Source organism: Epinephelus fuscoguttatus, linkage group LG10, assembly GCF_011397635.1.
Source record: "Epinephelus fuscoguttatus linkage group LG10, E.fuscoguttatus.final_Chr_v1".
NCBI classification, from domain to species: domain Eukaryota; kingdom Metazoa; phylum Chordata; class Actinopteri; order Perciformes; family Serranidae; genus Epinephelus; species Epinephelus fuscoguttatus.
Genome location: NC_064761.1, coordinates 23,452,345 through 23,524,433, shown reverse-complemented (window position 1 = coordinate 23,524,433; position 72,089 = coordinate 23,452,345). Strand labels below are relative to the sequence as shown.

At 41.6% G+C, this 72,089-nt stretch overlaps 2 protein-coding genes across 12 annotated transcripts in view; both read left to right on the top strand.

The window, feature by feature from the left end:
* atp13a3 (ATPase 13A3) overlaps positions 1–11,398 on the top strand; it is a 116,294-nt gene extending 104,896 nt beyond the window's left edge. For 7 of the 8 annotated variants that reach the window (XM_049587883.1, XM_049587887.1, XM_049587888.1 and 4 more), the window contains 13 exons: positions 569–729; positions 1,200–1,328; positions 1,478–1,557; positions 1,698–1,740; positions 1,853–1,962; positions 2,110–2,206; positions 2,290–2,362; positions 2,486–2,663; positions 3,453–3,631; positions 3,731–3,819; positions 4,738–4,818; positions 6,367–6,459; positions 7,553–11,398. In XM_049587883.1, coding sequence (XP_049443840.1) covers positions 569–729; positions 1,200–1,328; positions 1,478–1,557; positions 1,698–1,740; positions 1,853–1,962; positions 2,110–2,206; positions 2,290–2,362; positions 2,486–2,663; positions 3,453–3,631; positions 3,731–3,819; positions 4,738–4,818; positions 6,367–6,459; positions 7,553–7,750 — 1,511 coding nt within the window. In that variant the 3' untranslated portion in view covers positions 7,751–11,398. The remainder of the gene's footprint in view (positions 1–568; positions 730–1,199; positions 1,329–1,477; positions 1,558–1,697; positions 1,741–1,852; positions 1,963–2,109; positions 2,207–2,289; positions 2,363–2,485; positions 2,664–3,452; positions 3,632–3,730; positions 3,820–4,737; positions 4,819–6,366; positions 6,460–7,552) is intronic. The other variant, XM_049587889.1, reaches the window with a different exon arrangement.
* Positions 11,399–15,704: 4,306 nt separating this feature from the next.
* Positions 15,705–59,547, top strand: opa1 (OPA1 mitochondrial dynamin like GTPase). Of its 4 annotated transcripts, XM_049587580.1 has the most exons (31): positions 15,705–15,911; positions 17,890–18,214; positions 18,481–18,577; positions 18,770–18,877; positions 21,439–21,492; positions 23,464–23,546; positions 25,248–25,403; positions 27,176–27,229; positions 27,539–27,643; positions 27,865–27,951; positions 28,274–28,387; positions 28,551–28,631; positions 28,733–28,807; positions 28,893–28,964; positions 29,115–29,214; positions 29,319–29,449; positions 29,900–29,972; positions 30,291–30,363; positions 30,449–30,564; positions 31,605–31,669; positions 32,371–32,447; positions 34,026–34,191; positions 34,539–34,691; positions 34,903–35,011; positions 35,184–35,263; positions 35,494–35,634; positions 35,831–35,947; positions 36,060–36,153; positions 36,538–36,648; positions 57,520–57,593; positions 57,686–59,547. In XM_049587580.1, exons 1-30 carry the CDS (start codon positions 15,883–15,885, stop codon positions 57,582–57,584), a joined length of 3,111 nt encoding a protein of 1,036 aa, XP_049443537.1. In that variant the 5' UTR covers positions 15,705–15,882; the 3' UTR covers positions 57,585–57,593; positions 57,686–59,547. The 4 variants fall into 4 exon arrangements, with proteins under 4 accessions (XP_049443537.1, XP_049443538.1, XP_049443539.1 ...); XM_049587581.1 differs by lacking the exon at positions 21,439–21,492; XM_049587582.1 differs by lacking the exon at positions 25,248–25,403.
* The last annotated feature ends 12,542 nt before the right edge of the window (positions 59,548–72,089 follow it).

Below are 72,089 nucleotides of genomic sequence, written 5' to 3'. Positions count from 1 at the left end.
ACAAACACACACACACACAGAGGCCTTAAGTGAACCACTAATGGCATCAATATAGTCACAAAAGATAACACTTTATCTTCCTGTGTCTCTCTATCTGTGGTTGGTTTAAGTTCTTGTATTGCTGTGACACAGGTGCATAGTGAGTTTAGTAATCTGAATATTGGAACTCAATAGATTAAATCCCTCTGGTATTTACTCAACTGTACCTTTAGCCTCAACTAATAACATTTTCTAGGCTGCTCAGTGTAACTGGCACAGACTATCCCCCAGAGGATTCTTTTACTGCCTAGCTTCTGAAGGTTGCTACACAGGTCTTGAAAAGAAAGACAGCCTGACAGAAAATGTGTCACGTTGAAGCTGAAAATTAAATTCAGTAATTCATGAGTGAGTCGTGATCTACACATACTGTATTCAGCACCATTTCAGAGCTCCCTAAACGTTCCCATTGATAGGGTTCTGGCATGATAGCTTCCTGTTTCCATTCAGCATCAGCCCCATGCTATTATAAATATTAATATGAGTTGTTGAAATTGTGAAATGAAAATTGTGTGCTGTATTCACATTCCAGGTGATAATATGCTGACCGCTATCTCTGTGGCCCGGGACTGTGGAATGATCCCTCCCAAAGACACAGTCATCATCGCTGATGCCCACCCTCCCTATGATGGACAAGCCGCCAAGATCACCTGGAGATACGCCGACAGGCCAAACAAGACATCTCGCCTGGAGGTGAGGCCATGGGGCTCATGCTAACTTGTAGGGCTCTCTTATTGGCACTTATGGCTGCACTGAGTGAATCCATACAGCGTTGATTTGCGTTTCTATTATAGTATAAATGAGCCAAGTCGTGCCCATTGAGCACACAAAGGATTTTAACACTTGATTGAGAGAAGCAGATGGGAAACAATGTGGTCTAAACTGCCAAGAAATAATTTTCTGGCTTCAATAAAATGAACCTAGAATAAAGGCAGCACAGTTGCAATCTCTATTCAGATATGTTTCTCAGTGTATATTGAAGAAAATAGTTAAAACAACTAGATACAATGGTTTACATAATGCAGTCCAATACAACAGCTTAATAATCAAATATGACCTTTGCAAAACCTAATTCTTCTCATGATTTCAACTCTTACGAGGCAACTGTCTATTTGTTTCTTATAATGTTTTGTCTCTAATTCATACTTGCATTGCTTTAACAGGAAGTAAACATCAGTCTTGAGGATGTGTGTCACGTAGATGAGCCCAAAACACAGGAAATGTACCACTTTGCTATGAACGGAAAGTCATTTGGTGTCATCGCTGAGCATTTCCCTGACATGCTTCAAAAGGTATGAGGTCTCGTAAATGAGAGAGGACATCACTCCAACCTTTCCTGGAACTGGAATAGAAATGTTAAATTTGCTTCTACTGTTCTTTGGGTTTCCATGGGATCTTCATGATACCTAATGTTTTTATGATTGTGTGTTCTGCCTTTCAGCTGGTGCTGCATGGCACAGTGTTTGCCCGAATGGCCCCAGACCAGAAAACCCAGCTCATCGAGGCGCTGCAGGGTGTAGAGTGAGTATTAACGTCCAACACATGATGTAACAATGAAAAATTACTTTGGCAAGTCGTCTTAAGTTTACAGAAGTATTACATTTACAATATATGCTACAAAACTGAGCACAGAGTCACTGCTCTTTATTATTTGCCTAAAGCTACTTTGTGGGGATGTGTGGAGACGGCGCTAACGATTGTGGGGTATGTACAGCTACTTCTAAAAGTAACTATTAATGTGACAATAGCAGGTTGACATGGGCTTTAATTGATTGTAGTCTGGACTTGCTTAATATTTCTCACTTTCCCAACATAGGCTCTGAAGAGGGCTCATGGTGGCATCTCTCTGTCAGAGCTTGAGGCCTCTGTAGCCTCTCCCTTCACCTCCAGGACTCCCAACATCTCCTGTGTCCCCAACCTCATCAGGTTAGTTTCATTTGTGTGCCACACTATAGACAAATACACGGCAGAGAAAACCAAAAGGGGAATCTCTTCTCTCTCTCTGTTTTCTAAAGTCAAACTAGTAAACAGCTTCATGACATAATGTTACTTTATTATATTTTGCTTTTACAGGGAGGGGCGTGCTGCTCTCATCACCTCCTTTTGTGTGTTCAAGTTCATGGCCCTCTACAGCATCATCCAGTACATCAGTGTCACTCTGCTCTACTCTGTATGTAATGCTGCCTCCACATCAATAGTAGCTGAGGAGTTAATGAGACGCACAGTCCCTGACCTGTTGTTTTTGTTTCTTAGATCCTCAGTAACCTTGGAGATTTCCAGTTCCTCTTCATTGATATCGCCATCATCCTCCTTATTGTCTTCACCAGTAAGTACAGGACAAGAAACAAAGAAAAAAAACATGGTTATGTCTTTATTTTTCCATCTCAACCTCCTACCTCTATTACAATGTCTGTTTTCTGCCCATCCTTTCCCCCCTGCTCCTCTTCAGTGAGTCTGAACCCAGCGTGGAAAGAACTGGTGTCACGTCGTCCCCCATCAGGTCTGATCTCAGGGCCTCTGCTGTTCTCTGTGCTGACCCAGATCCTCATCTGCTTGGGCTTCCAGACAGTCACATTCCTTTGGGTCCGACAGCAGCCCTGGTACTCGGTCTGGACGCCACTGACAGAGTGAGTACCCGCTGTCATTGTCCCTGTAATTCTTTCTGCCAGGCGTAAGCCTGAAGTGAATCATGTGTGCACATGTAAGTGTCTGTATTTGTCTTTCAGCTACTCTCACAAACTACTGGACAAGTTAGGCTAATATTTTGCATGCATATTTATAAATATATGCTCAAGGATCTCTCGTTGCAGTGATTCACAATTGTTGAAAAACCTTTTTTATTGACTCCTCACACCTCTTAACCATCCGTAAGGGGGTTTCAAGTCCTCAACAAATCATGTAGCAAAAGCGCAGAGCAAAAGGCATTTCAGGCAATCAGTTAGTCTAAAAACAGTAAGCCGTGCGTTGTCTGTTGTAGGCTACATTTTGGTCTTTGTCAAAAAACTGACGTCCTTAAAAAAGACTGGTCATGCTTTAAATTGGAGCATCTGTAGGTTAATTCTATACCTGATATGATCCACTGACACACCAAGCCGGTGGTCAGCTGTCAGTCAGTGTTGGGCAGTCGGTGAACATCTTTTCAGTGTGTTCGTGTGCAACTCTTTAGCCAAGACACAGGCAACGTGAGGCAATGCAGCAGTTAACTTTATTGCTGCTAGTTCTCTGAAGTCCGTTTGGTGTGTCTAGAGTGGCGCGGTCAGCTCTGCCACCTGGGAGAGATCTGCACTCTACTGAGTACACTTTTCTAGTTTAATTATGTGCTTTAAATAAATGTAATGTGCATTGATTTCTGCATTTTGACCACAGACTAAAAATGGTATTTGATTGTTGTTGAATTGAACTCTCCTCTCCCTCAGTGCTTGCAACGAGTCATCACATATTAATGTATCGGACCACAACGAAACAGAACTGGACGACCACAACATCCAAAACTTCGAGAACACCAGCCTCTTTTATGTCTCCTCCTTCCAGTATCTCATCGTTGCCATCGTTTTCTCAAAGGGCAAACCTTTCAGGCAGCCCAGCTACAAGAATTGTAAGAAACTTGCTTCTTCATAAATCTGTCCTAAAGTAGTTATTTTTATGTGTAATACATTTGTTTATGTGTGTCTGTGCTTGTGTGTTCTCTCCCCAGGGCCTTTTGTGCTGTCTGCCTTGAGTTTGTATATTTTCCTGCTGTTCATCATGTTCTACCCTATCGAAGAAATCGATGAGTTTTTCGAGGTAAGACGATGTCGAACACAAGAAACAACTTTACTCAGCTCTAGTGTAGACTGTAGCTTCTTTTATCATGCCGACCTCTATACTACTATGCTACTTCAGAATTTTGATATGATGTAAAGTACTGGTCCATAATTTCATTAAAGGGGACCTATTGTGCATTTACTTATTTTCTGTCACATATAGTAATGTTAAAATGTTAGATGTCCATATTGAACTTGACCAGAGTTTCTAGTAGTGATGTAAACTTATGTAAAAGTAATCCCTGTTAACAAGTACCTCATCAGCTTGTGACAGATTTCTTTATGTCGTCATCTGCTTTAGGCACGCTCCTGCAAGTGTTTATGTAACCAAACCTACACTGCTTCATGTAGCTACATATCAGCATCAAGGAAACATGTAATGGAGGTCGCTATGTTGTTAATTTCTCTCAGATTTTGGTTAATATTTCTATTGGAACATGTCCAGATGTGAAGGTTCAGAAGCTTTTAATGGCAAATTTTTCATAGTGAAAGGTGCCGCTCGACTCTGTTACAGTCAAGCTCTGGCTGCAATGACAGTGCAGAGGCACAGACTAGATTGCAGATGCGTAAGACCCGAAAACAGTGACCAATCAGTGCAGACTGGGCTTTTTCTTTTTTTGAAGAAACAAAAAGGAGCTAAAAAGGAGCGCCTTGGACAGGAGGTGAACACAGGTGTTCAAGCACAGACAGAATGAGGAAAATGATGTGTTTTTGAATATTGGAGAATACGTTCTTGTAGAAACCCCAAAAACAAGTGTGAACCTAGAAATGAGCATAATAGGTCCCCTTTAAGATGTGCAGAACTGAAGTTTTGCAGATACATTAGGCCTTAAAACAAGGTTGTCTTGCTAGTAGTCTCTGATGATCAGTGTTGGAGTTTCTCTCTTTCTCTGTACAGATTGTTTGTGTCCCGTATGACTGGCGGTTTAAACTCTTCCTCATCATCTTGGTAAATTCTGCTGTGTCTGTTTTGGTGGAGGTAAGACACACACTTGAACACATGGTAACAGTAGATTTTTTTCTCATGTTCAGTTTTTGTTTTTTCATGCAGTGTGCTCATCGTTGTCTCATGTAGCTGGACAGCAGGATCAGTCTTGTGTTGTGAGAAGAATTTGTGTTGTTAAGTGCAAATGTTCTTTTCTTTAAAGAGACAAACTATGGTACATGTAACAGTTAACACTTAATGTATGTGACCCTTTTTTGGGGGGTGAAATGTTTACATTTGTTGGGCTTTTGGAAATCATCAAAGCAGCTTTAGTTTGTCTTGTCTTGTTTTTGGATAGACGGATGCTCTTTAAGAAAATAATTTATTTCTGTACCACTGCATGTCAATGGATACATTATGCTGGCTTGCCACACTCAGTGGATCAGTATAACTGTGCCTCTGCCTTCCTTTTAGATGACTGCCCTTGCATTCATGCACTTCTCAGTAGAAACCCTAGATGATGCTATGTCCTTAATTTCCAGTGCAAATTTCTTTTAACACTTTAAGTGAATTTAAAAATCCTGCCAAAATGGTTTTGCACGTAATCAAATTTTCAGCAGTGTGTCAGTGTTTTGAGACAATAATATCCATGCACTGTCTTCTTACTAATCTGTTTAATTTAATGTTAACCTCACATGTAATGATTAACACACAACATCATGGAAGGAGTTCTCACGCTTGATTACTTAAGGGCATACTATGCAGGATTTTCCTAAAAACGAAAATATAGACACACAAGTATCCTTCTCAGTTGTCACATACAAAGCACTAAAAGTTTGTGGCGGTACATTTATTTGCAGAGAATCTGCTCTCTGCCTGTATGTTCTTATTTTCTTCTTATTGTGGTTACGCTTGGTACATTTTTGGGTGTTAGCTGCACATGGTGGATGCAGCTAATAGCAGCGTGAGGTCAAGAAAGACTCAATGTTGCAACCAGGTTACGCCGCTGCCTGCGCCTCTCTTCTCCCCTCTGCTCTGTAGATGCCAGCTACATGTCTGTGTGTCTATTTGATCAAGGGCAAAGTGGAGCAGCTCTCACACACACACAGAGCAGAGAAGCCAAGCAGACAGGATGAAGCATGCGCTTCAGCTGAATTCACACAAAATCCAGCAATACAGCACCTTCCTGCAGGGTTGTCTGGAGGTGTGGGTGTTTATTTTTGCTTTAGAAAATAACATTTTATTCCTCTGACTCTGTTTTGTTATCGTTAACATCGCTCCCTGTCCTCATTCACTCTCTAGCTCATTCTCTCAGTCTCATTGAGCCGAGGAGAGGGGGCTTAGTTTGAATGCTGTGTTAACAAACAGCAAGCTACAAATCCTGCATAGCGTGCCTTTAATTTATTTACCCTAACATGTAATGATTAACGCACAACTTGATGGAAGAAAAAAGTTGCCACACTTGATTATTTAAGGCTTTGATACATTATGGCTCTGCAAAAACAATTAAAGACCTCTGTGGAAAACAACAATACAGAGGCTATGTGAAATCAAATTAGCCTCTCTGTAATTCTTTCCCCTGCCCACTGCGCTATTCCATAGACCTTCATCCTTGACATCGTCTTATGGAAGCTTGTGTTCAGCCGAGACAAACAGGGCAGCTTTGGCGTCACTCCTGTCGCCCCGACACCACAGGTTGGGAAAATCTGACACATTCTTCTCTAGCCCTTTCATTTTCCTCTTGTGTGGTGTTTCCTCTCTCTGTCCCCCACTTCTTTCTCTAATGTTACGAAGCGCACCTTTCCATTCTAACTTCTAACCAAGACATGCATGTACGAGACGTCAGTCTCTTCTTGACCTGTCCTCTCCTATTCGTGTCCCTCTGACGGGCCCTCTGTATCAGGGCTTGATTACAGTCTTTCTCCAGACCACTTTACTTGTGTTCTCCGGCTCCATTTTGAAATAAGCTTCATAACTGCTCTTAAAGACAACTATTTTACTTAATAACATTCTTGCTAAAGCTAAAACCTATTTTCAAATGTAGCGCTACTGGTGATCCCTGTTAAACACATTTAAATTGAGATAAGCAAGTTTATGTCTGGGAAGTAAATGCTTTATTTTGAAGCTTGATGATCAAATGAGTGAGTAATGCTCTCACCTTCTTTAGAAACCACCATAGAACCACCTTGCTAAAGGTGGTAAAAACCTTTAGCAAGGTAATTAAGGCTTTACTAAGCTCTATTTGCTGCACTCTTAGTTTCCCAGCGCTGTCAGTGGCTCCTATCAAGTATAGTATATTTAAAACAGAAGCAGGCTAGCTTTAAATGTTTTTTTTTCCAATATAAGGTTAAGGAGAAACTTTGACTTATTTATTTGTTTATTTTAATCTTTAAAGATCTGCTGTGGAATCCTTTGTTTGATCTTTAACTCCATGAGCTTGTTTTTAGGGAGTGGGCTCAGTCTTTAAGCTGCCCCTCCCAACTCCTCCAAACTATTATCATGCTGAATTTTGTTTTGAATGACTTGCATGAACTGTTGTTGCAGTTTACCAGTATAAAGAAATGTGCCTGCGTTTCACACAAATGGCTCCTCTCCAGTTTTATATTTTGCATGCAGCAGTTACATCAGCATGCCACTGTCAGATTTGCATTGGTCAGTAAAAGCGATTTAGAAAACCCTGAACAAAGTGTGACACCAGTTTCTGGAACCTTTCGTCCTTCCCTGTCCTCCTGTCTCTGGTATTTTTGTTTTACGTATTTGTTTATTGTTGGGGTTGTGGTATTTCCAGGGGTTTATTGACCTGCAGGCATACAAGTGTCTGACCCGGCTGTGCTGCCCAGGCAAGATGACACCCAAGGCTCGCTACATGCATCTGGCCCAGGAGCTAAGTGTGGACCCCGACTGGCCGCCAAAGCCGACTACCACCACTGAAGCTAAGATCCGCCCAGAAAATGGTTCCACCTATCAAATCATGGCCAACTCCTAGCACCCCCACGCCCCCTCACAGTGTCTAATCTGTCCCTTTCATACAGGAGGTGTGCATATGACATGTTCATTGAATGCACATTCAACCGATTCAAATTAAATTTTCACAGTTTAATTGCTTGTCGTTACGGTTCACGGAGACTTGCGTCTAATACTGTAGTTCAGAGACGTTGCTGCAAAAACCTTAAGATTACACATGAGTACCAAATAAAGTTAAGTTTCAGTTCTCTCAGCACTCTCTCTGACTCAACCACTCATGCGCACTCAGGTCTCACTAGCTCTTTGAATATATTTAAACATCAGTAACAGTAAATGTTATTCCCATTCTTTGCTGCGATATCGTTTCCCTAAAGCTGAGCAGCATTTAACCGGGCTGGGAGGAGGGGGTGATCAGTCAGGTTGAATATGAGCGTTCACCTCTTTAGATTGACTGCAAATGTAGATTTAATCCCCTCACTTTGTCTGAGTCCCATTCCACTTCAGAGCTAGCTTCAGACTTACACGTGCACTCAGAGATGTCAGGTTAGAGCATCTTCAGATTTCATTCACAACCACAGTACCAGATGTTTATTTCAGATAAAGAGTAAAACAGCATATTATCACACCTGAGCCTTTCAGAATGATCACTGAAAGGAAAAATTACAGTGTAGGATGAAACCGCTGTTAGCCTAAAAGAGAGGTTGTGCTATGGCCCTCTAAAGTACGGCCCACCCTCTTGCTCAAACTCTTGCGAGTTTGAGCAAGAGGGTGGAAAAAAGAGATTTCACTGACCAGCTCTGTACTAGCTAATCATACAGTTTTTAAAAGCAGCAAGTTGTATTTCTGTGCATTTTAATTTTAGGACGTTTGCACACTAACTTGTTTGACAGGTCTAGCCTGATTGCTACTATGTAGTGGTCTCATACCGCTAATGCACATATATCGAGCGTCATGTTAACGAACTAGCATTACCATCTGGTAAGCACTCATTATGAAGCATAGATTCATAACCAAAAAAGAAAAGCTTTAAAGCTTACCACGGACCCCCAGGGATGAATGAAATTACTAATTTGACACCAGTATTCAAGAAGTCTTTCAAGCACACTGTGAGATGTATAAGACTGGGGATCCTGGAACAGCTTCAGTCAACTTGTTCACCCTTGACAGAAGTTCATACGCACATTTACAAGTAAACATATACAAAAAAGTAGGTTCACTGGCTATCAAGAGCCAATGATACAGGTCTGGAAAAGTAAACCGGCCTGTCCAGATTTTGTAAAGTTTGGAAAATGCACATATGTCAGAAAAAATTCACTTTTTTCAGAGGTGACGGAACAAAGTAAAAGTATTAGTAAACCTGCTGTCACCAGCCATAATGTGGCATGGCATCTGGAAATCTTACTTTTGTTCCCGATCACTTTTAATTTAAACCCTCAGAATTTCAGAAAATTATATGTTGCTGTTTTAAGCAGGCAAGGTAGGTTTAGGGAAGGTGTGCTTTTCAAATTTCAAGCCTTAATTACCAAATACAGTACGTTAAACATCAGACTGATAACTGAAACTACCAAGTGACGAACCTCAGAAATTAATCTGAGGTTGCATTTTCTTAATGAACTTGGCCCAACGTTTCGTACACAGTCGAAACATAATGGCTTGTAAAAAGGAACTTAAAGAGAACAGTGAGGTAGAGAGATGTGCTCATCCTCTCTCAACCACAGGCTGGGACCTGTGGCTGGATCTCCATCGTGTTTGTCAGTTTGTTGGAGTTTAGGGTTTTTAATAAAGATATTGTTATGTAGAAAAATAAAAACTTAAGAAAAAAACAACAAAAAAAACAGACAAAAACAAAAAGATAAAATTCATCTCCGCTTTTGAGGCATGTGAGTGGATCCATTGGACTGTCGGTCCGGACTGAAATAGCTCTTTAACTATTGGATGTATTGCCATGAAACTTAGCACAGTCATCGAGGGCCCCCCTAGAGGATGAAGTCAAATGATTTGTTATTCTGATTTTTCATGTCGCTCCGTTAACCAGTCAGCACCACTTTATAACAGGATACCTCTAAACTAATGACAGCGTCAATCTCAGCTCTACTTTGATATAAATCCTATCACAACATTACACTTACATGATAAGTGTTAGCATACTGCGCTAACAAGTCTGACAGGGAACAACATGGCCTTTCCTTGGCGGGTCCCCTCATGCCAAACATTCGCCCCACTTGTGGTAAAGATCTAACAGCAGCAAACGTATCTCTACTTTTCAACTATTAAAATATCTTTTCTAGCGCGTGCTATAAACTTTTAATCTTACATTTTTGCATCTATGAGCCATGTCCTGTCAGCATCTCAGACTGAACTCATACCATGACTTGCATGAAGCCAGCTCCCTATCGTCATGTTCTGAAGACTTGATGGTTGCAATACTAGAAATATTACTACCAATACAGAATTACTGTAGAGTACATTTACATCTTTGTATTTAAAATACATCAGCATGAATCTGGCTGGTTATAGCGGACAGTTAATCACATGCATGAGACCATACAGCTCACAGCATCCCACATTTACAAACTCATGTCAGATCGGCTCCAGAAAGCCAGCAGTGCTGCTTACATTTCTTTACTTTAAAAACAAAATTTCTTCCTATGGAAGACTAATTAAAAGCGTGATAGCAAATAAAGGCAAGACGTTGTGCATGTCATCAGCTCGCTGCACATTCAAGACATCCCTGTAACAATATCTGCTGCATATGGTGGATGCTGATAACATATACACTTGTATCCATGTATTATACACACAGTAGGCTAACTGCAGAGAGAGTTAAGGGCTATATTTTATGTCCACTGCTCTGTCTTTGACATTGAAAGTGATGCTCCACTTTAAGTATCAAACACTCACTCACTGGAAACTTGTAAGGTGGCTGCAAAAGTGTGTTCCCTCTTCATCAATAGAAACCTGATGGTGGAAATTGAGTTTGGTGAGCTAGATTACAAAAATGACAAACTGAGCGAATGGATAGAAAGCAGAGTTTGCACTTCAGGAATTGTTTGATGCATTAGATGGATATGGACATTAGACATGTAATATAATTGGTCCTTTCAAAGTCCTGCCTCTTTTCCCTTTGTGCTCTAATAACAGTTGGGTAAGATTAAAACACGGCAGAACCTCGGTCACCTTAACCCCTTTCCTGTTATACTTCATCACACTATGTGCTTGTCAAAAATGTTAAAAAGAAAACTACAATTTGAAGATGGTTAAATCGTGTTGCTGAGGGACGGTCATAGTCTTCACAGCCACATTAGCTACACTTGGCAAAATGCTAGCTAATTATGTTTGCTAGCTAACACATAGCCACATCAAGAGGAGTTAGCCTAATGTCAGATTACCAATGTCAGGACAGGACAGTTAGGAATTATTGTTAACCAGATTGAGGCTAGCGTTCCTTTGTTTTTATTATCTCTGTAAGGCTACATCCGTGTCCATGAGTAGCTAACTTTCTACTGTAAAGAGAGACCAACTTTAGGTCAGCACTAAGGTCTGAAGTCAGTGATAAATACGTAGAGTGCAGGAGCAATGTTGAATGATAGTCTTGTCGTCCTCAGTCTGTACTTCTTCCTGTTATGTTGAGACTGGACACTTCAATTGCCTTTTTTTTTTTTTTATAAAAGTTAACATCGTGAATATATCCTTCCATCACATACTGTAGTCCTTGTTGTCGGCTTCTTGACGATATATTGCCTGACGCCTAGAAACTATCTTGATATACGCTGCAGCACCCTGCTAAACAGAACCAGCATCACTGTTTCCTTTTTGTCAAGCTTGTCTTGTATCCAACAGCATCTACTGCTCAATTGATTAAATTCAAGCTGACCACAGTCGTTGCAAGAAGAAGACAAACTTTTAACAGCCACCAGAGACAGTGTTTGATCCTTCAAGGACAGATTTAGGATGGAGTATCACTTTAAAGCAAAGACACCAACACACATACAGCTGGTTGTCAATGTCAATATAACTGTGTACTCTGCCTGCAGCCTGCCTTTCATAAATTGTGTGGTTCAATATTAAGGATTTCAGAGAGTGTGTGTCCCAATGTTTTGTCAGACTGCTTATAAACACATATGGGACACAATGTCAATAGAATGTTCAAATAAATGTAATGTTACTCCTCCTCCCCGACAAAATTAAGCAATTATTTATCAAGCCTCTGGTTGCAGCACTGCATCATGTGACACTTCATGACATCGCATTCAGCTTGTCCATTGATAAGTGATGGTTTTATTCATGTAGAACAAAATCACAAGTCTGAAGTTGCTCAGCTCCTAAAAGCCATTGTCTATTGAGATACTTGTAATGTTACAAATGCATATGAATACCTGTGATCCATACTGTTTTATGATGAGCTCAAATGTGATATGAGAAAATGGTCTGAAGAGATATTATTTGATGGGTGGTTACTAGTATTCTGTGGGATGATTTATAGTACTGTAGGTGAGAACTGCAAAACATGGCCCAAATAGACTTTGTGCCAATTTGCAGATAGATTATATGTTGTCAAAAACATGGGCCACATGGGTTTATACATCTCTGAATACTCAGCGGTATTTCTTCTTTTTATATTTGCTTTCAGGGTTTGTTTTTATTTTCTCTAGATAGCTACTGAGGCTAAAACTGAATGTTGTGTAAAGAACAAAAATTAATGCAATGCAATACTATGGTTATTGATTCTTTTTAAGACTTTTCATCACATCTGTGTTGGTTATTTGAAAAGATAAAAAAAGAAGAAAGGTTTAATTTTAGCTCGTGTTTATCTCGTCAAATCTGATTTGACTCGGCAGACGTAGACTTTAAAAGGTGATAATAATATTAGAGGTTGGATTCTATCTGTATATATGAGATGTACATTTCTAGCGTGTGCATAAAAGTCAAAAGATTTAGTTATAAAAATGTATGGTTTTTGGATTATCAAAGGGCTGGTGTGTCTTTTTCTACTATTTTGGTACTGTGTTACAATCAGTTGTCTGTCTACTTTTGATTTGTACTGTCTGTTGGATTTATTTGTTCTTTCACTTTTTCTATGGAGTCGCATTAGCTTGGATCTTATTTGGGCATGAATCCTGGGCATTTATTTCACACATTGAATCAGTTATTGTGAAGTATGATTGAATTTGTTTATTTTTGGGGTAAACACAACGCAGCACATGTCTACTTTAGAGTTTTGAAGAAAGTTGAGTCCTGAGTGGAAACATTTTGTCTCTTAAAGTAGACCTCTCAGCTTTTTTTTATGCTTCTCTTTTGTCTCAATGCTTTGTGTAATATTAAGGACTTGACACAAGAAGGGAATTCAACTGGTGTAGTATATTTGGCGCCTCCTCTCAGCGAATCCAGAATCTGAGCACCATTAGACAATCTTGTTACTTTTCCATTTGATCATCCGATGTACATATTTTACTTTCTTTGTCTGAAACTTTTTAAACGATCATTTACATCCATGTGAAATTAAAATGTAATTGGCGAAAAGAATGTGCATTGCTGCTCGATATCAGCGGTCTGTTGTAGAAGTGCGACTATATTGCTGCTAGGGGCAAAATGATGCAGTCTCAGCTCGGTCATAACTGTGCACCTTGATACAGAAAATGAATCAACTCAATGACGTGCAAAGTGTAAATACTACTATTGCTTGTCTTCTACGCTACAGTTTTGCCTTTAACCTGACACAGCTATGTCAAAGCAATGGCTTTTATGCTGAAACCTCTATGCTCTTATACAGGTACAACATATACCGACTTTTGACAGTTATCATTGGCCTCTTATTCACATCATGTATTTTAAACAAACTATCGAATGGCATTTAGATCGAGTCAGCCACTGAGTAAATGAAACCTCATGTGGATGTTGTTTCCTCAGGGAAATGTGTCTATTTGTAATGAATTCAGAAAATAATAAAAGTTGATACCCAAACTGAATGAAAATATAGTGTTGGTAAAACTTTTTATTGCAGTCCATCTGTACTGTATGTCAGCTCCTTCAGTACACTTTATCTGGTGGGCTTTTTATTTGCAGCTCCTACACCTCAGCAAGAGGCCAATGTGGGATATATTTTTTGTTTTTATTGGCAAAGATGTACTTTTTTTTTTTTTTTGAAAATTTTTGTACTTTATAATTTATTTTTTATTTATTTTCATTTCTTTCTCCCTACAGATTGTATTTCAGATTTATCTTGATTTCCTCCTTTTCAATAAATGTTCTCAAAATGGCACATCTGTGAGTTATTTATTTCCGTTGTGTATGTGTGGGATACCATGAAGCTACGGAAGCTGCAGCAGATTAAGTAGAGTTGAGTTTACCTGTTTACAATGCATATTAAATGCAGTACCTGGTTAATATGATTTAATCACAAGATATTCACTGACTGAACTGGATCACCTAGCTGTGAATAACTGAGCAGCACATACTGGATAGTTGGATACTGAGGGCTGCTGAGGTTACATATATTAATCCCTGAAATTCAGATATAAGAAATCTCATTAAGCAGAGCTTTTGAAACCATTTTCATGCAGTCCGATATAAGAAATTTGAACATACAAGTACATAACGCAGCTTCAGTCTTGTAAAAGTTCCACCTCACTGGTGTAAGCACTCAACCTAAAATTCACAAATGTAGCTTATGTAAAGTCCTGTGTATATATCGGGAGGTAGGTGAACAGCTGCAGCAACTGGATTTTCTGTAATTATTTATAAGTGAGACTAGAGAGAAAGTTTCACAGCTACAAATCTTACATGTGTTGACTTCTGGACCCTTCTGTGAGACATGCAAAACCTTGCCTATTCACTGAGCACTTAAATCTGCATGCATAGGTGTAGATTTCAGGGGGGGTGCAGGAGACATGTGCCTGTCAGTATGTAGAATATGTGCATTTGTCCCCACAAATACAATCTTGAAAGTAGCATAGCACTTATACTGAAAAAAATATATCATATATTGATGCAGAACAAATCACCAAAATGCAGAAAATGAATGGTTAATGCTCAAATTTTTCTGGCAGAGGACCTTCAAGCTCCCGGTTTTGTATGTCTGCAGTCTCTCAGTCATCAACTTAATCTCAATTGTACTTTGTCCTTAACAAGTCCAAGCTGCACCTGTTTATTCAAATGACATCTCTGTCAGCCATGTTGATAGTATTGCCTATGTAAATGTCCCAACTAACAGGTAGCCCTTAAAATGGTGTCTACTTTTGATATATGAGCACTTTTGGTTGAGGGAATTACTTACAATTCATACCATTCTGATCTTACAAAATTAAAGCTTGGGTGATAGAGCAAGTCTTTATCACTTTTGCATCTTGTAGCAAACACTGTCCAGAATCAGCATCAGAATCAGAAACACTTAACTGATTCCAGGGGGAAATTGTGGTTTCTTACATCAGATGTAAAGCATAGAGGGTTATAGAAGAAGAAATAAGAATTATAAGAATGAAGTATGTAAAAAAAATAAAAAAAAATAAAACATTTGTGGTGTTCTACAGTGCTAACACTACTATGTAAATCAATGAAAACTACATGTGCTGAGTATGTAAAGAGTGTAAAAAAAAAATGCTTTATTTTACAATACAATGTATAAAACTGGTATTTAAAGTTAGAAATACAAAATATGTGTATAATGCTACAGTGTACAACACAATATATTCATAAGTAGGAACAGGAATAAGAAATATATACAATATGTGCAACATATGTCTAGTTGTTGCTTGTTTGATGAAGGCATCAATATGATTATGACATATTGCCTGTATCACATATACATTATCATCCCACTGGCCCAGGCAACTTATTTTACAAAGCGATTTCCCAAAAATACAAATCTAAGACTAAATTCTGTATTTTTTGGGACATTTAGTTCAGTCAAATTAAAGCCTTCAATCCTTCTTCACATAGGAACTACTTCACTGCTGTGTTTTCTGCCAGTGCTCATTTGACAGTAGTACCATTCACAGGAAGTGGACTGTCACTCTGGCTGTGTCCTTGTTAGCTAACGAGCTAGTTAGCTGCCACAATAGGCGAGCAAATGTGTTCCTTTTGGAAAGATGAATCAAACCGTGCTTAAAGAGACATTTTGAAAGAGATTAGTGTTAACCCGCTGTTGATAACGGCGCCATGTTGCGTGTCGGGAGTAAAGCTGCCTGGTAAGTTCCCATTTAGTGAAGGTAACGGTAGCAGAAGCTAGCTGTGTTAGCCGTGGTAGACAGAAAGCACACATAGCTAGCTGGTCATTTTGACAGCTGAGGGCAGCGAAGCTAGCTACCTGCTTCGTGTAAATAGCCGTCTTCCCAGTAAAAACCAAACACATTAATATGACGTTAGCTAACGATATGCTAATTAACCTCTTCACAAACTGCCACCGACATTTATCTTTAGTTTCAAAGTGACCTGTGCCGCTATGTTTGATTTTGACGTTACTTTATTATTAGCTAGGTAACGTTAACGTGTTTAGCTAGCTATACCGTGTTTTTCTGGAGAATTTGGTTTATCCTACAGTCTGACCTGACTTACAGACCTTTGTGATTTGAGCTGGCATACTGTATATTATCAAATAGTAGGCCGTAAGGTGAATCATATGAATAATATATATATATAGTGTTTGCTTAGCTAAACACATGATAGTAATGTAACGTTACCGTAAACACGATGGATTTGTTTACAGACTGCATTTGAATGTAGCATGGTACAGCTTTATGTTGCCCTGCCTTGTACTAAAAACACACCACTAGAATCTATAATGTGATACAGTATGACAAGCTTATACTCTAGCAACAATAATTTAGCTACGTATTTTATTACCCTTAGCTATCAGCTACTCTCTGTACAGTATCTCATAGGCTGGCTCAAAGGCCTTCCCTGATGATGGAGTCACAGGCTGGAAATGAAGACATTTGTTTGACTTACACAATCTTGACTCTACTCAGGGTTGGGAATTAACTTTTTTGTCCACCTGCTACTGTGGATTTCAACCTGACAGCCCACCAGATAACCTATGTTTCTATAGCTGATGAGTGAAGCTAAGCTAGCAGCCACTTGCATATTTTACCAACATTTGGCTGGTGGTTGGTGCTGATTTCTAACCCTGGCTGATCCTACTATGGGTACAGCTACTGCTAGTCTGACTAGCAACCACTGGAATTACTGATACAAGCTTTAGATTTACGTAGTGTCCCTTTTTATGGTCTAATATATTCTCTTAAGACTAAAATTAGATTTGTATGCCGCTCTCTGGTCAGTAACAGCATTATCAGGGATGAAATTAGAGGGATGACCAGAAGCATCTACTGAGGTTATACACGTATCAGCCAAAACATTAAAACCAAGTCAATAACATTAATCATTGCATCATAATGCAATGTTCTGCTGGGAAACCGTGGGTCTTGGCATTCATGTGGATGCCACTTGAAGCGCTCCACCCACCAAAACACCTGTACAGACTAAGTACCCCCACAACAGAGCTCCCTAATGCCGTTGCCTCCCCAGCAGGAAAAGACATCCTATCACACCAGACAAACTGCCATCAGGAATGTAACAAGAAGCTCAATTTCAGCTCATTTGCCAACATCTCAATCTGATTGAGAATTTATGGGATGTGCTGGCACCCCAGAGGTAGCCCTGATCCATGATGGGGCCTCCTTGGATGAGACTTGGTTCTGACCAGTCGAGAAATGGAGACAGGATCTCTGCAGGATGTCCTGTGGTGTCTGGCACCAGGGTGGTGGCAGCAAATCCTTTGAGTCCTGTGGGTTGTAAGGTGGGGCACCAACATGTCCCACCAATGTTCAATCATGTTGGGATATGGGGAATTAGGAGGCCAAGTGGACGTCTTTAGGTCTTTGTCATGTTCTTCCGGCCATTCCTGTCACCTTCCTCGGGCTTGGTGCATTGTCCTGCTGGGGGTCCACTGCCATTGGGTAGTAGCCAAGAGGAGTGGTACTTGGTCTGCAACATCGTTTGGATGGGTGGAGCGTGTCAAGTGCACATGAATGCCAGGACCCAAGATTTCCCGGATAATTAAATTTTAAGAAATGATGTTGCCTGATAGGTGTATAATCAGGTGTTTATAGGCACATGAGGTAGGCGAGCTTGTGTATTTATTGTTCAATTTTTCTGCCTTCTCAGCATGGCCTGCAGGAACCTGGTCTCCACCAACATGGGAGTGAGATTTCGGGTACCGCTGCAGAAGCTGCACCCTCTATCCCGTGCCATCCACCACCGCTACTCTGGAAACACCAACCCCCAGCGTCCACCCCATCGCACGGCAGCCCGCTATTTTACCTCCATGTCACGGTTGCCCATGCGGCCTCCCAAGCCTCCCCCAGGGTCAGGGGGCCGTGGCCACCAGCAGCAGCGCAACTTCTGGGTGGCCCGCCTCGCTGCCCGGCTGCTAAGGCTTCGATACATTCTGCTGGGGTCGGCAGTGGGAGGAGGATACACTGCTAAAAAGGTCAATATCAAGTGTCTCTGACTTTAAGTTTTCAGGTATCTCATCATCGCAGAGTTAGAGAGTTAGTATTTCATCACATGAGCTTAGCGATAAACAGAAAATGAACAGAGGCAAACGCAAGAAGTTAACAACGACCTTAGTTTTGTCCAACTTTTCCCTGGATGCTTAATAAAGCTTCCCCTCTGCTGTGATGGTATTCATTGGAAACAGTGCTGTAAAACTCTGATTTATGCTAAGATAACATAAGCCTGTCATTTTATCTCCAGACCTATGATGAGTGGAAGGACATGCTGCCTGATTTTAGTGAATACAACTGGGTCATTCCTGATTTTGTCTGGGAACTGAGTGAACAAATTGATCTTGGTAAGTGTTTTAATTTTAATGTTGTGATCCAAGCTAATGTGCTCATACTTGACCTTGCCTTTCTTATAAAGGATCCCTTATTTCAAAGGAGGACAATTATTCTTGGATTATACTTGAAACATAGCTGAACATTAGATAAGGCCTCTGCGTTTCTGTCTTCTCTACTTGACCTATTATCTCTTCTATACACAGATAAACTGGCCAAAGCTCTTCCAGAGATGGAGGAAATAGCCAAACTACTACCTGACTTCGACAAGATAGGCGAGAACTTCACTTTCCTCAAAAGCCTCCTGTCGTCTGGTGAGTGATCAAAACCTCAGCTGTGTTCTCGTAAAGTTACTGCATCGGTGTTTAGTCCAGTATAAACTTTTAAAATGAATATCAAAGTAATTGTAGCAGTGCAAACTTGTCCTCCACGTTTGCATGGGTCTCAGTCTGTGCCCTATACTTGTACCTGCTTCAAGTATGGTATCTGTGGTTTCTCCCACCTCAAAGTGACCTTTACAGAATGAGATAACATAGATTCAGAATAATGAAAAAATATGAGGAAGTAGCCTGCTTCTTGCTCTGAATTGCTTCTTCTTCTGCAACAGCCCTCCTGTCTATGGTTGTGGTTGCTAAATAATGCTACAAAGAGTCTTCCTTTACACCAAATAACCAGTGTGTATTGGATCAGTGGTTTTGTAGGCGATGTTAAAAACATGTCTTGTACCATGGTGTTGCAAACAGTCATTTATTCAGATGGGACCAGGTGCACATTGCTGAGCAGTCCTGGGTTGATTGATGTCAAAGAGATATTTATACATTAATAGAAATAAATGTGTCTATGTTCATTTCACTTAATGTGTATAAAAACATTACCTCACAATGCACAAATATTGCTTCGTATTGCACCATGACTTTCCAGCCAGCTCACGCTTGTCAGTTGAAACTTCCTTGAGATTACTCAGCATATGTGCAACTGGTTTGCATCTCTGGTGTTCCCTATACGTGTGCTTGTTAAAGGGAAACTTCTGTGAGGTTTTTTTTTTTTTTTCAAACCCAGACCCTATTGTCCCATATTTATATGTCTAAATAATAGAGACAACAATTTTGGAAAGTGGTCCAGTATTGAGAGAAAAGTAGACTGCAATGTAATTGTGCACTGTCAATTTCTATCCATTAAGCACTTGTTTGTTGGCTTGTTTTTGCCACTGACAGGTTCAGATTGTTATTGTAAGAGTCTGACAGCATTACAAAAAAGACCCCACAGAGAATTGGGATGTATTCCTTACATTTCACTGATCTGGTGTGTTTGTTAGTGTGTGTAACCAGGTGTTGCTCAAGGATAAATGCCATTCTAAAATCTCATGGCCATTGTTGACTCAGCCACACATTCAACCATGACATTGAAAATCTTTGGAATAACAGTAAGCTCGGCCTTCTAATACACCAGACTTTGGGGCTGTGCATATGCTGTGTCTTTAACTGCCTGGAAAACACAAGGTCGGGTGCTGGGTGCTATTTCTGAGCCATCTTCCTAGAGCATAGCGGCAGGTTGCACATGAGGTTGCTGGGCAACTTTAACAAGCACTGTAGCAAATAATTTATAATTTATTATTGATATTTACCTGAAATCCTGAGTGCAAGGCTGATCTTCTTCCAGGTGCTGTCTAAATGTGTGTAGGCCTATCGTCCGTGGGAGAGATTTAAAGCTCTGGCAGCCCTGCACCAAAATGATCCCCTTTTCCATATTTACCATAGACTGATTTCTTGTAACATGACATGCAGTGTGTGGTGCTGCATTCCAAAAGTTGAGCTCGGTTTATCTCAGAGTGCAGCCGTCGTGCTCTGAAAAATGGGTGCTCAGGAACACTTGTGCACCCGACGGTGTTGCTCTGGCACTTGAGTGCGCCTGCGGCATGTCTACATTTGAAACAGTGAATTTGAGGGTGCAAAAAACATAGTATGTGTATGGCCCCTTATCCTGACACTTCTCTTTCCAACACTCGCTAACGTATCTACCGTTGTTTTTCCTGTAACAAGTCAGGCTCTCAAGATCTCAGAACGGGACATCTCCTTAAGTAAGACTTGATCACAATCACAAAATCACCAACAGAAGGATAGGAAAAAGGTTTCATTTTCTGTAGGGTCCTTTCTGCAATTTTGTCAAACACTTCTTTTAACAATCTGAGCCTGTCAGTGACAAAAACAAGCACAGTGCTCGTTGCTCGTAGGGATTACATTGCAGCCTATTTTGTTGTTGCTTCTGGCACTGTCTCTCTCAATACTGAACCAGTTAAAAAAAAAGTCACCATTCATCATGCAGACACAGAAATATGGGAAAATATGGTCCAGGTTGAAAAATACTCAGGTTTCCCTTTAAGAATTCTTAAAAAAGGACCTCAAAAATCCTTAAAAGTCTTCTGATAACCTATGAAGTCTTTCGTCCAGGAGTTTTTGAATCACACATTATCAAAAGATTTATTCCATCAAGTCATGAGTGAAAGGAAGTGATGGTGTTTTGTCATAATGCAGCACTGACAAAGAAATCTTTTTCCTCCTATAAATCACTACCCAGTAGAGGAAATGTCTTTAAATAGAGTAACCTCTAGATTGGCTGGTAATTACAAAATCTGACTCTTTGAGCTCTTTCAGGCCCAGTTTGGTGTGTGCTTATCTCTTAACAGTTTCTCATTAAGTAGCTGCTTCACTCGAAGCTCCAGCACAGCAGTGGCTTTGTTTTAATACACATCATTTAGCCGTGTCCCTGCTTTGACCACCATCCCTCTGCTTCTGTCTTTTATGATTTTTATTATCTTGTGTTGTTCTTCCTTTCTCCTCCTCCCCAACCCTCCTGTCCTCCTCCACATTCTTCACAGGTGTGAGTTTGGGTAGTGAAGTCAAAGGAGCTTCTGGTCTGCATCTGTTGTTAGGTGTGTAAACCCTGCACTCAGTAGCGCTGCCCCTCCTTTCTCTCTGCTGTTGTTTGATCATCCCCCTGCCACAGTATTTGGTTTGGTTGTGGGTTCCTGTTGGCCAAAGCTGAAGGCGGTAGCAGAGCATCTTCCCCAGGACGGTGGCTTCCAGGTTGCAGACCAGTGCTGCCGTCAACAATAGCAGTGTTCATGGTCAATGCAGGTTCTGTATTCAGTGAAGTGTATGACCTTTCACTAGGATGGTGAATCAGTTTCATCTTGGACTGGGTGTTCAGAGGAGTATGCTTAGTTATACAGATATTAAATTTTACCCTGTGACTTCTGTCTAATGGACCCAGTAAAAGCCTTACTCTTTAAGTTTCTCTCCTTATTTCTGAATTTTTCTAAATTTCTCAGAGAACCTCTTTTGTGTCAAGTGCAGTAAAACAAACGTGTTTAATAGTGGCACAAACCTGCCGTGGCTTTGTTTTTCCTGGTCTGAAAAGCTCCTAAATGCAGATCCAGTGTTTTTTCCTTTAGTATGTCCCCGTCTTCCCTTTTGACTCTCTTTATCCCGACTGTCCTTGGCTTTACTTTGTCCTACCTGTGTGGTTTTTGCCTCCTTTGACTTCCACCCTCTCTCTCCCCTGGCCTGTGTGGGCTGCTTTCTTTAACTACACTGGCATTCACTAACTGATGGGTGATTTTAGTCTGCTTCTAGTTATTTACACTCAAATGTTTGGAAAATGCACACAAAATACATTTTATATAGAACATACATTGAGGTTTTAATATGTCAAGATGTTGACGTATGTTAATGTTCACTAAATTTTTGTCTTCTTAAGTGAGGGCAAATACTGGTAAATAATAACAATTGCATAACCCTGAAATGTATTAAAGGTCATGTACAGTGTATGGAAAGACTGTATCTTTCAAAGTCATTTATACGAGGCCAGATGGGACCACACCTCTCTTGTGAGTCATAGAATCAGCAAAGGCGTGTTCCTGCCTCTTTAGGTTTCAACGTCACACCCTTTCATGGATTAAGAAAAAATGTTTTCCATGATTGTTTCAAGTTCATTACATTTAATGTACGTAGATGTGATATCTGACTTTGCACATCACATTACAGTGTGGTGTTTTTGTGAACATCTACCTCATATATATGGCTAAGCAGACTTTGCTTTGCGCATGGCAATAACAGCATGTTACCTCACATCATTAAAATGTAACTTTCTTCAGACAAATGCTTTCAATTGTTTTAAAGATACTTAATTGGTTTTTCTTTCAGCATTCAGTGATAGTCTTCTTTGAGCTCCATGTCATCGTCAAGGTTCTTTTATTTCACCAAGTAAAATCAGTAAACCATGTCCAACCATATACACAAATGAAACTTTCTAACTAGGTGTTTCAGAAAGCTTTATTGCATATTTTTACAGCTGCTTGACGAACTCCAAGTGTACTTAATGTTTTAAAGATACTTTTTAATCCTGCTGGAATTAATTACATAAAAACTAACAATGCCTTTCTTAAACACTTTTAATTTTTGGTGTGGCTTCCACCATTACCGCAGTTTATTTAAAAAAAACACATTACAGTCACTGCAAATAAAGTCAATTACTAGATCAATAAATCAGTAGTCACAAACATTTCATGATCCCGGTTAGACCGCTTTATTCCTGCTGTTGAGTTTGGCAGTTTTTCAATTTTTGGTGAACTGTGATCAATGCAAAATTAAAACCCCAAATTATAGCATGTAACGCACATGTTATGTATGTATATATCAGTGCAAGCTTTTCCAAGCATTTGAAATGTTATCACTCTGGTCTCTATTTCTCTAATGATACGCATGCTTTAAATGATGGCTATCTGGCACCTCTTGGCTATGGGCATTATTGCCTCCCTCAGCTTGTTTACATTCAGCACTCAATTGTCAAGATGCATTCACACAAGTAACCTCACTCTGTGTCGTTGTGTCTCCACTGGTAGAAACCTCAGGCGATCCTCCACTAAAAGCCACAGACTCCTCTGCTGCAGCCACACAAGATGGCAGCGACAAGCAGTACAAAAAGGCAAGTTTGCAAAGCCTGTTGACACTTCTTACCTTTGTCCTCTGTACTCTACCACAGCTCGATTTCACTCAGCTTCCCTCTGCAGCCTGGCTATGTTTCACTTCAGTGGCAAGAACTGTGGTGGATTGAATCAAAATGTACTCAAAGTTTATATGAGTTTGTATTGTTGAAGCCTTTATGGACCCTGAGGCACCAGGGAGAATTTAAAGACCATGTCCGTCACATAAGCTGTTAAAAGATGCTTACAAAGCCCTAGTTATATGAACTAACACGCTCATGCTGGTACATTCAATCATTTTGACTGTGTTTTGATTCAATCAGTTCGTCTGAAAGTGATTTGTTAGTTTCACAAACTACAGTATAATCAAGACACGCTTTTTAGACCATGTGACAGTGTTATGGAAAGACATAGCTCTTCCTATTTCATGACATTAGCTGTGATTTAGCATATATAATGTTTCATTGTTACCATGTGCATATTGTATGACACTTATTCTGAAATTTTATGCACTGAAATGGATCATTTCTTCAAAAGTGCCATTATAGTTGCCATGCATCTCAGCAGCTCCAGAATGATCATTCATCTCTCTAGCTTCGGCAGTCTCTGGCAGAACACTTGATGTGCACATCTGTTTTATTGCTGTTGTCCTCTCTGTTTCTTTTTCATTTTGTTCTTTTCTGCGCAGTTTCAGTGTCTCTCTGTTCCATTGTTGTGTTTTTTATGTTTTTATCACTGTGCAGAATCAAAACTTAAACAATGACAAGACTGTGAAGGTCTGACAACAAATATTAAGAAGAGATACATTTAAAAAACAATGATGTTGGGCTTTCCTCTCCTATGCCCTGCTTTTAATCTGCAATCGTGGTCTCCAACATGAGCTCAAAAGACAATGCAACTCTTACAAGTTGGCGTTTTGCTTCAAATTTTTGTATGTGCATTTCACAGAGGAGAAAAAAACCCAAACAAATCATAAAGTTAAATGAAGTCATGTTGGGGACCTTTGAATTAAAGCAGATTTCTCCTGCTGTACACCATGCTTTCTGCTTCGCCCCTGATAGAGCTGTATCCCAATGCTGGCTGAGCTTATTTTAATCATCATCATTTTCAGCATCATCAGACCGATGATGTCCAGAACCACCTAGCATCATTATCTTGCAGCACATTAAAACAGTGTCATCTTATCTTGGTTATTGTTTTACCTTTATAGTAAAACTTGTATTTCCACTCTGTTTTTGCTAGTGCTAAATTCAACAATGAAAATCTGTTCTAGTGTTGTCTAGTGAACACACAGTCATTGTTCCACGATGGTGCATGATGGTGAGGAAAGAGAGCTAAGTCATTGTTGTTGCCACATGCTGAGAGGTGCTGGTTGTGGTATTAGTCACCTCCTCTGCCTTCAGTCTGGCAAAGTTTGGCATCTCCCCTTTATGTTTGAGAGAGACTGACTTTGTTGGGTAGCACTGATGACAGTGGCGAGATTAACAAAGCCAAACACCTTGATTCTGTTAAACTCAAGCCTCGAATGAATCATCACTCTCCAGCCTGATCAGCACCAATGCCAGTGTCTGACACAGGCCAAGTGTCCTCTGTTGAAGCTCTGTGAATGGATGCAGCATTGGCCTGTGTGGCTGAGCCCAGTGGCTGGTTGATGTCTTTGTTGCTGCTCCTACCTGTCTCTGATTATGACATACCCCCAGCAGGGTCTGCTCGGCGAGCTCATTCTTATTCAGCAGCAGATCCAGCGGCACGAGGAGGAGGTCCGGCGGGCCGCGGCAGCCAATAGCGCGCGTCCCCCACCGCCAGAGCCTGCTCCCAGTCCGCCTCCGAACCCGAGCCCCCCTCAACAGAAACGCAAGGTGAAGGTCCAACCCCACTTAGATCGCCCTGTCCCACCAAAGTCTCCTAAATTGACGCAGCTGCAGGGAAGAAACAGTACATATAATTCAATTTCTACCAGCTGCCTTGTCAGATAATAGTCATTTAACACCAGGCTGAAAGCAGTGTTTCACTGCCCTCTGTGGTAAGAAGTTTCAAGTCTTTTGCACCTCTAACCACAGCCAGCATCAATGATTTGTGTGGCTGGACGTGCTCAGATGTCAGAGCACTGGCGTACTTTAGTTTACACTACAACATCACTGCAGTGAGGTGAGAAGTTACACCACTGGAGGGCAGCAAAAACAAGATTTTCAGCTGATGTTAAGTTGCTCTTTAACTGACCTTATTTATGAGAATAGAGCTGGAAAGTTGAGCATTTATAAAAAAGATTTAACAGAAAGATTGATGATCCAAATTTTAGAAGCAGTGCTTTGTGTTATTTCCTAATATCCGGGGCATGGTAGACACAACAACATGAACAGCTGCAAAATAATTCATTAACACAGTAATACACTCCAGTGCTGTGGCCATGCAATAAATGCAGTGTTTGTTATGCCGACCACATAGACAGCAACATCTTAAACATCTTAAAATAGAGTGCAACAAAGTACAACCACCACTATAAAACCAAACAACTCCTCTCTGGCTAAACCTATTTATTGCATTGCTGTTGCGTTGGATGGCACCATGTTTTTCAGGTGTTTGTGTCTAGCCCTCTGCTTTAAGCCACTGCAACTCTATATAGCAGTATAAAATAACCTTTTAAGATCATATTATAATATTTATAGTGCAGACAAATTGGCTTGTCAACACTTAAGACTGTTCCCTACCCAGTATACCCAACAGTAGCCTCCATGTGTCACCCCATAGTCTGTCAGGCTAAGCTTCGGTTGTGGAGAAGGCATGGTATCCTGGTTCCAGGTGCACAGTGTCGTAGCTCAGCTCATGCAAATGGATGGATTATCATCAGTAGTACGCCATTAATGAACGGAAACACTGCATGGAGTGAAGTGGCAACCAGCTGCATGGTGTGAGCTGCATTTTGAAGCTACCATGAATGGACCCAGCTGTATAATAGAGTTGACTACTGTATGCTCTCAACAGCAAGGAGGCCTTAAGCTAACAAGCAGTTTTGCAGTGCCTAAATGTTTGTTAATGGAAATGTAAAACATTTTAGTAGAGTGGGCGCATATTGTTAGAGGTAATTTACAGCACACTTCTTGTTGTATAGTGTAGACATAGTTTTTGATAGAATAGTTTTGTGTGTTTTGTTAAATTCCCTTTCCTCTGCTGGCAATCCCATTTGTTCATGTATGCTGTGTCTCCTGCTTTCTGTCCTGTCTCTCATCCTGACAAACATCTTCAAAATATATTAACAAATGAGGTTTGCCCAATCATGAAAAATCAAGCTGTAATGACTGAATGATTTTGTGATTAATTTCAGCTGTATTTTTCAGGGCTCACTCTGATTTGTGCCTGTCTGTGAATCATAGCTTGTTGATTGGAGCGGAGTAATACCAGAATGAGTAGTGTCTGCCTGAAACTTGATCTTGGTTCCTCTCTTTATGCATTAATGTGACTCAACTCTGGTTCTCTCTGTAATACAGTGTGCACGTATTGAACCTTCGTGGTGCTGGTGGGATTTCGTGCTTGTGAGGTTGTACAGTGAGAGAAACGGGAAGCCCTTATTTTAGAAATTGAAAGAAAGCATTAACTCAATTTGTTGCTGTTCTGTTTCTATTTCAACCTCTAGTCATCAGACAAGGAAAAGATAGACCAGCTTCAAGAAGAACTTCTCCGTACACAGGTACCGTAGATTGTTACTTTTGATTAAATCTATTTTAGTGGAACAGAGGAATGTTAGCAGTATCATGCAACTCATCTAGATCTGATTAAAGAGCTTTTATTTTGCAACATTTTTAAATACAGTATGTCTTATTTTACAGTGATATAACATTGACAGCTGGTCAAATAGGTTGTTAAACTGCAGACTTGTTCGTAATATACTGTTTCTCACTGCACCATGACTGTAGATCAAACAGTGCCACCACGTTTGGACTAAAATGTTCCTTTTAGATGTAAATGTGACTGAAGCAGGTTGCGGTTTATCCCACAGCTAAAATATCAGCGGATGCTGGAGAGACTGGAGAAGGAGAATAAAGAGTTAAGGAAAGTGGTGCTGCAAAAAGACGATAAAGGGATTCATCAAAGGAAAGTGAAGGTGGGTGGCATATATGAACCCATACACACAATAAACATGGCGATACACAAAACATAATTTTGAGTTTCTCCCAGTGAGGCTCAGATTCTACAGATACAGAGCTACTTTCTTGAAGTCTTTCCTGTAGTTATGTCATTGTCACTCTGGATAAGAGTGTCAACTAATTACAATGTAAATATGCGTATTGTTAATATTTATTGCTGCTGTGTCCCCTCATGTAGAAATCCCTCATTGACTTGTATTCTGAAGTGCTGGACATCTTGTCTGACTACGATGCCAACTACAACACCCAGGACCACCTACCCAGGGTAAGCAACAGTCAGATGTTCTTACTGGGGTTTTTTTTGACACTCTGTTTACAGGCTTTAGAAGAATTTATTTGTGAACTATTTTTTTGTTTCAGATCCAAATAGGGGCAAGAAACATGCCAGTATTCAAAATGTTTTTGCCGTTTATTTTTTGTCCTAGTATCTTTGAATAATTCCGCTCAACACCAACATCTATAAACTTGTTTAGTCCTCGACTGGATCCTGTTTCCTTTTATGCTTTGTCCCCATGGCTCTTCTGCCCTCTGTCCTTTTATCTGTATTTTGTCCTAACCCTTATACATTTCCTCCTCTTCTCTTTCAGGTGGTTGTGGTCGGGGATCAGAGTGCTGGAAAGACGAGTGTGCTGGAGATGATAGCCCAGGCCAGGATCTTCCCCAGGGGCTCAGGAGAGATGATGACCCGCTCTCCTGTCAAGGTATGTGGGACCACACCACCTGATGTTTTTGTAATGTTTCCTTTTAAAGGACAAAAAAAAGATACTGAAATGACAGCTTTGACAACAATTGGGAGGCAGAAGTGATTAAAAAAGGAATAATGTTTTTTGAGAGGAAAATGTTTAAACAATCCTCCATCTGCAGGTAACACTAAGCGAAGGCCCCCACCACGTGGCCTTGTTTAAGGACAGTGGCCGAGAGTTTGACCTTACCAAGGAGGAGGATGTAAGTCACAATGTCACTCACTCCATCCACCCAATATGAATTTGAGCACTTTTTAAGCTGTTTACACCATCATATCTGGCGTTGCTTCCTCCGTCTTACAGCTGGCTGCACTGAGGCGTGAGATTGAGCTGAGGATGAGGAAGAGTGTGAAGGAGGGACAGACCGTCAGCAGTGAGGTTGGACATACGGCTACCGTTCACATTGCTAACAAAGCTGCCACTTGCTGATTTGAAATAACAATGTTTATTTTTTGCATGTCAGACAATATCCCTGAGTGTCAAAGGCCCTGGCATCCAGAGGATGGTGCTTGTTGATTTACCAGGAGTCATCAGTGTGAGTATACATTTTTGATTTAATAAAGGTGGGAATATTCGCAAATTTCTTGGACTGTTAAGCTTCGTAAAATCAAAGCCAATAGACCAAACTTATCTTTAACAAATACAGTAATACATTTTAATTTTTTAATGTGTGTCTCTCTCTCAGACTGTGACTGCAGGCATGGCAACAGATACTAAGGAGACCATCTTCAGCATCAGCAAGGCCTACATGCAGAACCCCAATGCAATCATCCTCTGTATTCAGGGTGAGCCATGAGTACACTAATTACAGTTGCAGCTATCATATAAAGGCATCAGTTCTGATGTACACCATTATCATATCCCTTGTGCTGTCCTTGTCTCCCTCCAGATGGCAGTGTGGATGCAGAGAGGAGCATTGTCACAGACTTGGTGAGCCAGATGGACCCCCAGGGGAAGAGGACCATCTTTGTCCTGACCAAGGTGGACTTGGCCGAGAAGAACCTGGCCAGCCCGAGCAGAGTAAGATGGCTTAACTATCCCCAAAATCCAGAACAGTGGTAATTAATATGTAAGGAACTATACTGACTATTAATGCCTCGGCACGTATTCACTTATTTCATCACAGTTATTGTAACAAAAGCATGAATCTGTCCACAGAATTACTGAGTTCAGTTCTTTAAAGTAATAAAATCAGTCATAATTATTATCATCTGTTGTTGAATGGCATCAAGAACATGGAAATAGTGAGCACAGACTCTGAATTTAATTAATGAAACAGCTGCAGATTTCAGAACAGTTGCAAACCAGTGGGTAAAGTCTCAGCCACTGTGAGTGAAGCTATATGCAGCTTCACCACAGGAGGGAGCACTTTTGAATTAGCTTGATGGTCTCTCAGTGAGCCAGTGTTATGCAAGCGTGTACAACAGAGTGGACTGATGTGTGTCCTGTGCTTTACATGTGCTCTTTCAGATCCAGCAAATAGTCGAAGGAAAACTGTTTCCCATGAAGGCCCTGGGCTACTTTGCAGTGGTGACCGGAAAAGGTAACATCTTCTACTGAGTGATCCATCATGTCGCATTTCACATTATTTAATAAATGCCTCCGGGTAGTGATCACGCCTGAATCCACTAACTCAGTTTAATGACACTAACTGTGGTAACTGTGGAGGTAATTGGAGGCTCTCTGTGGCTTTTCTAACATATTGTTGTTTGCGTACATTTCTTTGTAGGGAAGTTTTTGCCCTGTATAACCTGAATTATGTAGCTTTCGTACTGTGATTACATACATTTAGATATTATTATTTTTGTGTTTGAAATTCAGGATTAACTGAGTTGTCATTGTGCTGTCGTCTTGTGTGCAGGGAGCAGTGGTGAAAGCATAGACTCCATTAAAGACTACGAGGAAGACTTCTTCCAGAACTCCAGATTACTAAGGCAGGTTACTTATGACTCACTAAACAGTAATGATTCATCAAATGTTTTCAGTTTAAGCTGACAATGAACGTATGTGTGCAACTAGGGACGGCATGCTGAAGCACCACCAGGTGACCACAAAGAACTTGAGTCTGGCGGTCTCTGACTGCTTCTGGAAGATGGTCAGGGAGTCTGTTGAGCAGCAGGCTGATGTCTTTAAAGGTATGAATACACTCACAGGACGAACCTTTATCCCAGGGAGGGCTGACTGATTTATATGCCTTGTTATTCGTGCCATTGAGTGAATGTTTATTTCCAGTAGCTTTTACAGTCCTAGTTTAATTGTGTGAGTGGACATGGTTGGATTTTATCCATTAACTGTACAGGGAACAGGTGCTACTACTCCTCCTCTGCTCTCCCACCTCCCTGTATTGGCCTTCCTCAGCCCACCCTGCCACACTTTTCCACTCTCTCAGCCCTGCCTTCCAACTGCAATTAGTCTAGACAATCTCAAGCCCATTGCTAACAGCACAGGAGATTTATGGCCGTGAGACTGCAGCTCCCATAGGCCTATTGTGTGGTGCATCGATCCATATCCCATCAAATCACACACAGCCGGCCTCTATCCTCCATGCTTGGCGCCAGCATGGCCCCACAAACCAGCAATTAGCCTAATCTCCACAGTGGATAGGGAGCTGTGAAAAGGGACAGCGGGCTTGGTGTGTGTTTGTGTGTGTGCGTGTGTGTGTGTGTGTCTCCCTCTATCTCTGTGCACATACATAAGAACTAAAACTCTGACTTTTGATAAAGTGTGTGTGATTGGCCCCGTCCCCTCTCCTCCTAAGGGACCAGTTAACAAAGTGAGTGTGCAAAGTGCGCAGTGGCTTTTATTAAAGGATAGGCACCATTTGCAGTCTGAAAGCTGCCTTTATATCATACCAGGTTTAAACAAAGCAGCCTTGTGCCTGTATGCTTGTTGCCTGTTGACTGTAGAGAATTACTATTTAATGGAGCGTACCATCAAAGGAGATGAGTTTCGTCCAGGCATGAGAATGAGCACATGCTAATGACACATATTAAGGTGGATTTATTTTAAAAATTTAAGGGGGCAGATTAAGTAGAAGGCTTTAAAGATGATGAAACCATTGACATCCAATTATAACTTGACTTATGTAAAATGTAAAGTTAGCGGTTGTTCATTCTGCTGTTGATAAGGTGTATATAAATCATATATTAATTTTCACTGTCCCTCCTCATCCCAGCATCTCGCTTCAACCTGGAGACAGAATGGAAGAACAACTATCCTCGTCTGAGAGAGCTGGACAGGGTGAGAAGCACAAACAGCAAGTGCACGTAAATGACACATTTACGTTGCTCTTTTACCCATTTGTGACAGAAGACTGCATTTAGTATGAGAAGGACAAATGCTAGAACTTTTGTTGTGATTGTTCTAACGTATTGAAATCTGGTACGGACATACTTTAGACAAGTATTGACCAATACAACTTGGAAATTTTCAGATCACATGAAAAATCACACTTTTATCAATAGTCAAAATCAGGATTTTTGAAAATTGAGAAATGATTTGGGTTTTTTTTTGTTTTTTTTAACACACATATATATGCATTTCTTTGATATTCAACTTGTTATTAGCCCACAGATACCAATTATGTGACTGTGCTCCTTGTAGTTTCTCAGATAAATACGTTTTTGTAGGGCACATGAGACTACTGATTCCTATGGATAAACATTGATCCTGTGTGCTAGGGCTGAACGATATGCAAAAAAAATCATACTGCGATTATGTTGCCGGATATTACGATTGTGCTATGCATTGCAACTTAGTAGGAATGGCAATTTTTGCATTTCATTGACTCATTTCAAAAGGATATGGAGGAAAGAAAAGTGGTACCTCATTGGAGGGCCTGTTTGGAAATACAGGGCCTTCAAACAACAGTTGGACACCATTTAATTTTCGAAAGAGTTGTAGTAACAAAACTGATTTCCTTTTTTTTTTCTCTCTCTCAGAATGAACTCTACGAAAAGGCCAAAAATGAAATCTTGGATGAAGTCATTAGTTTGAGTCAAGTGACCCCACAACACTGGTAAGTTAACGAGTTAATAACTTTGGTTCATTAGTTGCTGTTACTATGTATAAGAAAAAAACAAGGCTGCTGTCAGTGTTAACTTTAAATACAGGTAAATTATTTGTAGGTGTTGTAATAGTTTGACATGTTCTTTGACATGAACTTTTGTATGCTGCTGTCTTGGCCATGTCTCTCTTGTAAAAGAGATGGTTGATCTCCAGGGAACTTACCTGGATAAATATGGGTTAATTAAATAAAATTAAAATAAAATTGTCAATAACACAGAAACTTAGGTCCAAGCAGATTTTTTATTTTAATATAAAATAAATTCATTTAGATACGATCAGCAGCACAGATGTTTTAAACTGTAGGTAAACCTTTTTTACTACTAAAACGTATCAATGACTTATCAGTGTGCTTTTTTATGTTTTTTTGGTTGATAGCTTTTATTTTATTTTAAGTGCAGATCTGATCCAGTCCTCTAAATGCACAGTGCTTCAGTTTTGTAAATGTAGATCCTGGGGCGTTGGTGGCTTAGTGGTAGAGCAGGTGCCCCATGTACAAGGCTGCTGCCGCAGCGGCCCGGGTTCGACTCCAGCCTGTGGCCCTTTGCTGCATGTCACTCCCTCTCTCTCCCCCCTTCAAACTTGTCTGTCCTATACATTAAAGGCTAAAAAGCCCAAAAAATATCTTTAAATAAAAATGTAGATCCTCATTTTACTATTGTTAGCATTAATGTTTTCTCCACTCTATGTAGGATATTGGTCTTAATGAGATGCTATCTTATGAGAAATGAACTGCGTAAAATTGTCTACCCGGCCTTTGGCTAAAGGCAGTTACATCATGTATTTGCACTGCTGCGACACTCAACCAGACATGAGAGGGAAATTATTTTTTTGGCAAACTGCAGGTCTGTCTCTTGGCGCATTTATCTGTGCATGCATGTATAGTTATACCTCACCCCCTGTGAGGAAAACATTGCTAAATGAGATGTATGCATGGTGTTGTGGCCGTCCCCAGTGAGCGTGCCGTCAGTACACCCGGATCAATACTCTGATGAATGGCCCACGGACGGGAACAGGGGTGGCCCTGTTAGCCAGCCAGCAGCCAGCCAGCACTATTGGAGATAGCGCTTATTGACAGTGAGGAGTGCTAGCCTGAACAAAAGGGGAGCCTAATGAAATATGACCGTGTGTTTATGATAAATGAGAGAGGCACAACACCGGTCGGATCTCAGGGGGACTTGGGTAGGGTTTTGTTCTATTGTCACACTGCCCTGGAGAGATAGAGCGAGAGTGTGGAGGCTGTTAGCTGCTAACAGGGTCAGACTGGAGCTGTATTGGAATCTACAGTCAAGTGCAATTGCTGCAGCACCGACTACACAAGTGAAAGCAGCTCAGCCAAGAACAATCCCTCTTCACTTATTGTTCTCATACCCCACCGGGTCACTTATCTAAACTGAGATGGACACCTGGAAGCAACTCTGTTACACACACTCTTACTTGAAAGTTACATGCTACAGTATGGTTGAAGTGACCTAACATGCTACTAGAAGTCAGAACTAAATGACTTAACTTATCTTTTTTTCTCTCCCAGGGAGTCCATCTTGCAGAAGAAGCTGTGGGAACGTGTTTCCACCCATGTGATTGAGAACATCTACCTGCCTGCTGCCCAAACAATGGACTCGGGCACCTTTAACACCACCGTCGACATCAAGCTCAAGCAGTGGACCGACAAGCAGCTTCCACACAAAGCACTGGAGGTAACGCACATGGTCTTTATACAGCTGGTCATAATGTCATTCAGATTGTTAAAAGGGAGGTGTTGACGATCACATAAAATCAAATCAGACTTCGGGTAAATTAGATTTTATAAGCTGACCCTCACTGGTATGAGGAAATTTCTGAATATAAATTGTTTATGAGCTTGTTCCTAAATAATGATCATTGTTCTTAACCACTTATATTTGGTTGAACTACTTTGCCGCAGGCTGCAGATATGTTAAAAAAAAAGAAAGAAAGAAAGAAAGAAAGAAAGAAATTCTAGCAGGCAATGGCCTTGTGGTAATATGAGCCTCCTCCTTCCCCGCTATACTTGGCCTCCCATCAGGTTGCCTGGGAGACGCTGCAGGAAGAGTTTGCCCGCTTCATGGCTGAATACAAAGGCAAAGACCAGGACGACATTTTTGACAAGTTGAAGGAGGCTGTGAAGGACGAGAGCATCAAGAGGCACAAGTGGAATGAGAGGGCCATGGACAGCCTGGTAAACACACCATAAATCCAGCCTGTGAACAGAGAGCACATGCACTAGTTGATTTAACACTTCCTGAAGAATAAAACATTTCCAGATCATGTGTACTGATCTTGCTAACACTGATGAAAATGCACAAGACTTTATATGCATAGCAATTGCTTTGCAGCTCCACTGACTTTGTCTTCTTGCTGTCTGTCTGTCTGTCTGTCTGTCGTGTCAGAGGGTGATCCAGCACAATGCCCTAGAAGACCGCTCCATCACAGACAAGCCTCAGTGGGATGCAGCAATACAGTTCATGGAGGAAACCCTGCAGTCACGCCTCAAAGACAGTACGTTGGCCTCATACAATGTCACTTACCCAGTACTAGACTCACCTTCCAGTCTTAAAGAGGACCTTTTATGCTAATTTTACACTCATACTTGTATTTTGGATTTCTATTAGAACATGTTTACATGTCTTTTTTACTTGTCTTTCTGTTTTGTTCATCTCTCTTCTTGTAGCTGAGTCAGTAATCAGAGATATGGTTGGTCCAGGCTGGAGGCAGAGGTGGTTCAACTGGATCAATCGCACACCAGATCAGGTCAGTTTGAGGCGTCTCTCCTGGGTATTCCTGGGTATAACTGTGCTCTTTTTCTAGAGAGACCACAAAAACTTAAAACTGGATTCCCCATTTTTGCTGATCTCCATGTCCAGTACTTGGAAGTTTAAGAGCTTGGTTGAAGCACACAGTACATTAAATAGTCATCTTCATCTAAGCACCCATTTGCCACCATGAGAACAGCACTCACCTCCTTTTCTTTGACTTTGTAGCACATTCGTAATGAAACGAAAAATGAGCTGGAGCGCTTGCTGAAGCTACACGATGAGCATACAGCCTACTTGGCCAATGACGAGGTCACCACAGTTCGGAAGAATCTGGAGGCGCGAGGAGTTGAAGTTGACCCTGTGCTGGTGAGATTAAAACACCTGTGTGTCTCAGCATTTAAATCAAAGTCAGGACAAAAAAAATCTTGATGTCTTAAATGCAACAAAATTTCAGTGCCAGTTTGAATCATCTTTGTCCATCAGCTTTAACATGCACACAGTGTTTGTGCCTGATGTCATTATGTCTACCTTCCATTAACTGCTGACTTTCTCATCTGGTCAGATCAAGGACACATGGCATCAACTGTATCGCCGACACTTCTTGCAGAAGGCGCTGTCCCACTGTAACCTCTGTAAGAGAGGTTTCTACTACTACCAGAGACACTTTGTTGACTCTGAGGTAAGGATAGAGGATGAGTAATACTGAGTTGTTTTTCTTCTCCACCTTATTCTCAGCTATATTTAAGCTCAATGTGTGAAAAGCTCAAATGTGTGCTTGGTTTTTATTCCAGTTGGAGTGCAATGATGTGGTACTGTTCTGGAGGATCCAGAGGATGCTGGTCATCACAGCCAACACTCTCCGACAGCAGCTCACCAACACTGAGGGTAAGGAATATGGATACAGTATATGGTGTATATTATTTAAAGAAAAAAAGTGCAAATTATGGCTCATTTTGGCTCATTACACCAAACGTACGATTTAGCTTTTTCTGAAGGAGTACAAATATGTTTGACTGCAGCAGCTGGGCAGCTGTTCATAACCAGTCATTGATGACCATTCAATAAAATTCCGTGAAATTGGTCTTATCACGAGTATGCTCAAAACCACCTCTAGTGAGAATAGACAATTCATTCGCGACCATTTTAATGATGTCAAAAGGTGCTGATCGTATAATTCAATGGATACACGGAGAGAAAAATCTGATGCATTGATTGAATATTGATTGTTGTGCTCTGTGTGTGTGTTTGTTCCTCCATTTGTCTTCTCAGTGCGCCGACTGGAGAAAAATGTGAAGGAGGTGCTGGATGACTTCGGGGAGGACATGGAGAAGAAGACCCACCTCATCACTGGACGCCGAGTCCAGCTGGCCGAGGATCTCAGTAAGACACACAAAGACTTACAGCAGAAAATTATGACTGTTCATAAGTTGAATAGAAACACAAGTTTAAGGAGAAGCTTTGTCACTATCGGCTTGTCCCGTTGGTTGTTGTAGGGATCATGCAAGTGATTTTAATTACCCAAACTACTAGACCCCAGTAAACTTTGGATATGTTTAGTAAATGGTTCCTTTACAGGAAATGTTGAAGCTGTCAGTAGGTGGCAGTAGTGCTAAAGGAAATGGTCGTGACCAATGTGATATAGCAGTGTTGGTTCAGTTGAAGCATCAAACTGATACAGTGCAGGCAAGTTAAAATTACTCAGATGTCAGCTGGCAGTTTGCTTTTGAAGCTTCTTTTTAAGACAGATTGACTGTTGCTGTTCATGTTATAAGCATTAATGCAGCCATATTGCAAACAGGGTTGGCTGCACTGGTATGCACTTGTCTCACACGGTGCTGGGTAGGTGTAAAGATTTGAAACTTAAGTTAATTTTATGGTTTCCACTTACATTCATGTTAAACCCACCATGTTCATCCCTGCATGAATTGCTGGCCCCATGAGACCAAACACATACACTGGACATACCTGTTTGTGATGACATCCCTCATCATATGTGGTTCTTACTACATATTTGGGGTCTTGAATCGGTGTGTGTGTCTCTGTCTGTGGGTCTGCACCAGTGTGCTGGTTCTCTGCCTGTCAGGTCAAGCCACCAGCCCAGCTCTCTGTTAACACAACACCGCTGATTAAACGCAGCACAATTTGCAGAGAGCCCACATGCCTAAAAGACAAGCCCGGACTTGCTCTGCCTCTTTCTCTCTCCATCAAACTTTCTCTATGACACACATACACACCATTGCATGGTGACTGTTGTAATGTAACAATGCATACATTACAATTACACCCCGTTTTGGTTTTACCAAATGGCATCTCACTGAACTTGGTAAAATGCCTTTAGTCACTTTAGTTTGGAAAATGCTATCCACAGTGCCCTAAAGCCTCAGATGGTCCTGCATACTTAAAAATCTGGCTCCAAAATCAGATATCCACACTTAAAATGATTGACACACACTGCTGGCCACCTTTTATCTGTTGCATCTAAAGTTGTGTTAGTGTTATGGTTTTAGGCAGTAATGAGAATAGATCTTTTGGAGGTATATTTTCAGTCTTCTTATAAAGATATTGAAGTACAGATGTTTAAAGTAAATGAATCCTAATTTGTAAAAATCCATGTGTTTTCAGAGGTCATGAACCAGACCAGAGCACATGATATGCAAATGCCTGGTGTGCGCTTTTGTTGTGTGTTTGGGTGGAATGAGGCCTCTATGAGTCAGACCACCAGTTCAGCTCTGGTCTCAGTTTGAGCCTGGCGTTAATAGTAGCCAGAGACAGATGGAGAAGATTTCCTTGTTTTTGGCACTACTAACTACCCCTCTAGTTGTCGACTATTAGTCATGTCTTGGACTGTGCCACCAGTGACCTGAGCAGACCTGTGCTTTTTGTCCGGTGTTTCCATGGATGTGTTGATCTCGATTAATCGACGGGGTGATCGAGGCAAACTGCTGGTTGTTGTGAGTGCTGTAGATAAGAATTTTTTGCCTAATTTTTCCCTGCTGGTGCAGGATTCAAGCCATAAACTCTTTGTGGCGAGGCTGTTAACGCAGATGACCAATCTTCTCCTTTCCCCCAACTATGACCTGTGGGAAACTTGTGTTTCTTGCCTGTGTGTGAATGTGTATTTGCAAAATAGATTCAGAATCTATAAATGCACAGAAGTTTATCTCGGTTACATTGGTAAAAAAGTATTAAGGTATGCACTGAATGCAGTCTTTGTACCATAACACTGTGCACATGTACTATTTCTGCACTGTTGGTAAGTTTTGAAAGACTTTGAAAGGGGTGGGCCCGACATATCCACTAATTTTTACCTGTCTGCTTGTTGAAGGCTCCTTTTAACAGGTAGCACAATGCAGGTTGAGTCGTCTCCAGCTTTGGTCTTACTCAGCAAAACTCTGCTTGCTAAGCAAAGTCTGTATTCACAGAGCAGCACGCAAGGCATGCTGCCATTTCTGAACTCTCCGTAGGACACACACATAATCTTAGCTCCTGTCACCACAAAGACGCACACAATGGCAAGCATAATTTATACTCACACCACTGTACTCTAATTGAAACCAACAAATTAAAACCTGAAAAATGTCTTAGATGTACCAATTCGGAGTAATTTAAAATAGGATTTGTAAAAACATAAGTTTTAAAATATACTTAGACTACAAAAAAGAATGGTCTTATCAAGTCAGTCAGTCTCAACTGCACCTACAAGATTTTTTTGGGGAAACAAGACAGATTTTTTCCAGTGGAGTCTCGTCATTCTGTTCATGCCTAATACAGTTTTTTTTAAAGAATTTTACATAAATGAGTGTAAATAATTTAAAGCAAGACAGAACAATGCAGATCTGAGACATCATATTAAACAAAAATTACATTTGATTCTAGAGACTCAACACTAAAGTCTGTCAGTATTGGAACTGGCCACAGTAATCTTACCTCTTTGATGTTTTTTTTTTTATAATGGGGCCGATTTACTGTTTTTCTGGCAGTGTTTTCTTTAACTTAACATTTGACGTTTTTGATTTCAATCTAAAATACAATTTCATGTGAAATTTCAAGGACTTAAAAGTGTTTAGATGAGAGCTTTTGCAACTTATAGATACCCTGACCTTATGACCCATAAATTAGCCATATTTCTGATTCTGGCTGTGTAATGACAGGATTCGGTTGGCGGTGCTTTGCCCTCTGGCCCTGAGAAATCTCATCCTTCTGTCTACATCTACATCCTGCTGCCAGATAGCCTTGGCTTCTACATACAGAATCTAATTGAATGTTTGCGGCCCCAGCAACACCCATCAAACATTAACCCCATTTATTTAAACTCTTACACCTGCACACAATCCCTTTTGTTTCCTGTCTTCATATGGACATGCTGCCTACCGACAGGGAACTCAGCTGTAAAGGCCCATAAATGAGTGACGCAAGACTGATAGTGGTCAGTCAATCTGTGTGTGTTTGGTTTGGATGACTCAGACTCAGTTATCGCCCTGAGGAAATGCACATACACACCCTCTCATTGACTTTTACCCAGGAGAGAACAGGATACATACTGTATGGTGTATTCATAGACAAACAAGTACATGCAGGAGTTTCACTAAGCATATAGCCTGTACATACACATGAAGCCAAACATAGAGGGACACATTTATGTTTATCTACCAGGGACAGTGCACATTAATCGGCATTTCAGTTTCCACCTCAGTGTAAATGTGCCAGGGTTTTCATCTGTAGTCCCTGGGCAGGTACAAATTAGTGGCCTAATGATAGCAATACGACGCTTCACCAAGCACCGCAGTACAATACATAAATACATTACAAAAGTAGCAGATATATGTAAAGACAATGAGAGTATGTAAATGCAGTGTCTGGTTGCTAATTTGGTTTGCTTTAAGCAATCTTTAGCTTTAGAGGTTAGATAATTAATGCTCTCTCTTAATCCAATAGGAAGACTATGCTGGTAGTGGGTGGCTCTGACTGAGAAGACTGTCCAAACTTGTTACGTCTGTATTGTACAACACAGTCCCCTCTGGTAGTTGCCCTCGTTGCCCTGCCGTTACTTTCCTTCTGCATTAAGAGCACACTCAGTGTGGGAGGTACAAGCCCCTGGAAGACCTTAAAGATGAGGCAAGCATGTGCAAAATGTTAAAAACTATCAAAAGTAAATACTTTTGTACTGTATGGATATAGTGATAGCTACTTGCCTTTTGGTCAAGTGTTTTTAGTGTTTCAGAGTTGTGGTGTTTGTTTGTGAGCAGCTTGTAAAACAGTTTATGTGGAAGAAGATCATAGTGTGCATAAAGAGGTTGCCTCCATTTTTAGGTTTGGTCATAAACGCTTAAGCTTAGCCAGGCTGAAAATGAAAGTAGTGGCCACCTTTTGTAAGATGCTTTTTGAATCCTGAGTGATTCCAGTGAATTTAAAATCAGTCACAACCTTGAGGTGTACAAACACACACACACAGGGGACTGTTTTCATTCCCTCTGCAGTGGAGTCAGGTGTTCTGTGACACCCACTGAGGGGTGAGAACACACACAGTCCTCTCTCCACTCCACACACTGTCAGGAATGCCTAGACCTGCCCAGCCTTGCAAATCCTACAAGGCAAGTCGTTCCCAAACTTTCCCAAACAGGCATGACATTCTCACTTCCCACCACCAAAGACTCCACTCACTGATAGATGTGGGAATGTGGTTGGAATCTGTCATGGGATCTATAGGGTTGAAACACACCTGTGCATGCACGCCATACACTCTGACAGGGGTCCAGTGTGGGAACATGTAAGCTTAGCGCACTCAGTTTCACTTTCACACCTGTTAAGTTTCCCTTGTCTTTCTTTAATGAAAAGCCATACTTGAAATATAGCTGGTTCAATTCCAGAGTGACCTGTAAGGTGAACAGAATGCCCGCCAAATTGCAGATGTTTCATTTTATGTTGTTGTTTTTTTTGATCAATTCCATTGTTTGTGCCGCGGAGAAAGCGTCAGGTTCTCGCACAGTCGTTCTGTGATGCAGTAGTGTTTGTAAATGAAACAAGAGCTAAGAAAAAATGTTAATAAATCTAGTAATGCTAACACTAACACCACTCTGGGTGTCGTGGTGCTCTCTGGGTTTAAGGCGCTGACCATCTTTGGGGTTTGCGTTGGGCTGGAGATATTTGTAGCAAGTTATTCCTTGTGTCTCTCCCCTCATTTCCTCTCTGTCTCTACTGTCTGTTCTTCAGTAGATGTTTGAAAATGCCTCCAAAAATGCAAAATAAATCTAACACCTCTCATTTTGTTCTGAAAACATACCCACAATGTATTCTGCAAATACTTCTCTCAGTACGCCTGCATCACTAAGCCCTAATTTCATGGCGATGGCAGATTTTTCTTTTCCTTCCACCAAGAAAATGTCCATTTCAGAGTTTTAGCTTTGTCAATCTGTCTGGTTGAGTTAGTGGGTGAGTGGAGGATCTGGGTCATTAGCTGTCTGACACTTTGCACAGACCTCTCTGTGTAATGCAGCCTAGACCCGCGTGTGTGGGCGTGGGTATGTGGGTCCATCAGTCTAGACTGAACTGCATGGCTGATGGGCTGACTCGGTGACACGCCTCAAAGCACAAAGTGAGCAAGCTTCTGAGGGGCAAAAGTCTTTTGAACAAAAAAAGTTAACATGAAAAAAAGTTATCTGCAGAAACTTTTTTTACTTGTCGTGCTCCTAAAATGTCTTAAAAGTCTTGTTGCAGGTTGAATCCTCAATTATTCATTGGCGTGTTTGTTACCGCCAGGTCTAAAATGTGGATTAATTTGGATTGATTAAGATCTGTCCAATTTATAGGACAAATGAATCACCCAGCAGTTGTGTTTTGCGGAAACACATTTTGGTCAAAGCAGTATCTTTGCAACTTCAACACCAACTTGTTAATAAAACCAGGGGTTTAGGGCACTTGATAGGAGCTGCACACACCTGTTCTCAGCCCGGCAATGCTCCACAGGAAAATGGATTTTGTGTCCGTCTGTGAAGCAACCTCACTTGATGCATTATGAAATCATCATTCCTCAGACCTGTTGTTTCCCCTCATTCTTCAGGCCTTTATAAAGACAGCAGGTCAGATAGCCTCAGGCCCAAACTATGGCCTGACCCCACAGGTCAGCCAGCTAATACCACAGGCTATTTGATCCAGCTAGCTTTCTTTTTCACCTCTCCCATCTCTCTGGATCTCTTTGTCACTTTTTCTGCACGCTCCGTCAAATTCTGTCCAGCTGACCCTGTCCTTCTCTCCTCTTACAATCCCTTGACAGAGGGGGAGAGAAACAGAGCGCAGACCCCACCTTTACCTGACAACATAGCAAAAGGAGGGAAGAGAGGAGGGAAAAGAGGGACAGATAGGAGGCGGGAGAAAGGATAAACACACTTAACAAAGGCAGAAATGTGCTCCCAGGGGCAGTTTGTTGTTAAGCTGTATTTGCCCCTACTCGCAGGCAGGCTCAGCATTGCTTAGGTTTCACATACAGGTCAGGTGTGTGCCTCCGTGAGAGAGAGCGTGAAAGCACTGGTAATGAGTGGTACAATGTGTGTGTGTTAGTGTGTGTATGTGTGTGTGTGTGTGTGTGTGTGTGTGTGTTTGTCAGCGTGTGCCAGACCAGCTGTATGGGCACAGTGCCGTCTCTGGAGCAAAGCCCAGGCCTAACGTTCAAGCACAGGCCTCTTAGGAGTCCACTGGGATGTCGCCTGGCTGCTTCATCGCCCCTGAGAGAAATGGTGTTTTGTGTGTGTGTGTGTGTGTGTGTGTGTGTGTGTGTTGTACTGGAAAAAGTAGTGTGGTGTCTGATTTGAGAAAGTGCTGAATGTAATGTTTGAAACTGTGAGCTTCCAGACACTTTACACTCATGAGCATAAATCATGACGGCACCACTTTGTAAAAAGTTTTGTGTCTGTTAATTGTGTCATTTGGGACATTTTCAGAATCAGAATCAGAAATACTTTATTGATCCCCGAGGGGAAATTGTTTATGTTACAGGTGCTCCTTGCAAGAGAGGAAAGATACGTGAAAATATAAGAAATTTAAACATTAGTATTAACAAATATAGAGTTAAATAAACAGGAATTATTAACAAACGTAAACTTAAATAAATATATATATATACATATATATATTGTAAACTGAACAAGATTATTTACACAAACAAAATAAAATAAAAAATTAAAATAAAAATTTGTCATTAATAACATTTAGAGACCCTTTTCAGAGGAGCTGTTGTTGGGTTTAATGGTTACGTTAACTTCAGCTTATGGTATTTCTAACCTTGTTGTATTCCCAGTATTAGTTTTAAGACTCCTTATTACTTTGACTGCCCTTATTTCTATGTTTATCAGTGACCTATAGCCTTTCTCTTGGCTTACAGTTTTGGCTAGTTGTGGGTAAATCAGTTGTGGTTCTTTTCTGTTGCTCCACTCCACCTCTCCCTCCGTCACATGAATTGGTCGCCCATGACAGGGAAGAAGCAGGTTCACTCCCCTCGTGGTGGCTTTTTATCTGCCTCGTCAGCTTGATGAAGAGCTTGTGTATAGTGCACTTGCACGAGCCCCTGTGTGTGTGCGCACACACTCGCACACTCTACGGCTCTTATTGACACATTATTACATGAGTTCTTTTCTTCAGTGTGAAGTTGAGGTCAGTTGTTGAATTCATATGCACGCCTGCATGCCCACTTATGCTTGAACCTGAATAGATATGTGTCATTATTGTTGTACATTTATTGTTATGAGAACTTTTGTTTTTAGATCGTGCAAGTTTCTCTTCAAATGATTCTGTTAGTGTTTGGGTTCAAACATGATTTTGGATTTTTGATATTATTTCATTCCTGTGCCAGCAGTAATATCAGTCTTTTGTAAATCAGTCAACAAAGAGATTTTTTTATAGAGCCAAATGCCAAGGAATTTGTATCCTGCAATCTTCCCAATGATAAATCTGTCCACAGTGATGATATGCTGCCATGACTGTCATCCATATCTCTAAGATAGTTTCAGCTGGGAGGTGTTTGAGTGGCGAGTTCATGACATTTATGAAGCTCTTGTAGTTTTTGTAGTCAAACAAATTAATATTTTAAATCACAAAATGTCAAGGAAGGAAATATTCTTACAAGCAATTTACTTATTAAACAGAAGAATACAATTCTGAATTACAGTTTCTCTCTTTCACTGAACTAACACTAGCTTAATTACATTGTTAACTCATCAAAAAACACACTTCATTCAGACTCGACAGACAAAAAAAGCTTGGTTCATTGCTGTTCCGGCAATCACCATCTCTGGTTTGGTGGAAACAAAGCCTTAATTCACAGAGGTAGATGTGAAAATATGTTAGCTCTACACATTGTATATCTGTAGTCTCATACTATACCAATATATTTGCCCAATTACCCAACCCTAACATGTGTCTAATAGTACATGAGAGAAGAGTAGTGATTGCTTATTGGCTACTTGAACAGAATCAGAAACATGAATGGTATCCTCTACTTTAAGATGTGTTCAGCAGTCAGTAGTGTGAGTGTAGAAGATAAGTGGTGAGTGAGTACATTTCCTGTTTTACTTTTATAGTATGGAAACATCCTGGACAGCACATTACATCCATTATGCTCGAAGTAAAGCGTTTTACAGTGTTTCCATCTTCAGACCCTAAAATCAAGTCCATTAGTGTCACACGTTGCTGGTTACTGGCACATTTTTGGACGAGCAGATTCAAATGAACACCTGGCCATCACACAATCTTTTACAATAAGTTCACTATGTTCACCGTAGGCTCGTTGCCACTGATTGAATGCACATGAACAGAACATTATGGATTTCAGCTTGTGTTTTGAGGCTATTTGAAGGTTAAGGAGTTAAAGGTGTCAACAGAAGGTGCTCTCAACAACAGTGATAATGTGTGAAGTGTTTGCATGTTTGCACATGCAGTCACTTTCTCCTTTTCCTTTCTCTTGTGTTAAAGCAGAATACAATAAAGCTCTGGTTGTCTGGGCTTGCTCACCGGAATGCCCTCTCAGCCTCACGCTCACTTCGTTTCCTTTCATCTCCTCCCCCTCCTCCTCCTCCTCCTCTGAGCAGCTTCCTCCAGAGTGATTAGTGAGGGCTCAATGAGAAGTGCTCCTCAGTGAGGAATGACGCATCTTCCTAAGGTGTTGTGTGCACATGTGTTTGCGTGATCACAGTTTACAAATCAGTCCCTCCAGGATTTCGCAGGCTTTTTGGGGGATTGACGCAGCTTAAAATGCCTGATTTCACAGCAGCTTTTGTAAATAATTGCAGTGCATGTTGTGATGTTTTTAGCCTTTTTTTGTAGTGAAATTGTGAGGGCAAAATTGCAAAAATATTTAAATTGTGTATAATTCATTAAAAATCAAAGGCAGCTCATTTTGAGTTTGTGATTCATGCTACAGTTACATTACCACCAACCATGCTTTTTTAATCTAGCTCACCTTGATTCTTTAGGCACATGCAATAGATCTGGATGCAACAGCCTGTGGCATTGGTGATTTGTCTTGTCTGTTGTTCACACATTTCAGCCGTTGGTCAGGTGTGTTTTACAAGAGTGTTGGTAAATCAGTGTCGTCGATGTTCCACCACAAAGTTGCACATGATGCAAAACAGTGTTTGTGCAGAACATTGGGGAATTGCTTTGCATGATCTCTAGCAGTCAGTTTTTTTGGGTAAATGTGAGACGTTCATGTCACACATGTCTGCATCTCAACTAGAAACAAGGTAGTGAGTTTAGTGACGTAGTGCAAATATAAGTGTTAGACAGCTGTTTGGGTGTAGTGACGCTGTAAATGAGTGTATACAGACATTTGGCTATCTAACATTGCTACTAGATGTCCGTACTAGAGCTGCACGATATGAGGAAATTATGCAGTACGTGTAGTGTAGTCTTTCTCAATGTGTTTATCACCCAAGTTGACGTCATGATGACATGGAAAAAAAAACAATACATTGTGCAGCTGTGGTTCATACCTGATTGTATTTGTGTGACCGAAGGTTGAGACGCACATCAGCATTCTTGAAAAGTTACGTTGTCAAAGTCAACACAACAACACAGTCCTTCACAATCACTTTCCACCAGGAACGATGTCCATTTTTCAGTGGTCAAAAATGCCACCTTATGCAGGGAGAGCTTGATGGAAAGTCAAAACAGAGAAAAAAAGATGGCGCTTCAAATTTTGTATCATTGTAGACGTGGTCTGAGTCAACTGGTCTGCTTTTTGGAACGTGGGGGTGGTTTTGTGCAGTTAGATAGTGGACAGACTGTCTGCTCTTTGGCATGTAGGGGTCTGTTGCCCTTACATGCACTCTTGCTTCAGAGTGACCTTTTATGAATTTGAATTACTTCCTCTGTCGTTTTGTTTCTCCATCCACACTCCTATCTGTTGTTTCAGCCCTCCAAATCACCCCCCTCTGACACACAGCCTTGCTTCTGTATCTTTCGTGCTCTTTCTGTAACACTCAATCCCGCTCTTCCTGACACATTTTTTTCTGTCTCTGAATTAAACAGACACTAGTTCGACAACAGTGTTGCTCTGTAAACTAAGAGGGCTTAGCAGTGATACAATATGAGTTTGTTTTTTCCCACGGAGGAGGAAACCTCAGGCTGCAGATTTGCTGCCAAATGATCCATTTTCTCCCCGGGAGCATCAACTACACAAACAGTAGATCCTTAGTTGTCATAACACTGGCACAGTTGAAGTTGCCCCTCCTGCGTTTTATCCAATCTTCTACTGTTAATGTTGTGTGAAAGCAGCTTCCGAAGTCAACAGACGTTTCTCAAAGGCTCCCTAAAACATCTGTAAATGCCTAAAAAATTGTTATTCTACATCTTATGACAGCTTTCTTTGTATTGTGTCCACTATTAGATAAGTGAAGAAAACACGGTCAATACAGTATGAAAGATATTTTTGTCATCACATCTGGTATACTACACAAGGCCTCCTTTCCATATTTTAAATGATTTCCTACTGCCCTTGTTTTGATACTGTCCATATAAAATTTTAATTTAGCTACAACTTTATCACTCAGGTCATGTTTTCTTTTGAACACTACATTTTCACCAACTAGCTTGTTTTCTCTTTCACACAGTACTATTTGCTCCTCTCTATACTGTATCTCACTATTTCTGACCATCTCTGGTTTCTAACGTTACCCCTCTCTCCTCACAAGACGGATCACAACAAGCATGACTGATAATAAATTGACAGGTCACCCCAAAATCATTGGTGTAGTTCAGTCAAAAGGAAATATTTCCCACATGAAACTGCTCACAACAAGGACTGTGCATTATCTTGAATAATCGGTTTTGATTTCTGGAAAGAGACATTGCTGCTGCCTTAATTCTCGGTGTCATAGATTCAACAAGGTACTGGAAACATTCCTCAGATATTTTGGTCCATATTGACATGATAGCATCACACAGTTGCTGCAGATTTGTCGGCTGCACATCCATGATGTGAATCTCCCGTTCCACCACATCCCAAAGGTGCTCTACTGGATTGAGATCTGGTGACTGTGGAGGCCATTGGAGTACAGCCAACTCATTGTCATGTTCAAGAAACCAGTTTGAGATGATTTGAGCTTTGTGACATGGTGCGTTATCCTGCTGGAAGTAGCCATCAGAAGATGGGTACACTGTGGTCATAAAGGGATGGACACGGTCAGCAGCAATACTCAGGTAGGCTGTGGTGTTTAAACCATGCTCAGTTGGTACTAAGGGGCCCAAAGTGTGCCAAGAAAATATCCCTACACCATTACACCACCACCACCAGCCTGAACCGCTGATACAAGGCAGGATGGATCCATGCTTTCATGTTGTTTACACCAAATTCTGACCCTACCATCTGAATGTGGCAGCAGAAATCCAGACTCATCAGACCAGGCAACGTTTTTCCAATCTTCTATTGTCCAGTTTTGGTGAGCCTGTGTGAATTGTAGCCTCAGTTTCCTGTTGTTAGCTGACTGGAGTGGTACCTGGTGTGGTCTTCTGCTGCTGTAGCCCATCTGCTTCAAGGTTCGACATGTTGCTGTGTCAGAGATGGTCTTCTGCAGACCTTGGTTGTACCGAGTGGTTATTTGAGTTACTGTTGACTTTCTATCATCTTGAACCAGTCTGGCTATTCTCCTCTGACCTCTGGCATCAACAAGGCATTTTCACCCAGAGAACTGCTGCTCACTGGATATTTTCTCTGTAAACCCTAGAGATGGTTGTGTGTGAAAATCCCAGTAGATCAGCAGTTTCTGAAATACTCAGCCTGTCTGGCACCAACAACCATGCCACATTCAAAGTCACTTAAATCACCTTTCTTCCCCATTCTGATGCTCGGTTTGAACTTAGGCAGGTCGTCTGGATCATGTCTACATGCCTAAATGCACTGAGTTGATTTTGACGTGAACTATCCCTTTAAGCATGTGGCATCTCTGTCTTTTCACTGTTACACTCCTCTGCATTCACTTCCTCTTTACGTCTCCCTCTCTTACAATATCATAACTCCCCCATTTCTTCCTGTCTTCTGTCTCTGATACTCTGCTATAAACTGTCAATATTTTTTTAAGCCGCTGTAAAACACAGGGGTCTCTCTTTCACCTCTGCCTCACTTCCTCTTCCTCCCTCACCTCAATCCATCAAAACTTCAACCTGCCACCTGCCCCCATTTACCAAAGTCATGACCTGCGTCTCTTTCCACTTTCCCATCATCCATCTCTTCTCCCTTATTCCCTCCCCTGTCTTTCTGTCTCGCTTCCTCTCTTCACTCCTGTACATCCTTTGTCTAATGTCAAGAACAAGGAATGGCTCTCAAGGAGTTTTTGGCAAAGATATATTGTATGTAGCTATCCAGCATCTGATTGACACTGTTGATTGTGGACAGGGGGATCAATTGTTGAAACAGTCTTAGATGAAGAACTGAAGTATCCTCGTGTAATAGTTTAATTTAACTAAACACAATACAATACTTAAACTGTGAGACTGACACAATGTGTGTACTCCTTGCATTTAAACCAAAGACATTAAACTAACATTAAAGTTGTTAATAATATTAATCATTACCGGCTGTAACAGCATTGACAGTCAGGTTTAGTTGGCTGATTAACCATCTGCAGGTGATGTAGCCGCTGCTGAAAATCCTCCCTCGACACAAACTCCGGAAATAAATCCAGCGGGCTAAGGACACAATGAAAAAGAGCTGTGTGCATTAGATGACAACCAATCAAGAGGCGATAATGGAAGTGGTGATAAGGAAGTAAAACTATGACGGAGAATGTGAAGCCATCTTGCATTCTCCTCGGGGAGAGACAGGGAGCAAGTGTGGGAAAATAGGAAAGAGAAGGAGGTGTGTGCTTCTGTTCACTTGTTCCCAGCACAGCATGGCCACCAGGGACCCATTCCCACTGATCCTCCTGTCACTCACACACACATGCAAAGATCTGACATCAGATGCTGGTGAAGGTGAGGTAATAGGAAAACCATATACTCCCTCTCTGTGAAAAAAAATGCAAACTTTAGGGTGGAGTTTTCTCATGTCATGACCGTACTGCCTTAGGAGGTTAGTCTGAGCCTCTTTTTGATTTAGTGTTGCCTAGTTAACAGACAGTAGTTCTGTGGCTGAGAATATGTTCAGATAAAACTTTGTTTCCAGTTTTAAGAGGTTGGAAACACTTAGAAAATGCGTTTCCTATATGCTCTAGGAAAGTAATATATGGCATTGGTTGCATTAAATTGTGTAATCATACGAAACAGGCTTCTCAAATCACCAGGTGCCTAAAATCTCTTTCAAAAGATGTCGTCTGTTAACGTAGTGTATGTGTGGGGAGGCTATGTTTAGAGTATTCGGCATTTTGAGTGGCTGGAGTGACAATTCTTTAAATTCTGTAGTGTAGTATTGTTACCTTTATTAGATACTACAGCCCCTTTGACACATACAGTCCCTCCCTTAAATGTTCAGGAACGTTACCTGCATGGGGTCGTGTGTGAATGGGAGCAGAAATTGATATTCAGGAAAATCTGTACTAATAATTTCCCACCTCAAGTGTTACAGAGGAAAAATGCTGGTACAACTGTGATGTGAATTAAAGCAGTAACATTGCAGGGACAAGCACAGGAAGCGTTATGTCCCTCTGACAAAACACTTCCACGCAGAGCAGGCGAACCAACACAAGACTCCTCGACTTGATTGCAGTTTAGCTTTTATGCCAATGCTTTTGGGGGTAATTTGATAACCAAAAAGCAATAAAAGAACATTGGCACTGGACAAAAACAGCTCCTTGCCTACCATGTTCTTGAAAAAAATAAGAGACGACTATTGCTGCATACACGTACATCCAGTCTTGCCCCACTTTTGTCTTCTTCTGTCGAGTTTTACAGCGGTTGGCATCCACACGTGTTTCATTACCGCCATCTGCAGGACCGTCCATTGCCTCTTCTATTCCGACATTGCCTTGGCATGTGTGAAAAGGTGAAGACTGGATTGTTCCTGAATGTAGCGCATAGTGAAAATGACTAGTGGTAACTGACAGGTTATCCCAGTCCTACTTTGTTGGCTTGTGCATGTTAAACACCTGCAGTCCATTGACTCCAGCCTATAGGCCTGGACAGGCTCAAAGAAATTCCAGGTGCATTTGCTGTCTGTTCAGTGTTATATGGATGTGATGGCGTATGGCGTCTGGAGCAGCTGGGAACAAATATTTACCTGAGGGCAGCAGAAGGAAGAGGAGAGCTGGCCTGTCTCTTCCTTTCGTCTTGCTTTATTGGCTTGTTTGGGGTCAGCGCCGTGTCAAGAAGGGAGTGAGGGAAGGCGATTAAAGACAGATCCTTTAAATTTGGGCCCAGGTATCAACAGGGCTGGATGCGCGCATGCCTTTTCTAAGTTAAATGTGTTTGTTTTGTGTGCTCACTCACTCGCAGTACAGCGTTAGTTAACTCGGTCCACACACCTGTGGCCGATTCAGCGGAGGAGAGTTTCCTCTAAAGGGATTATGACAGGATCTCGGTTTAAACCAGACTTGTCAGCCTTACATCCCAGGGCCCATGTGGCTGCTCAAGATTGATTGCCACTTAGTCTCAGCACAGGGCTCCATTTGACTGTAAAAGGCGAGTCTTGGAAAACTTTAGACCCCTGTCTTTGTGTGATTTACACCATGAGTCATAAGTAGACTTACTGTCTCTGACCTGCACGTTTTTAAGAATAGATATGGGGTAGGAATGGTTACAAGAACTCAAGTACTCGATTTTGATGTCAGAATTTAATTTTCAGTTACTGTTGTAGCTCTTTCCTCAGATAAACCCACAGACTCAAAGCTAAATCCACCATTTTCCAAATTCTGTCACTATCCTCATCTTTATAACCTCCTGCACTAAAACCTTCTAAAATGTCTGACCCTTCCACCGCACTAGCAGTCCTTGACAGTAAAACCCACACCACGCAGGCCGACAGTCGTCACCTGGCTGTTTCAAAGGATTGTCCCTGCATTTTGCTGTTTTTGTTTAGTCTGCCCTCTGGCTGACCCCGAGCTTTGACCTTTTCAGACCTACGTATGTCTTTCCTCAGGTTGTGCTGCTCTCTCCCAGGCATCTGTTTTCTAGATAAGAGCTGCGAGTGCGAGGGCTGATTCATTGCTCTGTCAATGACATAGCGTTTGGGCCGTCGACATCCCCGCTCTCCCTGCGTCCACATCTCCCATGGCCTGGTTTTTATAGCATGACAATCCAGATTTAGTGACAAATCAAGCAGCATGCTGTGGAAAAAGAGGCTTTTCTGTTTGTTACATTAAGAGATCGGCTTTCAAAGAAGGAAACGGCAGAGTGTTAAAATGTTCAGTGTCCCCACCTACACTGTGACCCTGGCAGTCGTGAGATATAAAAAGTTTCTTCACGAATGATGACAGGTTGGGACAGGAACTTAACCCTCCGCCCCACTCTCCCATACTGTGAATCGCTGCTCGGTTGTCAGTAGGAAATTTTAAAGTAGCCTCAACCTTGGCACCGAACTTCATCCGCTGAAATCTGTCTGTTGCCACTTTTTAATAACAGCCACCGTTTCTTTACAGGAGAGTGGCCATCTCCCATAATAAGAGGATTAGATTTTTTCTGTCTCACAGTAAGTTGCAGGCCTCCCTGTCCTCTCCCTCTCATCTTTTTCTCTCCTCTGTTCTCCCTCTCCTCTGTGTTGGCTACTTGTCCAGCAGGGCCACGCAGTTTCACAGTCTAATTACAGGTCAATTAAAGGCTTTGTGGCTCAGCCCTCCTTCTGCCAGCGCTTCGGCCGTAGCGGGCTTAGGGGACTCGACAGAGTGAGAGTGAATGAGATATCATTTCATGTGGAGATCAGCCGAGAGAAGGCCTTGAAAGAGGGAATTTGGGGGAAAAGGCTCCCCTCTCTTTCTCTCAATGGGCGAGAGTCCCTCCACCCTCACCAACCCGCACAGCACCCAGCATCTTAAAGAAGGGGCCTCTGGGATACAGGCCAGAGGATTATGGGAATATTCATGACCAGATAAAGGGGTGAGCGGTTGAATGACTGTGTTTTGGGGCTCATCTCTTAGGTAAACAGGAGCCTAAATGGAGTTTTAGATCGCTACTCCCACTGCTCACTGAGGAACAGGCAATGGTGACTCTGTCTACTGTGTTTTTGTTGCATTTCCACAGTACGGAGAAAAGAAAGCCTCGCTGTGGCCTTTTCTTCCTCTTGCTGCTGTCTTTTGGTGGCAAACAGATGGTGTGGGGGAAATAAATATCTGTTTCTCACAGTTTTTATCCACAGAATATTGGCTTTTCTGAAAGACGCCATTCACAGTCACCGGTGGCCTCCTAGGCTCCTGAAAGCTGCTGAGGACTCATTTTAAAGTCATTAAACATCCCGCTGTAAGGGAATGGTTGATGGGGTTTGCTATTCTGATCTAGGCAGTCTTCCCTCCAGAATGTCATGGTGGAGCTCTAATTGCACGGGGAGCCAGGCGCAGGTAAAACTGTGCCAGTCATTTTCTCCACATTGTGAGACACACAGGAGGCACAGGAGGATTTGTGGTCCAGATTTTGTGCTTGGTGGAGGTTGCTGGACATCTTCTCTGACTCTGAGAGGGATTACACTTACTGTAATATGTACTTTACACTTGGCTTCTCTGGAATGTAATTATACTCCTGTTACTAGGCTCTCCCTTTTCCCCTGTGGAGGTTTTGTCACATCTGAGTTGAGGTGATGTGGGTGCTGAGACTAAAAGCATACAAAAAAATGCATTCAAATGAATGAGGGAGTGGGTTATTTTTTAATGTGGTACTTAAGACAACCTAAATGCAGCCTGAGGATAAAGGCTGCGGTGTTGTACAGAGTGTAAGGCCTTCAGAGGCAAATGAGTGACTCGTGATTTTGGGGTGTTTTCACTCTACAAGAGCTGACCGGTACAATTACAGGTCTGCACTCCTCTGAAGTACAGTTGTTCCAATACCAATACCAGTATTGGAAATGCTTCTGATGCTGCCTAAAATGCTGGATCAGGTATCACTGAGCCTACGAGTCCACGCACCGATCCAATACCAGATAATTTATTCATCACCTTCAAAGTAGTTTCACAGCCGGATAAAATGGCAGCTTTCCCAGAAATCAATTCTCCTGCTGCTCTATAACAGTAGCCTACACAGCACGCTGCGCCATGCAGCCACTGGCAGCTACTGTTTTAGAGCGGCCGAGAATAATTGATTTCCAGTAAATCGTGTAACGTTTGCTGTTAGCAGAATGTCAGCGATTTGGCAATATTTTACACTGGAAAGTCTCACAGATAGAAAGACAAGGTGTATGTAAGGTTTTAGTTTGGAGGGGTGGCACTAGTGTTTCCTTTAAATTACACAAATTGTATTTATTCCTAGAGTTATTGAAGTTGCTGTTGTACTCCTGTTTTTACTGTACTGTACTATTTATAGTTATACTTAATTGTGGCTGCACTTCAAGATTAAAAGAAGAAAAAATTATTTGTATGATTTTATTTTTTTATGACCGTATCGGACGTCAGAAATGGTATCGTAACATCTCTGTACTGAAGAACTCAGTCAGTGATGGGTGTCAGTTGCATCAGCAGCAGGTGTTGAAGAAAAAGAGAGCAGGTTTCAGCCTTTCGCGGTAAACTTTCCCAGACAATCTGTGTCTTTTGTTTTCACAGGCCCTCTATTCTAACCGCTGCTGCCAGTGATTCAGCAGAGCTCGGCGTCTCTGCCCAACAGTTGGCAGGATCCTTAATGTTTGACCCGAGTTAAGCGGTCTGCATGTGAAACATTGAGCCTTCATGGAGCAACCTATCATCAGCCACATCTAAACCTACTAGGAAGCTTTGAAGCTCGAGCCAGGGGATTTCCCATGTTTTGATGATCTGACAGTCGGTACCCTCCTGTCCTCACACCAACCAAAACCCCACCCCCACCCCCGTACCTCACATCTTCTTTTCCTCAGGTCAGACAGATGTTGGTAATCCAGCTCTGATTGGCTTGGATTGAGCTGTGTTGTTCTGTGGTCAGGGCACGCAGCCCACACGGCTGAACCCTGTCAGTCGCCTTTGAGCCGTGCCCTGCGGTGGGCTTCGTGTTGGAATGGCGTACCGCAGGGTTATGTTTCATTCAGCCCCACACCTGCTGCAGTGACTTGTCAGCATGCCCCTCGACAGGCCCCCTTAATGCCTCCATTAGGTGTTGTAATCTCCACCTAACGCCCTGCCATTTCGCCTGAGTGTGTTAACAGAGTATCAAAGGCTGGGGATTTTTTTTTTCTCGCCACCTGCCAGCGGTGAGTGTGTAGGAAGGTGAAAAGAGGTGGAGGTGGCATGACTGTACAGCTCTAGCTGGTCTAAGACATTAGGGTGGTTTTGTCTGTGTGTCTTTCAGGGCTGTCAGTTAATTTTCTACCTACCTGTGTGTGTGTGTGTGTGTGTGTGTGTGTGTGTGTGTGTGTGTGTGTGTGTGTGTGTGTTTGTTATCCAGCACTCCTCAGCTCTGCTAGTGTTTCAGGACGTGTGTGTGGGGGTGTGCCTGCATCTCCCCTAAAAACCGTGTGCTTTTCATCCATCAGGAAAAGGATACCTCAGCAGCCGTGCTCCCATCAAAAGGGGGCTGCGCACAAGCCCCTGAGTACAATATTTGGTTTCACTCCAAAGCACGCACACAGTTATCACCTTTGTGCCGACCTGAAATGGACACTTGGGACACTGTTGCTCTGAGGTCCAAACCACAATGATTTATCTCCCCGAAAATGGCCAATTCTCTCTAAAGCTGTGTTTTCACTGGGCCTCCTTGTAGGAAAATAATCGACAATAGGTCGACTATGGATCTCGTGTGGCTGATTGATCAAGATAGAGCAGTGCTAGTTTGTTCTTCAGAGCCGGTGTTTGAGTTTGTGCTTGGGGGAGATCCAGACAGATTAGTGAGGGTGACAGGGAAGCTGGAGAGCCAGCCAGGCCTGGAGGTGCAGCTGGCATTGCGAGCCACGGCTTCCTTTTCTCTGTGTTGGCCCACAGACTTCCTTCAGCCACTGTTTAATCAGCGATTAAGACTGCTTTGGATGGCTCGCTCGTCTCGTGTGACAGTACATGTTTGGGTGGAAGGATTGCTCGTCTTATGCAGTCTGCGGACAATAGGAGTGCAATCGTGAAAAGAAGTGACTGATTGTTTTTCCAGTGGATTCCCCCCTTTCATGTGAAATGTTGTTGTTATGGTATCTCCTTCTGTCCATTAGCAATGTGCCCGTGAGGTACATACCACAAGGAGGGGAGGGTGAGGGCTTTGATGTGGTCTATGCTAACTGGGAAAGGGTACACAAGCCTTCATCATCAGATGTGTGAAGGAAGTCTGCCTTGAGGTTTGGCTGTCACTGTCAGAGGGGACCATCTGGTGTTTTGGTGAAAAATGTGAGGAAATTTATACCTGCAGAAGTATACGGTCAGGATGGGGATAGCGTTTGATATTTTCTCGGTTTAAAGACCAGATTTATAACCTGCTACCCAACCTGATGTTGCTTTACTTGGTTTTTGTTGTGTTTAAGTGGAGCGGTCAAACAGAAAGCAGCAAAACACAACAGGACGTTCAGATTCACAGTGTTTGAAGGAAACAGTTGATGCTTAAAAATATCATTGGAAGAGTTTAGGGTGGAACTCACCAATTATTTTCCTGATGATCGGCGAATAATTTAATCTGTATAATGTTACAAAATAGTAAATAGAGATGCTCATCACTTCTTCTATGAGCCCGATTTGTTGTCTTCAGCTCATTTGTATTGTTAGACCAAAACCCAGGGGTGTTCAGTGTACTAGGACTTATTTTCATTGTTGATTTATCTTTTGTAAACTCAATTTATCAATCAGTTTTTCAGTGCATTAAACATCATAAATAGTAAAAGAAGAAAAGCCAAAGCAGTTTCCCAAAGTCCAAGCAGTGCAGTAGTTTTGTCGAAAAATATCAATTTATCAATTCTGAATATTTGAAACCGTTTCAGTGCTCATTTTCTACAGTATTGATACACTGGTACCAGCTCCGCTTTCTCACTCTCTCTTATTGTTAATGTTTACGATACTAATTCTGCTGCTCTCTGCGACTAACCAAGAAAAGTCGTCATTGTTGTCACGTTATATTCATTCATTCATTCATTTCCGTGACCGCTTATCCTGTTAGGGTTCACAGGGGGGCTGGAGCCTATCCCAGCTGACATTGGGCAAGAGGCAGGGTACACCCCGGACAGGTTGCCACACTATCACAGGGCTGACACATAGAGACAACCATTCACACTCACATTCACACCTATGGCCAATTTGGTGTCATAAATTAACCTGCGTGTCTTTGGACTGTGGGAGGAAGCTGGAGTACCCTGAGAAAACCCATTGTGACACACATGCAGACTCTGCACAGAAGGGCTCCCTTCTGTCATGTTTTAGTTATCCTTGAATAAAAATTTTAAATTATACGCCCTCAAGGTCAGCTTTCCAGGTCCATTTTTCTGCGTGGTATCAAAAATGGATATTTTTCAAGGTCATATAGTGAAGTACGAAATTCCAGTACTGTTACAACACATTTATGAAGCTGAACTTGTAAATTTGTGGCGTCTTTCTCTTAAAAGTTTCACTGAATATCAAAATTGTTGGCCTTTTTCTGTTGGTCAACCTATTAATTGACTTTGTTTATATTTTACAAGGGTTTTTGTGCTTGTTTTCTGTCAATATTTTGTGTATTTATCAGGGTTTGACTAACCAGCTCACTCATTGTGCTTCTCTGCAGAGAAAGTTCGAGAGATCCAGGAGAAACTTGAAGCCTTCATAGAAGCTCTTCACAAGGAGAAATAAGAGAACCAGGTATTTGTCTCTGTGCTGTGGAGTAAAAGTTCCCAGTCACCAGTACTGTAGGTAAATCTGACCTGTTGTTTGTTCCTCCCTTTTCTTCACAGAACTATTGACAGTAAATGTATGGATCACAACAGATAAATGCACTGAACAAAGACAACTCAATCTGTAAATGACCGCCATCGCGCCCTGACCCCGCCCACGCCTCTCACTTGATTTTAATACCCACGGCTTGGCTTCCTGTCCTCTTTGATGCTGACGGAATTGTGGACCTGAACTGAAGGAAACAGTTTTCACGCTCTCTCTCTGTTTTCTCTTTCGAACTGTCCTGGGCCGAGAGGGCGGGACTTCTGCACAGGAGCCCAAACAGCGTCCGATCGGAAGGAAAACGAGAAGCGTGCACAGCGCTGTCAGACACCTGACCTCTCATTTTCAATAAATGAGGATTGTGCTTATGTTTATCCCCTCCAGTTTTTCTTCTTTTTTTTCTCCCTCTGATGGTGTCTGTGTACGTGTGATTAGAAGAGTGTGTGTCTTCACTGATCTCTGTACAAAGAAACACCATTGGCGCTGTTCCTGATGGGTGAAACAGCCTTGAATTTCATATCCTTATCTCGCCTGGTGCTCCTAAAATACACCATGGTCCCCACCTGGTATACGTTTTACATTTACCAGCTCTTTTTAGTTGCACTTAGGGTCCAAAAGCACTTAAGTTATCAATCCAAACTGCAGCTCCGCTCTGCGTTTATGCTCCACGTACACTTAAATATGACAGCATTTAGCTCCAGCAGAGGTTTACACCTGAAATCTATAAAAATGAAAGTAGCTACCTGGTGTATTATTCAGCTCCCCTCCTATCAATGCTCACCACAACCACTCATTAACAGAATCAGTCCAGCTCTGAAATTTATGGAAACAATATTATGCATAGATTTATTTCTTTAAAAATTGATCTAATGGGGTTTATTTGACAATACAATGTTTTTACGTCTGCCAAATGCTTGTAATGTCCTGGTCATGCCACTTTTTGTTTCTGTCTTTGTCTCTTTGTGTGTGTGATGTTTGCACTTGCATTATTGTACATTCACTTTTCATCTGTACTCTCCTCATGTTGCAGCTGACTGATAATAATACAGCTTCCAAACAAATGATAGGACATCCTCTTAAACGGTAATTCATAGGGGAAGTTGGGGTTGTCTCGATGTGTTTCCGATCCGCACCAGGTTTGACGTCCTTATGTTTATTTGCCAGCACAGTTAGGTCTATCTTTATGAACACAGCACAGGTGCAGCTGCACTTTTCCTTTCCTGTCTGTAACTAAATGGTCATTTAGATCTTACACCTCTTGCTGCATGAGGAACGATATCACACATCCAGAAACTGAGAAAAACAGTTATCGTCCTTTGTAAATGAACAGGAAGCTCAAGGTTAAGAAAACAGATAAATATCTCACATGCTGGTCAGTAATTTTAAACTGAAAGTGTACGCTTTTGTCATCTCACTGATTCCTCTGCAAGTCACAGTCCAGGCTGGACGTCTCCACACTGCTCCCAGTCTTGTGCTTCTTCCTCGTTCTCATCTTGAGCCCCTTATCTCACATCTCTTCTGACACTTTGCATCGCCCACGTAGCTTGAAAAACTCTGACCGAAATCGGGTTGAGAGACTTGTCTTAACCCTATCAATTCATTCATGTGTATATGGGTACAGTACATAAATACATATATATATATATATAATAGGCCGTGCATTCTGTACAGGTAAAGTTAACGAGAAGTCGAGCTACTATCATGTACAGCACGTGTTTGCAGATTGAGCAACTTGTGTAACAGAAAATCGGTGGGTTGGTTCAAAACAATGTTTTATGTTGTAGAAAGTAATGTTTGCATGGTGTACCCCATCAGATGTGCTTTATTTATTAAACTTGTGTTTAAAAGAAAAAAAAGTGAATAAAATTGACAAATAAAAATGACCTTTTTTCATGACGTGTCGGCTTGTCCAGTGTCAAACCTGTTTGCAACATTTGTGTCCTGCTGTTGAGTGCATTGTCATCCAGTGAACATTGTCCATTCACGTGAACCTTCAGTCAGTGAGAAACTCAAATGACAGAACAATATCACCTCAAGGTCCATTTAACAGGTCTTGTGGAGCCTCTGACAATATATTACATACACTGATCAGCCGAAACAAAAATCACTGACTTATTTTGTTCCAATGCATTGTTCTGCTGGGAAACCTTTGGTTCTGGCATCATGTGGATACCACCTGACGTGTTCCACCCACTCAAACACCGTTGCAGACCAAGTACCACAGCACTCCCTAATGGCAGTGGCCCCCCAGCAGGATAATCCACCATACCACACTGCAATCATTGCTCAGGAATGGCCCAAGGAATGTGACAAAGATCTCAAAGTGTCAACCTGGCCTCCAAATTCCCCAGATCCCAATCTGAATGAGCACCTGTGGCACGTGCCATTAACCCACCTCACAGCCCACTGGACTAAATGGATCTGCCGCCAGCACACTGGTGCCAGACACTACAGGACACTCCCAGATATCCTGTGTCCATGCCTCAACAGGTCAGAGCCAAGTCCGATCCAAGGAGGCCCCACCTTGGATTAGGAGTACATCTGGGGTGCCGACACATCACAAGAATCCTTGAGCAGATTGGGACCTGGGAAATTTAGAAGCCAGGCTGAGCTTTTTGTCACGCTCCAGACCATTTCTTCAGTTTTTGCAGTGTGGCATGCTGCTTTTTTCTGCTGGGGGGCCACTGCCATTAGGGAGTACTGTTGCCATGAGGGGGGGGTACTTGGTCTGCAACACTGTTTGAGTGGGTGGAACATGTCAGGTGGTATCCACATGAAGCCAGAACCAATGGTTTCCCAGCAGAACAATGCTTCTTCTTCTCAACTTCTTGTCAGCCCAAAAGTTGTGGTTTAGAGATCATTCTTGACCAGTTGAGTAAGTAAGTATAACAAAGGGGCTGCATCCAAATATATTCTTTCACTATAAAAATATCCATCTGATTAAAGGCTTTTTTCTTTTTTTTTTTTTTTACTTTTTGCAAGTGTGCTCACTTTTGTCTTCCCTACCAAAGAGCACCTTCATCACATGTTTGAACCTCCGAGCACTCCACACATTTCTTTTTCTCATATTGTCACATTCACTGTTGATTTGTATCTTTTCGCTGTGCAGGAATGCCTTCATTTGACACAACCTATTCCCAAACTATTTTCAGCTTTATTGCCCAATGAAAAACATTTCTCAGAAAAGAAATTCAAAAAAATATCAAATAGAGGAAGTTGCACTTTTGTGACATTTAACATTTCAAAATTAACCTTTCCAACACTGTTCTTGACCTTAAAAACACTTGACAGCAGTGAGCAATACAATCATTGCTTTCAACTGTTGAGCCAACATGGACATGAAGTGGAAAATTTCCATGACAATCGGGCAATAAACTCCATCATCTGACTGAGATCATTTCATTTGAACAACAGCTAAATATATTCTGTCATAAGGTTGTTTTATTAGCTGCTTTTTTAAGATCAAGAGTGAACACTGACTCTCATTATGATCATCAAATGAGGCTGTATTTGCAGTGTCCTAAGCTAAATGCTAACATCAGCATGCTATCATACTTAGACATGTTTATCATCTTGTGTTAGCATGCTAACATCTGCTAATGAGCACTAAACACAAAGAGCTGAGGCTGATAAGAACGACATTTGGTCAATAACTAAAGTATCAAACAAATTTAGAAATGAGAGGAGTGATTGCCAAATCTTGCACGGATCATCCTCTGAGGATGATGAATGTCTGTACAAAATTTCATGGCAGTTTATCCAATAGTAGGGCCACCCCTTGAAAGTCAGAGATTTGAATTGTCAGTCCGAGACTCATCAGTCGATTGAGATTGCTTTAAGCTGAGCAGTTTTGTTTGTTTGTTTGTTTTTTGCTAGTCATTGTGCTGGGCGGAGTACCTCTGTAATTCTGCTGCAGAGTGAGTGCTCTTGACTTTCATGCTACTCTCTGAAACCGGCAGAGGCACAGAGGAGGAGAAACTTTCCACCATAAGGCTCTGAGATAACATTATCTTCTTTCTTCTGCTTAAAAGTGGTGAATTTATAGCTCATGGATACTTAATACGACACAGTCTCTGGCTTTTGTTTGATATCTAGTGTTGGCACAAAATGTTGTTGCACATCTCCAATCCATCATTAGCGCAATTACCTGTCTAGTAGATGTTTGATAGAATAAAAACCTGGCTAGTTAAAAGCCGTCAATTTTGATGCATTGTTTCACTCATCCTTGACAGGTTGTGTTGCATGTACGTGTGTTTCCATTACATAGTGTGTTGTTCTACAGCTGGTTGCATCTGGATGCAGTGACCTGTGTGCTGATGTGAGGAGGCCTCTGCTCCAGGTCTGGGCAAACCCTCAGAGTATTTAACTCTGCAGGCTGTTATCTCAACCCTGAGCAGGCTGAAGACACGTTGCAGCCTGAGGCAGCAGCTCGGGAGAGGCAGGCAGGCAGCTGAGGGCCTGACTGATTAATAAGTCAGAGTCCAGAGGTCCTCCACTCCTGGGCATCCTCTCTTCTTTCACAAGAGCCTGGTTGTTACTTCATCTCCACATTGCTCAAAGGGAAGTGCAGTGGGGAGGGGTGGATGTAAAGGGGGCTGGCCTCATCCTCACTACCATCACCTGAGGCTTTACACATGGAGATAACTGCCTCACGTCAACTTTCTATTTTCTCCGTGGCTATTATATTCCCCTGTTTTCTCAAAAACAAGGGGAAAGGAGTAAAAAACGCCTAATGACTTTGTAGCAGCCATGAAAAGAAAGGGGGAAAAGTCAACCTCCAGCAGAAGGCCTTTGTGCTATCAGATAGCCACGTTCTGGGAGGAGGGAGGCCGGCCGGGACACACTATACACCATTAGCATCTGCAAAGGCCGTCACGTTGACTAATAGCCAGTGCCACAACGGCACAGTGGTTCAGTTTGTGTTTTCCCTCAATCCCCATTATGTTGGTGACACAAAAGCAGCCGGGCCAGACTTTTCAAATGTGCCACAGCAGCGGACGTGCACAAAGCTTCATTTCTAGTCTTTCTTGAGAAAAAGAAAGGGCCGATCTTGTTGCTTCGTTTTTTTAATCCCCCACCTCATCACACAGACACATTCTGGGTCTTTTGGCAGGGGGTGTGGCGGGTCGGTATATGATGAAAACCTTGAATAAGTCTTAGAAAAGGGCAATAAATTGTGGGGATGGGCGTTTTTTGGCAGCGGCGGCAGTGTTAGCATTTGTTTGCCTTCTTGTTGGCGACGCTGGCTTTGTTCTCGTCTTTCTGTCCCTTCTGTTATCAAGCGGTTTGCTGAGGTTGTGGGAGAGGCAGAGAGGCTGGCGAACAGATTAACGTGCGTGGCTGTCGACTGACATGGACAAATTGGCAGGTTGGCACAGCTGCTTTAAAGCATCCTTGGGTGGACTTTCACCGAATGTATAGTGGTTCAACAAGTCCACTTTAAAGATCGTTAAATAAATCATAGTGATAACAAGGTTGTATACAAGTGCAAGAGGGGTTTATTCCTATATGTTGGAGAGAGTGGAGTAATGTGCCATTTCCAGAAAAGCTGAATCTGTTAAGCTCTAAAATTAGATCATCCAATGTAGCCAATTGTTTCTTAATTCTGATTTTGATAGAAATGATTGACACCTACAAGAACACAATATTTTCAACCGTCGTTTAAACAGTTTTGGACATAGATGTAGACTTTAGAGGGAAAGCAGGGAACATGTCCTCCTCAATTTTAGAACATATGCATTTGTCTCCCCCAATAAAGACATGAAAGTAGCAGACGGCAATTGTTTTGATAAAATTAAAGACATTTCCACCAAAAATTGATGCAAAAAAGGTACAAATCTGCCTAAAAATTTGCCAGAATACAGGAAATTAAATGTTCGATGCTCAAAGTTCTCTGGCAGAGGATCATACTTGTGTCTCTCCCGCGCCAATTTTTAAAACAAAACCTACACTCCTAGTTACGGTAAGATTTTGTCATTTGTCTGAGCTCTTTTTCCCCTAAGACGGATTTTTATTGTTGCATCCTTAGAATTTTTAAAGGTATACTATGCAGGATTGTCAGTTACTGTTCATAATAATAAAAATTAAAGTAAAAGCCAACCCCAGATTCATCTTGTTTGGTGTTTCACATCATTATATTGCATGTTTTTCAGTGCCATGTCTCTTGGATGAGTTTTGCTTATCATCTGGCACCTAGTCGCTCGCTTTTAGTAAAGCCCCATCCTCACCTGAGCACTGTGGGAACACACACCCATGAACGTCCCAAACACAGAAAATAAGAATGATGAATGAAAATACAGGCTGTCGGAGCCATTATATAGTTTTTGTTTGTTCACTTTATACTTAACAAAACCACATGGTAGATATAAATATACACATGCAGTTATTAAACTGAACACAGGGTGGAGTATTCATGTCTGAGGTGCATATAGGTAAGACCAGGTAATGGGAATCAGGTGCGCGGAACAGGAAGCAAACAGTGTTTAACCGTGTTCTGGAGGCATGTCGAAGCCTGAAGCATTGGATGCACTGGACACTGGTTTATGGCAGAGGGTAAGGTCTTTGCAAAATAAATACATCGTCACACACTTCTAGTGGGTCATAAGTGGTGACAGAGAGAGATTACCTCTGTATAAGCTTAAACATTGTTTTTTTAAGGAAACTCCTGCATAGCATATCTTCAATGTTTGAAGTACTCATCACCTTTAAGCCCCCCAATATCCATGTTTCAGGAGCTTTTCCCTGATTTCCTTTCTGATTGAACCTATTACCTATGTTGCTATTTCTCATTCTTGGTGTGTGAAGGCCACTAAAGCACCATAATGCACCAGTTTGTTTTTATTTTTGACAATAAAAGAAAGAGCACTTGAACCCAGAGTGTCCCAGTTTGGCCCACTGACCATAACAAACACGGACAGTACATGAGAGACTCTGTGTGTGTCACCACAGAGACACTACGACGCATAGAAGACACTGATTCAGCCCATGAGAGTCACTTATCTACACTTCAGTCAACAAGTGCAGATAAATACAGTGGATGTAAATCTAACACTTTGTGCCCGGGGAGACAAACTGCCGCTGTTGAGTCACCGCCGATGAATCTTATCAGAGGCTTGTTGGAGCAACAGGCTTCCTTCTCCGTTTCAGCCAACAAAACCTTGTACTGTCCCCGGGGCCCGCTGCTTTCTGCCCTGCAGAGAATAGCGTCACAATTGGCCTTTGTGTTCATTATGTTAGAGGCATCTTCCCATTGCGCTGTGGGGTCCATTCCAATGCTGAATTAGGCCCATGGGGATTTTAGCCAAGTCACAGGGGTCGGTGACCTTTCTTGTCACACCCCCCAACACACACACACACACACATACAGAGAGCCCTGTTCTTATTCTGTGTGAGCTATAAATTATGGCAGCTCTTCAATTTTAGGAATTGAAGGAGGCTCGACCGTGTGAATCCTGTGGTGGTCCTGTATCCATGTGTGTGTGGCCGGGCAGATGACCACTGCATGTTCTCACCATTCAAGTCTGATGTCCACCCTGAAGAATCCATAAAATGACCTCACCGTCTCACGTCATAAATGAATCAGCCCATTGTGGAGGGAAGAAGCCTCCATTAATAAATAAAGCCCTGATGCTGGATGTATGTTTTCCTACTAATCCCACATGATGCAGGGTGTCTGCTCACACATGGGGTCGCCAGCTATACAACAGAAAACAAACACAAGAGCAAGACTGTCATCTGACTGATTTACCCTGACATCTGAGTCATTGTTTGGTTATTGTAAACAGCCAAAACCTGCACCAAGGAGCTATTTCGATCCTGACTTAAAGTATGTCTGTTAATCACATGACTTCTATTCTTTGACGTTCTGTTCGCAGGTTCCAACTACGACCTTTTATTGACACAACAGACAATGTTTCAATTTTCCCTAAGTTGAAATATTGTCTTCTTGTCGTTAAAATGTTCTCATAGTTCGGAGCTCCAGACACAGACAGTGTGCAGGACCTTTTTTTTATCGGTTGTCCCATCAGGTGGTTCCTCTGACAAGCCTCTCTTTAAAGACTGTCATAGCAGAGAGATGGAAATCTTTATTTCGAAAGCTCAGATAAGAATTCATCAGTGACGCCACAACCAACACCATAACTAAATGTGACAGCATCCACCTGCAACAGCCGTCCTTCCTGACGCTCACATCAGTTCAACTAAGCCGTTGTTCACAGGCAGATCTAAGCACAAATGAAAACAAAGCCAAATAGATGATTTTAGTGCTAAAAATCAATTGTTAATAGTCAGATTATTGGTTACATTCCATCTCACAAAAGTGGATATCAACAGGAATTGAGCCTGCAGTGTGAACACTATCTTAAAGGCACTTTTCAGTTTGATACCAGCCGCCCCAAGATGCCGGGTAAAGTGTGTGTGTGTGTGTGTGTGTGTGTGTCTGAGGGGTGGGAACTTTCCTTTGCAGAATGGAGTTATGCAAAGTTGCCATGGAAAAACTGATCGTCGCACAAACTGTTTCTTAATCGAGTGGAGGTCTTAGTGAGTGGGAGGGACTCTGGAGTTTTTTGCACAAGAAGCGGCTCTGGGTCTGCATGGACTTAGTGGGATTATGTGAGCATTCATGGCAACCAGCGAGGCCAGCAGGTGAGGTCTGGGCTCAGCTGCCTTAGCCGTTAGGTAAACACAGAGAAGAGTTGCCAGATCCTGGCTGTGTTGCCAGGCTGAAATTGTATCTGTCCACACTACTTACGTCAGTCAGGCTGATCTGCCTCCTCCTGCAGAGTGGCGCTGACAGGGGGCCGCACTTGTTGCCGGATGGGGGACGCTGAGGGCCGGCTTTCATCGTCTAAGTGCCACAGTGAGGCCAGACCAAAAACGGTCTGGTGACATTACTTGACTGGCCATCAATAGTATCTTAGCAGGCGCTAAAACCAAAAGCAAACAGCCTGAGTGTGAATGTTTTAGGCAAGGCTCTGTGGCGTTAGCAGCGTCGTGTGTTAACGCAGAGCAGAGACGACAACAGGCCTGGTAAAGTGATCAAGTTGTGAGCTTTTGTCTCTTTTCAGGAAGTCCTGATCTGATTTCCACCGAGCTTATACTTTTAATTAGATTTGCATTTTCTAACCTGCCTGTTTTACATGTGTTTTTGGGGCTAACCAGTAAAACAGGCTTATCTAAATGAATAGTTCAGTGTTTTCCCTCAGTACTTGGATTTCAACCTGCCTGACATCACATCAGATTAAGACAAGGGAATTGCCACGTTACATATTCAGTGTTGTCAGGAATTCTGCACATTTCCTTCACGCACAAAAGCTGTTTTTCTTTCACATGACCTTTGCTCAAATAAGAGTTGAAAATAAGATAAGAGGAGGTTTAAGATGGTGAACTGGAAGACAAAATCACTCTGAGATGTTTGGGAAAATAAACACAGTTCTTGTCACCCAGAGAACATCTTGTCCAGATTTTCTGGTGTAGATATGTAACACACATGGAGGAGTGAGAGTGAGTCAGTAGCCAAATGAATATGGAAACTAAAACATGTCCTCATTGTTCATGCACACATGTTGTGAAACTAAACTCTTAAAGTGAAATCCATCTATGTGGCATCCCATCATGTCATCATCGTGCTCCCCCCCTCCACTGCAGCCTCTCTGTTTGTTCACCTGCTGGTCAGTCGTGCCTGGCCTGAAAGGCCACCGCTTCGCCCCGCTGACCTCCTGACCCCCTGCAGCCTCCACACGCCTCCTCTCTGGACCAGCAAATATTGAACCAGTCAGTTTGGGTTTCTCTGCTGCCCACTGAGTGTTTGACTGTTGCCAGAGAAGAACAGCTTTACCACCATTGGACAACAGCAACAACAGGCCGGGGCATGCCCCTGTGTGTGTGTGTGTGTGTGTGTGTGTGTGTGTGTGTGTGTGTGTGTGTGTGTGTGTGGGCTGCACCAACTAGTGTTAACTATAAACCTGGATCAAATTGTGGTTTATATTCTCGGTCTATAACATCAAAACTTTAAATTAGTATTGAAGTGAACAAAGCTCATCTTATACCTTCTTTCTCAGTTAAGCTCAGTAAACATCCACTCTGTTTCTCCAAATGTTATATAACAGAGATGTGGGAGTTGAGTCACATGGCTAGACACAAGCCAGACTCGAGTCGCAAATTTGAGGACTTAAGATGTGCTTGACTAACACTGATAAAACCCAGCTGGCACTGGACATCAAAATGACTTCAGAAAGACACTGGACTCTTATATTGGACAGGCATTAAATTTTGGTGGGAATGAAAATTGGGTTAACAATATTTTAAATGTGTAATGACATTAGAATTTCATATTGTGTGAACGTTATCATTGTGACATTTTGCAGACATTGGGTTTATTCTCCATACCTTAAAACTAAATGTTGTTATTCCACATCAAGATGACTTTGGCATGAGACGCTTGAAAGACGCTGGATTGTGGTTACTTAACAATACAACTCAAAACCAATAGGCCAGGAGCCAGTTCCAGCCCTCGTGTTGTTTTCTGCTCCCTTTTTTCATTAGCCTTTACCTTGGGGCATCATAAGTTGATAACAATTGTTGTTCTTGTGTTGTTGTCCCCAAAACCCCTTTTTTGGGACATGTTTCTGGCAAAAAGGTGAATGCAAATATTAAGGCACTATGTTGGCATACATAATCCTACCAGTATGAAATCTGGCTAGAAGTATCCTGACACAAAGGGGAAAGTAGCAAAATATGAGTCTGGGGCTTGCTGCCATTTTATTGGCCTGGTCATCCGACATGACAACCTAAATTCCACCAAATATCAGTGTTGGAAGATGTTGGTGACCAGCTGGGAAGACTTGACTTAACTTTGACTTGTTATTCATGACTTGAGACTTGATGTAGACTTGTGACAGATGACTTGAAAGGACTTGACTTTTTAAATTAAAATACATTTTTGCATTTTTTTAGATAGTGTGAAGTTATGTTTTGTTTTTAAAACATGAGTGGGGGATTTCGAGTGCAATGAGCACAAACCTGGCAACCTACTAGGACACAGTAGAGGCCAACACACCAGGCAGCAATCATGGAGGGGGCTTGTCCAAAAATAATAACATTTGGATTCAAGGATTTCGATGTTACGATGCAGAGTCTGTAGGTCAAAATCAGTGACTCACACACCACAACATCCAACTTGATCCGTCACTACAAAATCCACACAGAAAGGTACATGAACGTGTCATTGTAGCTAACTTATTAGCTTATCTGCTAGTCAGATGTTAGCTAGAAAGCCAACATTAATTAATTAACATTTTATTTTCATTTCAGAGTCCCAGTCTTTGTTATTGTTCAGTTAGGAGGGTTGTTGTTGACACAAAATGTCATATATCAGTAAAATTTATAAGGCTGCAACAGTTTTCATTAATGTTAAAAATAAAACTCAACTTATCATGGCCGCTGTCTTTTAGCCAACTTAGACATGGAAACTGGGGTAGATCATCCAAATTTACATGAACAGTGACCACTGGTTGACCCATGTGTGTGACAGCTTCACCTTATATTTATTAGATTTCAAATCAGTCTGAAAGTTTCAAATTGGGTTCAAATTCAAATTTAGATTTATTGTTTTCAGACCAGTTCAACAAAACTATATTAACCCTTATTTTAGATTAATACTTTTTAGTAGAACCCAATTGTTGTGTGTTATGTATAAAGTGTGTGAACAGTGTTCACAAAGTGTAAAATAAATGATTGGTTGTGTCTCAGATTCATATTACATATCAGCAGGTTTTCAATATGTACTGAGGTGTTCACACTGGGGAAAAAGCTTCACAACTAAATATAGTTTAACAAATTTAGATTTTTCATTGAGCTGTTAACATGTGCTGAAAAGTGTCCCGCTGTAGAAGAGTCACTCAAAAACTTTTAATTAATTGTGAATGTTGGTGAGACAGCTCTAAAGATACAGCCAACAAAAACAAACAACAAAAGAAAATTTTATCTTTAGAAAAATATTTTGTTTCTGTCAAGTTTAAAATTGAAGTTTGATTGGCATCTGTCGGAGCATGTATCACTATCTATAATATCCAGCACAGGTTGATAAAGTACATTCATTTTTCTGTTATCATCTGGGAAAAAAATCATGTATGTGTCAATAAGTATATAGCACATACTGAATACTTTGACTATGCAGTGTGGAACTGGGACACAGTCACTGTCTCCATTATCAGTTAATATCCTCAGTGTCCATCGTGTGCATCAGCTGTACATGTTTGTTTGTTTGAGAGCCTTTGTTTTTGTGTCTTTACGACATTGTTTCCTTTAGATTGTTTCTCAGATCTATTACCCGGCTCTATGTGTGTGTCCACTTCCACATTGTGTGTATCCATGTGTGTGTGTGTGTGTGTGTGTGTGAGGGATCCTGGGTGCTCAGGAATGTTTGCTCTGCCAACACTCAGTGACTGTAGTCTCGGTCGTCTCTCCAGCCCGGAGTGAAATGGACACTCTGCAGCCTTTTATCAGGCGGACACGGCCTGTCCCTTTAAGAGGAGGAAGGTAAATAATGGCAGGACTTTAATAGGTGGATAATGTGGTCGCAGGCCACAAGACTGACTGTCCCTGAGCAAACAGGACCAATGCAGCCTATACACACACACACACACACACACACACACACACACACACACACACACACACACACACACTGAGGGCCAATAGCTCTTGTATAAAGAATGCAAAGAAGAAATACGTTTAGTCTTTTATCTCTCACACACACAAGCACAGTCCAGCAGCTTTCAGCGCTCTGTGAGGATTTAAGGATCTCAAACATGTGTTCACTCTTTCACCAACAACACATAGTTTAAAATATTCGCCCTGCACTGCGCTTGCATGTTGTTTTATTCTTTTTCTTGTGGATTTCTGTCCCCAAATTAGTCTTTTTATATTTATCAGGAATTCATTATCAGGAGTGTGTAATAACTGTATTTACTCTATCTACATACAGACTAACACAAACTGAAAGAAGACATTAAAGGAGACCTAAACCCCTTTTAAAAATGCAAACATGTTATCATATGGTCTAAGACAGTCCAAGAATATAACTAAACTTAAACAACTCTCTCCTAATTCAAAGGCTGTAGTGATAAAACTCAGATTTTTGACATCACGTGGTATGTAAGTCTGGAGCTGCTCCATAATCAATGAACTGGGAAAAATGTAATATATATAACACTGAGAGCACCCAGGGGAGTGTTCTGAGTATATGGGTACATTTTCTGTTTCAGAGCCGAGAACGCTACAATAGATTAAAGTTCATTTGTGTGAACAAAAGACAACAAATACTCTGTGAGCCCACAAAATCTGTCTCCCATTGTCTATGGAGCAGCTCTAGACTTTACACTTAATGACATCACAAGTTTTAGGGTGCTTTCACACCTGCGCCGTTTGGTTTGGTTCAATCGAACTCAAGTCATTTGCTGCCTAAGTGTGGTTCATTTGGGCAGGTGTGAACACAGCAACTGCATTAAGGTACGCACCAAATAAACTCTGGTGTGGTTTGTTTGTGGTGTTGATCCGAACCAACTGTAGTCGTAAGACACATAGTTTGGGTTAAACATGAGCACGTTACAGTCCTGGAGGATTATTAATGTGCGCCTCCTCCTGTACTGCCTTAATATGCACATTCAGCACATCCAATGCATCAGACCATTGTTTTCTAGTTGGAGCCGCGCCTCGTTTTCAAACTGTATGGTTTGACTAAAGTGAACAATGACAGCAATATAGTCCACGATGACCAGCGCTAAAATCAACCTGCGTAGTTGTCCCTCCATTGTGACCAATCAAGAGCAACTTTCTGGTACAAGGTATTTGATCTAGTCCGCTTGTAAATGCTGCCATAAGAACACTGTGATGCCAACACAAACCAACTGTAGGCAATTATGCAACTTTCTAACAAAATTAATCCCTGATTCGGACCAAAGCAAGACAACACAAGGTCTGAAAGCACTCTTTGACTTATGTCTCTTAGGTAATGGTGAAAATGTAAAGTAAATTAGTAAAATAAACATTTGTAAAAACAGTTCATATAAAATAATAAACCTAACATTATGCTGAAAATACAAGTCGACTCAGCTGTCTCAGAAAAACAAGCAGCACATCTCAAATGTGTTTTTTTCCATGTCTACATGTCTATGGGTTCATCATCCTCTCCTCCTTCTCCAATACAGGTACCACATCAGATGCTCACCTGTAGGCCTTCTCTACCATCATCATCATCATCATCATCATCATCATCATCATCATCATCATCATCATCATATCACACCCATAAAGATACAGCAGGTTTGTCTCCACATAAAGAAACACTCATACATTTGAACACCCGCGGCACACACACGTTTCCTGCAGTCTCCAGAGGCCAATTAAGATAGTCTACTTACC

Bases quoted from the DNA above. Each gene is read 5' to 3' on its own strand.
- opa1 (XM_049587580.1), top strand. From the start codon at position 15,883: ATGTTGCGTGTCGGGAGTAAAGCTGCCTG. The intron at 27,230-27,538 runs GTACCGTAGATT...TTTATCCCACAG, and splicing joins AAGAACTTCTCCGTACACAG to CTAAAATATCAGCGGATGCT. The intron at 34,192-34,538 runs GTAACGCACATG...GCCTCCCATCAG, and splicing joins TTCCACACAAAGCACTGGAG to GTTGCCTGGGAGACGCTGCA.